This window comes from Aythya marila, assembly GCF_965140915.1.
Source record: "Aythya marila genome assembly, chromosome: 14".
Classification (NCBI taxonomy): Eukaryota; Metazoa; Chordata; class Aves; order Anseriformes; family Anatidae; genus Aythya; species Aythya marila.
Genome location: NC_139055.1, coordinates 13,841,606 through 13,909,856, shown reverse-complemented (window position 1 = coordinate 13,909,856; position 68,251 = coordinate 13,841,606). Strand labels below are relative to the sequence as shown.

Here is a 68,251-nt window from a genome sequence, read left to right as displayed (position 1 = left end):
GGAGGCTGCCGTGGAGAAACGGGGAAAGAGCATCATCTCCAAGGCTTCTCCTGCTCTGGGTCAAGACCATACCTGAGAAGGAAGAGCAAAAGGGCTGCCTGATCCCCAGATGTGGGGGAGGCCTTGCCCACATCTGGCAGGGAGCGTTTCGCAATGGGAACAGCTTAACAGCTTTCCCCAGCCCTCGGCACACAGCTGGGGGCGGCTGTTGTGCCCACAAACAGGCCGGTGCAGTTCCCGTGGAGGCAGAAGGTCTTCTGGGCCAGCTCGATGGGTCGGAGGATGTCTACCGAGACCTTTTGGTGACAGGAAATGCAATTGGGTCAAAAGGAGAAAGTTAAAAGGAGTGAAAAGTGAGAAAAATGCAGATCGTGGAGGCATTGCCCCAGCCCAAACAGTGATTCGTGGTGCTGAGGGATACCAGGAGCCCTTGGGAGCTATGTGTGAGACTTTCTCTGCCTTTAAATGCTTTGCCCAGGCATTCAGAGAAACATCCCCATGGTTTCCTCTTGGACTTGTGCTGATGGGTTTCAGCAGTGATGAGCTTCTTCCCATCACTGCTGAGGGGCTGAGGACATCTGTGGGGCTGGCGGGTTTCTTGGTGAAGAATGAAACGCTTGGGATGAGAGCAGGAGGACCAGGGCATGTCCAACTGTTGACTTGGCCCACAGCTTCTCCCAGTTGTTGGACATCTCCCACTGCCTGCATCCTCTGAAGGATGAGGCAGGATTGGTTAATCTTGTATTCACAGGAGGGAAAACTGAGGCATACGGATGTCTGTCTGTACTTATAAAGATGTTAAATCAAACAGGGATTATGTGGGTGAGGGGGATCAGAGGGCTGGGGAAGGGTTGGTGGGACCAGAAGATACAGGCCACAAAATGGCCGCCTTGGGAAGGCGAGCCTGCCAAGCAAGAAGAGCGTCCCTTCAGCATCCCCCCTAAACATGGCTCTCCTGGATTGCCCTGTAGCTGCAAAAGATGTGTACAATCCAAGCATGGAGAGCTGGATGAAGGCAATGGATATCTCTTCTTTGCTTGTAGCACCAGGAAGGTGGCTCTGAGAGGGCTGCAGGGCAGCCCCAGCACCTCAGGGCTTTGTTTGTGATGCAGACCCTGCCTCAGGAATTACCTTCCCAATTCGCCTGGAAAAGGGGTTTCTCCATTTTCCACTATCACACAACTCTCCACCACTGATGTTGGTTTGGGGCTTTTGCTCTGAAGCAGCTCTAAGTCTCCACCCCCACCTCCTCCCCCTGTCTCGTGCAGTTTGGGTAGAGCTCGAGCAAGAGGAAGGGTCGACCTTCATTAGAATAAAGACGAAGGCAGCCTGCCAGAAAGATAAACAGAAAAAGGGCTGGGTGAGAGGTGTGGAGAATCCCCGAAGCTGAGGGGCTTTGCATTTATTATCATATTAAGTGCCTCAACACCCAAAATACCCAGCTCCATTTTAATGCGCGTTCTCTTTAAAAAAAAAAAAATGTGTTTAATTGCTCCACTTAATTCATTAAAGGATTACAGTGAAGACGAAAGGAAAAAAAAAGTGAAGGATGACGGGTGGTTCTGGCATCCTGCTCCAAACCGTCCGTGTGTGTTTTGGATGTTGCACAGACTCGAACGTGACTCCGCCAGCGCTCCCGGCACCGCTCCCAGTGTTGTGGGGGGACCCTGGTGGGCAGCTGGGACCCCTGGGGGCACAGCCACGGGCATGAGCAAATCCTCCCCAATTCTTTTCCAGCTCCAAATCTTTCCCAGGAGGCAGACGATGCTGTTTTTACTATTATTTTTTATTATTTTGGGAGGCTGGTGTATCACTCAGGCCCGTTTTTATTTGGGTTCCCAAGGTTTGGAGGTTAGGCTGATGGATTTCATGCAGATGAACTGAGGAAGGGTTATGGGAAAGGTGCAGGGGGGCAATTGGGGCCTGATAAAGGGGTGGGGAGACCGTGGGGGCTGCTCTAGGGACTGGGGGTTGGTGGCAAGGGAGCTGCATGCCTGTCCCCTCCCTGATAGCGTCTTTGTGTGAACAAAGCCAGGGCTGGAGCGGTGGCTTTGGAGAAGGGGAAAGAGAGGTGTGAGGGTAAATCCATCTTGGGGGAGATGTTTATTTGCTGACAAAATGGAGGCTGGCTTCTGAGCTGCCCCTCGTGGCTCCACCAAGCCTTGCTGGGGCTTGGCCATGGGAAACGAAGCCATGCACAGGGAGGCCAGGACATCTTGATAGTCTTTAGTGTGGCTTTCCCATGCTGTATGGAGTGTATCGCCTTCCCAAATCACGCTCTGGAGAGCCTGGTATTGCCATTTTGACACTGTTTCTTCCCAGCTGCTGGTGTATCCCAGGCCAAGCTGGGGGAGAGGTTTTGCAACCAGTTCCCTCCAGCAGTGACTGAGTACAGTGGGTCCTGAGCAAAAAGGGGCTGCTTCGAGGCTGTGCAAGGGGAGCTGGGTCTCTGCTGCTCTGGGAAGTTCCCGAAGAGCCCAATTTTCCCACTGTTGTTGATTAACATCTTAATAACAGCTAGAGCAAGGCTGTCTGCAGTGGTGGATGGATGACCCCAGGCTCTCAAACCCCAGTGCAACACAACGACCAAGTTGGGGCTGCAGAATTGTGTGTGTGCATGGGGAAACAGCAACTCATCCTTCAAACAATGCCCATTTTCAGTGCCCTGGCAGGGGTAACTGGCCCTCCAAGGACAGGAGCCTGGCAGCAACCCTCCCTGACTCAGCCCGGGCTGGGATGAATGGGGCTCGATGCAGATTTCTTGCTGTGGATGACATGAGGGCAGGCAGGTGATGTGTTTGTATAGGCAAACACTGTCTGGATGGGTTACAGGAGGGTTATGCAGAGTTTTAGTGTCAGGAGTTGTCAGCAATGCATGCTCACCGGGGACTTCTTTTTGCAAGTGAAGCTTGCACTGTTTTGGGCGTAATGTGCATTGTTTGAAATGCCCTCCTGGAGTTTTTCCCCTACCAGCTTTTATCTGTCTCCGCCATCATAAATATCGTCTCATTTTCTCGCTTTCAAACGGGTCCTGGAATGAACGCTGTGGGCTATCTTGTACCCCAGCCTGGAGAATTCACATTTTGTGTGCAGCATGCCAGGGAATTTTGCTTGCCAGTAACGACTTGTGTTGTAATTGTGAACTTCCTCTTGCAGCAGGGATCTGTCTCCCCACTTCCCTGGTGAACACTCGCTTTGGGAACAGAGGCTGGAGCCACGCTGGTGGTTTTTCTGTGAATTTTCTGAAGACCCCTTGACTTTTAGTAGAAGACAGGGACTTGGGCTGAATAATGCCTGGAGGGAGAGAGCTAGAAAGGGCCACTGCAGCTGAACCTGCCCCGCAGGGAGGACTGGGGAAGGGAGGGACCCCTTTTACCCCTCCACCCTCTGCCTTCCTCCCCAGCTGGGCGCCTGCTCCTGTTTTCCATTCCCTTTGCCTCCTCCCCAAGCTCTGCCCCACAGCCTGGCCCTGGGCCACCTCCTCCAAAGGAGGGCCCAAAGCCAAGCTCACACCCAGGGCAGCAGCAGGAGCGGGGAGGGCAGCGCTCCCCAGCACCCTGCCTGCCAGTGTCATCTGACGGCCGCAATTAGGGCAGGAGGGGAGAGCTCACTTAGCCAGCTCCTGCCAGACCCCAGGGTGATGAAAGTTGGGTTTTAGAGGCGGCGAGATAGGGCCGGGGAGGGGATCAAAGGCATCCTGGCTGCCTACAGTGGCGGCTGGTGATGCGCGGGGCTGCGCTGGCGGAGGCGATGCTCGGTGCCGGGCTCGCAGGCTGCAGGAGCTGCATTGCCATTCAAATGCAGCCTGCGCTGCCTGGCGAGCGGGGAGCAGCCTCCGTTCCCACGGATTCATTTACCTGCTTGGAAGTGGAAAGCGCTCCGTACCTGGCGGGCTCTGCCGGGCTAATTAATTTATTTAATAATGATGCCGAGCTGCTCTCCGGGCCTTGCTGCTTTGCATCCCAAAGGGTGATGATTTTTTAGAAATTCCCAGTGGAGATGTGCCTGGTTGATTTATATATGTGTTGTGTGGTTTTTTTTGTTGTTGTTGTTTTGTTTTGTTTTTCGTTCTCCGTTTTGTACATCAGCGTGCACAACGGTACTCTGATGTGTGCAAACGAGCATCCCCAGGTGAGACTCCTGCTCTGGGAGGGCAGTGGACCCTGTCCTCTGCAGGAGTAAGTCCGTGCTCCTAAGGAGCTGCAGCTTGAGCTAATGAATCTAGCCTAATTAACTGAAAGCAGGAGGAGGCTCCGAGGGCTGCAGTCGCTAGAGGGAGACAGGGGAGCCCCTGCTGCTCGCCTGGGTGAGAGATTTGATTCACTGGCACCCTGTTTCCCTTCCCCTGCAGTCTCTGGGATGAAATCCAGCTGGCTTGGAGGGGTGCAGGAGGATGCCCTGCCAGCTTTACACCACGGCTCTTGTCATCTCAGCATCCGTGCTCCCTGCAGGCACCTGCCCATCAGCTGCAGCCAGCTGGAAGTGGGGACCAGGCCGTGCACCAGGCTGGGGACACGTGTGTCCCAGCAGGGATTGGGAAAGCCTTGCTACCTTACGGGGAACCTCTGCCCTCTTTTCCCGCTGCCCCTGGCAAAGGAGTTGGGACAGCTGACTTCAGGGAGCCCGTGTCTCATTGCAACACAAAATGGAAATGCTGTTCGAGGCTGGCTTGCCTTGAGGGACAAGCAAGAAAACATGGGTGTGGGAAAAAAGTCTGTTATCCTGTAGGGCAGATGCAGTGCCTGCAACTGGAGTTACCCAAAGCAGTGCCTGTGGAGGCTTCCAGGCACTGGAGACATTGCTCCCCTGCTGGGGCACGGGTGCAGGTCCTGCCCAGGGCCTGGAGGGGAGAAAGTGCCATCAGCTGGGCTGCCCAAACCCTGAACAGTGCTGCTGTGGGATTCCTGCTTGAGCTCTGCTGGGACTCAGCAGTGTAACGAGGCTCCTGTGGCTCCCAGGGCAGGCTCAGCACCCGGTGCTGTTCCCTGCTCTGTGCAGGTTCACTCTCCCTTTCACCCTGCGCCAGACCTGGGTGTTTCCGTGACTTGCACCCCTGCTTTGTGCCCCGGCGGGTTGTTCTCCTCCTCGCCTTACCGATTCCTACCCCAAACTGCATTTTTCCCCGCTGGTGAGTCACGCGTTGTGCTGTTGCAATATTCACCTTGCTGCGACCTCCTCCGGAGCCGTGTCCCTGCATGCAGGAGCTCATTCGGGGCGCAGTGATTCAGCTCAGATCACAGGCCTTCTGCCTCTTTCCTGTGCCCAGCTGTGTGTATCCAAGAAAGCATTTCTGCCTGGTGGGGAGTGAATCACCCAGGAGTGGCTCACCCAGCCCTGCCCGCCGCGAGCAGGAAGGGGAATGGGGCGGGAGGAGAGGTGAGGGGGAACGGGGCTGGGAACGTGCTGCTGTGGAAACCTTCCTCCAGCCCCCGGGCTTTGCCTGGCAATTCAACGCTCAGATTTGGGGCAGCGGAGGAAGAAGAGGAAAGCAGAGATGTGGTGTTGGGCTGCTTCTGTGCCAGCTCGTGGGCTCCCCAGCCTGCTGGGGCAGAGAGCAGCCGGTGCCTGCCCCAGTCCTAATGCCCGAGCTGCAGCTTTTCTGCAGCCTTGTGCTCTGCTGGTGCTCCGGGCAGGCTGGGGCACGGCCACCGAGCTGAGGATGTCCGCTGTGTCATGCCCTGGGCTGAGCTCCCCATTGCTTCCCACAGCTCCTCGATGGAGCTGCAGGCAGGGGGTTTTCCAAGGGGGAAAGCCGGGACAGGGATGTCCTGCCTGCTCAGCTGCCACCTCCAGCAGGCGGGGGTGGCACTTTCAGTGTGGGCACTGAGCCTTCATTGTGTTTTCTCTCAGCTGTCTTGGTTTGCCATGGCTTCAATTCGCTGTAAGCTGGCCCAAAGTGGTTAAATTTAACAACTGCTGGAATAGATGCGCATCGTGGCACTGATAACAGCCTTAAAAGAAAGTCCCCGTTCGACCTGGCTGCTCTGGTGCGCTCTGTAGCATCGGGACTATTACTCACTTAGTGTAAAATTATTTTTGTGTTACCAGGTCCTGGCAGAAAGGAGCTGGGAGCTGAAGGAGGGGATGCTGGCTCCATTAACCACAGTGTCACGTCGGGCACAATTCATTGCCTTCACTTCCAGCTTCTGTCATGGCTTATCCCACATGGCCAAGCATTCTGATACTGGGTGATGGGCTGTCACCTCCTGGGCTGGGGAGGAGGGCTCACAACCTCTCCCCACACCATCTGGCCACCTTCTGCATGCATGCAGACAGTGCTGAGGCACCCCAGGATGAGGGCTCCGAGGAGCTAGAGCCAAACATGTGGTAAATAACTGCAGGGATGGATCTCAGACACACATCTTCGGGGTAAGTCAAGAGACCCACAGCTCATGCCTTTGTGCCACAGCTGATCCTGGTAAGTCACAGCTGCCAACCCCCCAGAAGTGATGAATGTGACGCTTACAGGAATGGGTAGGGAATTTCCTGCAAACTGCTGGCTACAAGTGCAGCCGTTAATGCTACTCTGAGATGATCTTGTTTGTGATTTTTTTAGAGTTGCATGGGACAGGCCCATGGAAGGCGCAGAATAAATCAGGTGAAATCACTGGAAGCTCAGCCCCTCCGGGGATCCAAAATGGCCAGCAGCGTGTGGCTCGGTGGCACTGCAGTTCAGCCCCTCTCCCCTAAACCATGCTCCAAGGCTGCTGGGCACTCCTGCACTGATTCCTTGGTGCAGTTTGGAGGGGGAAGATGTGGATGCAAAGGAGCCGGGGTACCTGGGGAGCAGCTCTGCCCTGCTGATGCAGGCACTTCTCCTTGGCCCCAGGCAATTATCCGGCAGCAATTATCTCCTGTGGGTGCCACCCAGAGCGAAGCTCTCCCTAGGTTTTGTTTCCCAGACGTCTAAGGACTTGCCTGGAGAAAGCTCCATGGAGAAACCTTCATCACCCAGCTGGCCTGTGCCCGGACGTGTGCTGGAAATGGGCTTGGCAGGGGGCACAGAGCAGCATGGGGGCATTTGCCTGGGCTCCGGAGCATCCTGGGCTGTGAGCTTAGAGGAGTGTGTGTGACTTGTGCCTTGGCACAAACTGCCTTCTTGTTCAGCATCCCAGACTTCTCCATGGATGTCCTGCGTTGTCACTGTCCCCGTGCAGCTGAGAGCAGAGATCTGAGATTAGGAGAGGTGCCCAGGTCCTGGGCAGCCGTGTCACAGGGCACTGACACAGGGGCTCTGGAGGGGCTGCCTGTGCTTTGGGCAGCTGAGCTGGTGACTGGGATCTGTCTGCATTTATGGGGGCTTTTCCTGATACCTGGGGAGCATCTTCTATCTGCTGTATTTTCTTGATATTAAGTTTTCTTATCTCAATGTAAGTAATTCAGGGTGCATGCTGAGCTGGAAAAGAAAGGAGGACAAAACCTGGGGCTTGCTCTCATGACAAATCAGCGTCATGTGTCCTCAGAGCATGAGGTTATTCCTCACCACCGGGGTCGGAGCCTGTCTCATCATTGGCAAAGAGGAAAATGACATCTTTATTGGACGTGTATCTGCAGGCAAACAGCTTGAGCATCCCGGGTATTGAATCACAGGGGTAAAAGCCTTGAAATGAGGATTTTCAAACACCAGTAGAGCAGGAATTAGGAAATAACCTGTTCCTTGACCAGCCATGGGAAAATCTGCATTCTGGTTACTCTCAGCACAAGCTTTGCAGGCGGATGGATGGTGGCCGTGGTCTCCTGCTCTGTTGGCCAGTCCTGGTGGGGGGGGGGTTCGGTGTACATGTGTGGGATGACTCCGAGCAGCCAGGTTGGGCAATAGTTTGCTGTTATGCAAATCACACGGATATTTCCCAACCAGGGAGGGGTAATTCCTCGGGTGTCCCAGGGCCTGGCTGTGGCTCTGCTCGGCGGAGAGTCCCCCTGAGCAATGGTGCGTGGTGATCCTTAACATCATGTCTTGTTCTGGGCCCAGGGGACAGGTCCTGAGGTTTCTCTCTTCTTCACTTGCCTGCCAGTCGCTAAGTGACGTGCTGCTGGTGGAGGTGCCTGTCCCTTTGTCCATCAGCCACCCTTTGTCCCTCCGTTTAATGCCCATCAGGGCTGGGCAGGGGCACAAGAGCTGTGGCACACACTGGGGGTCTCGTTGTGAATCCTGGGAAGGAGGACATCCACTGGTGAGCACCTCGAGCCAGGGCTGGTAAGAAATAAGGGGCAGGCCTTGGCTCCCAAATACCTGTGTGTTGAGCCAGGGTTGCAGGAGGGCTGTGTGCAGCAGCTGGCACACCTGCTTGGCTCTGAAACCCTGGCCAAATGTGGTCCAGCATGGTGTGTGTGCATGGATGAGAGCCCCCAATGCCGTGGCAGGGATGTTTTCTTCTTGGCTTCAGGATCTGAAATTCTTCTGCTCTTTGTCCCAGCAGGGCAATCCATGGACAAGTGCTGGTCTCTCTGGTTTATCTGTCTCTAAATGCCTGAGATCAGTAAGGACAGGGGAAAGAAAGCCTCTTATCTGACTGCCAGCTACACTGAAAGGGCCCTCTGTCTTACCTTGTGGTTTATAATTTCCAAAGTCTTTCTGTCCAAATTTACCAGAGAACACGGAAACAGCAGCACGGGCACAGCTCACTCTTGCTCATACAGAAACGGACCAGCGAGGCAGTCAGAGCATGGGATGTCAGCAGGCAGAGAAGCACCAGACGGACAAATACCCCATGAACTCTTACCATGGATGCACCTGCCCAAGGTCTGGTTCTGCTGTCAATTTTACATGTATGGGCTGCAAAAAAAAAGGCTGTAAAGTGGCAGCAGGTGGTGGTGTTACACGGGAGAGGTGCGAGGAAACTTTTAATCCAGAGAGATCGTGAGGCTCAGGAAGCTGGAGGTGGGGGAAAGCCTGCTCCCGGCCAGAGGCTTTGATGAGAGCCACCTCTGAAGGCAGAGGTAATTCCAGGGAAAGGAACGTAGATGTTTGGGTGGTTTCAGGACCAAGGGATCGCCTTCAAAGCTGCTCGGGCATCCTGTGTTAACCTCGGGTAGGTGGTGTAAATAAAACAAGTGACCTAGAAAATATACCAGGGCTTGACACCTCTGCTTTCCCTTCTGCTCAGCAGCCAGCACGCAGAGGCTCTGGCATCTGCTGCCGGTTGGCAGGGGAGCAGCACTGGTGTGAGCATTTGACACCACTGATGGAGGAAACAACGCCAAAGTTGTGCGTATAAAGAAATGTGTAGTTTTGGGTACACAAAATAAATACATGGACACTCCTCAAAACACCCTCGTAAGGTGCTAAAGCAGAGGGCTGTGCATTGTCTGTTTGTGTGGAAATGCATCTGGAGTTGGTAAACAGCATTTTACGCTCTTCGCCATATATGTGCACAGATGCCTCTCATGGCATGGTATGAACATGACTAAGAGTGAATATTCCTGCTAATCGAGATGAGAAAAGATATGGAAACACATAAAAGACGAAGATTACACATTCTTGTAAAGCCTTCAAAGATAAATTCGTGCACCGGTATACAAATATGCAGGGGGAAGGGATGGACCCAAACACATTAACAGGGAATTATGCCCACGGAGAGCCCAGTAGTCCCCCTCTCTTTTTGGATGGCTGTTTATGACGATAATTAAAGCCCCGTTTGGGCGTTACATCTCGCTGTTTGCTGCGGTCTTATAAATCCTTCAGCAATTTGAACTCTGCCGTGAACAAAGGTGTTGCAAAGGATGGAAACAGAAACAGAGAGCGAGCTGTGTCGTGCTCAGCAGAGGATGCGCTGGGCTCTCCGGGGAGAGTGGGAGGTCCCCAGGACTTTCCAGCCCCGTTGCTTGGGGGCCCCAATTCCTCCCACCCGAGGGAGGCACCCGTCTCGAGGACTGCTCCCCTCCGGATGGATAATGCAGTCCCGGGAAGGGGACCTGGGGCAGGCTGAGCTCTCCTGGGAGGGGAAAGCTTTTCCAGGGGCTCCACGCCTCCCTGCAGTGCCCGGAGATAGGAGGGGTGAACGATGTGGGCCTGGAAAGGCTCCTGAGAGGTAGGCACTGCTGTGGGGCTGGGGGGGAGGTGGGCAGGGGTGCAGCTGGGGGCAGGCAGGAGGGCGTTGGGGGTGGGTTTGGGGTGGAACTGGAAGGGGAAGGGGATCCTGGTGAGGGGTATGGCTGTCAGCAGCAAAGATGAGGAGTGAAAAGAATTAGGGGAGGTGTATGAAACGGGTGGCTGGGGCACGAGGCACTGAAATAGGGAGGAAAAACAGAATATGGGAACCAATCTGCAAGGAAAAAACAGGTGGAGACACAGACTGGTGGGGAGAAAGAGAAGGTGACGGGCATGCAGAAGAATGAAGACACGATCTCTCTAGCAGGATGAGCACTGAAGGAAGCAAGAAAGGCAGCATGGTGGGGCAAAGGGAGCAAGCCAAACCCAATGCACTGCAAGGCAGGCAGGTGGGCCAGGGCCAGCAAGGCTCCTTGGCATTTCCTTTGCTGCTCCAGCACTGGTGTGGTTTTCTGTTCCTCTGGCCAAGCGGCCAGATGTCCAGGTGATGCTTGGTGGTGCAGTTGTTCTGACAGCAGCTCGGCAAGTCACCGAGGTGACAGCAGCCGTGGGTGCTCCTGCCGAGGGATCGAAGCTGGAGAATGTGGAGGTGGGAGCGAGGGGCGGAGAGGGACCAGAGACCATCTGCGGAGAGCACGGGGCTGTCTGTGCAGCCAGCACCGCGATTTGCCTGGTGGAGATGGTGACTCCTGGCCTCCTTCCTAGGATGAGCTCATGCCCTGGATTCCCCCCAAGAAATCAGCACGCCCTCCCGCAAACGGCTCAGCCCTGCTGAGGGCATCTGTGCAGGTTATCGCTGCAGATGAGTCTCCAGGAGCGCCGAGGGGCTGCTCCTCCTGAGAAGCAGAGCCTGGCCACTTGTGGACGGCTGAGAAAGTAAATGAAAGGATGAAGATCTTGGTCAGTGGACACCTCCGCTGTGCTAGAAGGGCTCTTATCTTCACCAGGGTCAGGTGGAGTGGGAGGCACTGGAAGTGAGCAATGTGAGCAAAACCTGAGCAGTGTGAAAGCAGAGGGAGGTTTTGAAATGTGGTGGTGTTTTTGTTGTGTTTCTTTTTTTTTTTTTTTTTTTAACGGTTAAACGATCATCATTTCAACGATGATCATGTGTGATCACCATTTCACCACTTCCAAAGCAGGGCATGGCTTAATTCTGGGTTGTGCAAGGAAGACAAATTGTCAATAGATTATTTAGGGCATTCTGATCCCTCTTTGTGGGCTCAGGAGAAGACAGGCTGGGAAATGGGCAGGAGAGGTGGGTGCCCAGCCCGCAGAGCCTGAGGTGCTCTGGGAAGGTCTCCATGCAGAGCAGGGGGGCTCCTGCTCAATTTGGGGGTGGAGGGACGGAGTCCTGAGCTGCTGTGGGGCTGGTGGGCAGATTCACATCCTCATGGACCCGGCTTTGCTGTGGTGTGACAGGGACTGGGATAAAGGGGGCCCTGCGAGGATGAGCTGAGCACAGGGAGATGAGAGAGAGGGGACAGGGCAGGGAAAGAGGAGAGGAAATTTGGCAGATAACCTTGGGGCCTGGGTTTGTGTGTGTGTCGGTGCAGGAGTGTGTTAGGCACGGTGATTTGTTTGTTCTGCCTGCACAAAAAGGAGAGATTTCTGCTCTCCCACCCGGAAGGAATGAAGAGGCATTTGGAAAAGCAGCGGCTGAAGGGAAGCCAAAAGGAGTTCATTCATTCACTTCTTTTGCAGATCCTTTGGCACTCTCATGGAAGGAGCCTTTTACAGCCCGGGTCTTGCCTCTGCCCCTGTGCCTGCCTGGCACAGCCCAACCCTCACCAGCTCCTCCCTGGGTTTGCTCTGGAGCCTCCCAGAGGGGCCAGCAGGGAATCCAGGCTTCTCCCAGCCTCGGCAGCCCAAGGCTGGCCTTCCCCCAGCACTTCACCCATTCCTCCTCTCCCAAAAGGAACGTGCCCTGACACCTTTGCCTTGAACCGAGTTGCATTCAAGAGCCCGGGTTTGCCCACACATGTTAAAGCACGGCTGGAGGCAAAAAAAAAAAAAAAACAGGGAAAGCTCCAGTGCGGGGGGGAAAGGGGAGCCAGGATCAGAGCCCAGAGCTCGGTGCTTGCACCCAGTGGTGGTGAGGAAGGGGGCAGAAGAGTTCATCCCCACCTAACATCCAGCTTTACAAGCCAGGACTGAGCACCCTTGGGTGGGTGACCCATCCAGAGGATGCTGGCTTCATCAGCCAGGGGCTTGCTGCCAAAATCTGCACTAAAGGGGCTAAAACCTGTATCCTAAGTGATGGGGATCCTCTGACGATAGATAAGGCAAGGATTTCATTAGGGGCACCGTGACCAAGAGGAAACGACAGGAAACCCCCAGGACGCATCCTGCTGTTCAAGCCCAGGCAGACAGACCATGACTGCAGGTGCAATTAGTGCGGAAGAGCAGCAGAACCAGGTCAGACCAAAGGTCTGCCTCGATCCCTCTCCGCATCCAGCAGCAGATGCTTCAGGAAGAGGCTGTGGCAAAGCCTCTGGAGCCCAGGCAGCGAAAGCGATCGGCGAGGTGTTTGGGCAAGAAGTAACACGAGGCATGTATAGCTGCTCTGGTCCAACCGAAGCAGCGATCAAAAGGAATACGAAATTAAGAAAAATGTAGGGAATGCACGTAAAAATGTGACCCGGGGCGAGCCGTTTCCTAAGAATCACAGCCCCAGAGTTTATGGGATTCTTGGAAGCGCAACACCAAGGCTGAAGGTAAGTGGGCTTAATTGGGAAAAAGCTGTTGGGTATGTGGAAGGCCATGAAATAGAAAGTAGTGTAACTTCTCCATGGCCAGTGCAGACACCACAGTCCCCTACACAAATCATTACTGACTGTGTAACTCCCTTGGCACCAGAGCATCTGGGAGGCAGCCCCAGCCCAGCTCCTGTTGGGCCTCCCCATCACCGTGCAGTGAAGTATCTGTGCACATGTGTGTCCTCCCTCTGTCTGTGCTCAGCCTGCACAAACACGATGCCTTTGAGGTTAAATGTCCCATCGAATCAAGCAATCGCTAGCCACTGGGTTCAAAAATTAGAGGGAATTGGACTGAGCCAGGCGGGCTGAGCAGCAAAACACAAAGCATGGCATCATATCAGACATGTGTCCTCTAGACCATAAGGCTTCAGCCCATAAGAAGATAACACAGCAAATACACAGGGTTTGGGAGCTGCTCAGCAAGCTGGAGCAGGGCAGGGGGTTAACCCAGTGGGTTTCCAGCAGCAGATTCAGCAGAGGCAGATGGATCTCCGGGTGTGAGCCTTGGAGTCTGGGCAGTTGTAGGAGTGTTACTGGAGCAGCCACAGTGACCCTGGCTCGTCACCTCTTTGCATCCTGTGCATTTTGAATATTTCAGCCTCAAAACTTAACACAGCACTTAGGCAGCAGCTAGCTTTGTTGCTGTTGCTGCTGTTTTTGCAAAAGCAAGTCTCAGGGAAGGAGACAAGAAAGCACTACTCTTCGCACAACGCTGTCACTCCCATCTTTTCTCTGGCGGAGGCAGGCAGGATGATGCTCAGCACTCTGTGGTGCTGCCCCGAGGACCACAACCGAACCCACAGAGCGAACCAACCCTGCCTGCAAAGGCACTGCAGCACTCGAGACAAATTGCATACATCTGCCAGGCTGCCTTTGGATCCAGCACTCGCTGTGATTTTTCTATTTTCCCTTTTCAAGTTTGCAAACCATGTCCTCAGTCAGCACTGACCACAGGGAGATTTTCCACTTGGAAAGTACAGTCGAGTTTCTTTACTGCTGAGCAGGCACTGAAAGGCTCAATTTCGGCTATAACAGGGCAGGGGCTGTTCTCTTCCACCCTGCTGACCGTCTAGGTCTGAAATCTTAAAAAAGGCCAACTTATTCCTCGAGTCCTGATGTAACCCCGTGCATGGCGTTTGCCCCGAGGCAGTGAAATTCCAGCGACTCCGTGCTCCAGGCTGTGACCCTGTTAGGGTTAGGAGCAGCCCAGCTGCAACCTCCTGATGCTCCCTCAAAGCCAGGGCAGCTGCGCTGTAATTCCACGGAGCTGGGCCCTTGGGGCTCTGCCAGACAGGAGTATGTCCCCTTGGATGGGACACAGCTTTGGAATGGGATCCCTTTGCCTTCCCAGCTGGTCCCTGCCGGTCACCCTGTGTTCCCTCAGCTGAATCCCTGCTGGTGTGTGGGACTCGTGGGCAGCACAGTGGGATGAGCCCTGGGGCTTGTGGTAGGGGCTCTTTGTGTGCCTGCCTGCTCAGCACCTTTCACCTAACCCCTCTTGGTATCAGCTTTCCCAAACCACACACGAGAGCAGTGTGAGGACCTGTGCCTGCTGCCGCCGTGACCCCATCTGCCTGAATTGCTCCAGCTCCTTCCCCATCCCAGCCATCACATTCGCCATCCGATCCCCCATAGCTGAGCACCCTGAGCTGTGGGATGTCAGTGCAGGCCCCCAAATCCCTCCTGGCACCTATGGCCATGTCCTCACGAGCAAGAGCCCCTTCCGAGGGGTGCAGCAGCTGGCAAACACACAGCCAGGAGGAGCCCTGCCTCAGTTTCCGCATCATGTGCATGGCTAGCAGGACTGCACAGCTTGTTCCAAGCCGTATTCTCTTTCCAGCTCAACTATTTGGTAATGATTTAGCACCCCCCAAAGTCCTCTGTTGCCGTTACACTCTGCAAAGTGCTTCTCTGGTGCTGCAGCACGTTACGGCCGTGTGGCTCCTGTGCTCCTGCACGGCAGCACCGACACACGGCGGGTACCCATGGTCCGTGCAGCCCTTCCCAAATGGCCCCAGCCAATCTTCCCTCCTGAGCCACATTTTTTCACATTAATGCCTTTTTGGTGATGGTTAATTTGAGGCAACTAAGCATTCACCATAGGCATTGAAATTCCTGATGAAGACCCTCAATATTTGGTGGCTTTGGGGTCATGGAGGTGAGCCCTGGGACCGGAGCCCAAAGCACCAGGTCATCGTGTCTGTGCCACCCATGTGAGACCCTCCCCGTGGTTGGGGTGGGAAGGAACAGAGGGACATCGCAGGCTCGTTTAGTGTCAGTGTTTCAAATCAGTACTTTTTATTACAGAGACTCATCAGGTTGCTCACACTGTGGCAAGAATTTAATAATATAAGGCACAGGGAACATTCAGAGGTAAACAAAACAAAACCAAAAAAAAAAGATATCTCAGCCTGTGAGACTTAACCACCCCTTCGCTCCTTTCAGGACACTTTCTACAAAGCAAAATCCAAATAACTTCTCCCTTCCCTCCCGCCCATCCTTTAACCCAAAAACCCACAGCAGGAAAAAGCACCGCGTCGCGCGTGCGCCAAGCACGCCCCTCCGAGCAGAAACGTCCCCTGCGAGCCCAGCACAGCTTCCCTGGGAGAACAGGGCTGGAATTTAAGAGCAACCGAGGCAGAGGTGGGCACCGTCACCTGGGGAGCCAAGGGCTTGGTCTCCGGGACAGCAGAACGGCACCAGCGGGGTCAGCCGCGAGCACCCCACATCTCCCCTTGCAGCAGAGAGAACACAAGAGCAGTACAGTCATCGAGTAATGGTAAAGCACGTAGCACTTTCAAACCTTTATTTCTTGAGGGGATTTTACAGGATGGGATGACTTTGTTGCATTCGTTTTCTTTTTTCTTTCTTTCTTTTTTTTTTTCTTTTTCTTGTGCATTTTCCTGTTTGTTTCTTGAATTAGCCCTTTTTTATTTATTTATTTTTTTTTTTGGTGCCCAATGATCGTTAAATTCAAGCCCTGGGAATGCTATTAGAAAACAACTCAGAACAAAATCCTGCCTTTCTATGCCTTCCTCACCCCTCTCCATCCCCCCCCTCTACCACGAGCTGGGTGACCACAACATCACCCGCCCCGAAAGCCCCCTCTGCCTACATCCCGTGTGCTCTGAGGCTCGGGCAGTGAATCAGCTGAGACCTTTTGTGTCCGTGCCGCGTGTCCGAGGACGTGCTGTTAGTAAGGAGATAACAGGAGTCGGTCCGAGGGCGGATCCAGAGCGGGTATTTCATCCAGGAACGGGGTCGGTCAATCATAAAGGCACGTCGAGGGGGGGAGAGAGGGCTGGTGAGAGCAGGTGGAAAGAGCCAGGCGGGTAATCTAGTGGTAACGGGTTAGGCTGTGAAGGGCTGTTACTTCTCTTAGCACCGATACTACATACGTTTAGACCTATATTAGCACCTTGTTCCCGTGGAAAACGAAACGAAACGAAAAGCGGTTCGAAAACCGAAGGAAGTGGGAAGGTTAAAACGAGACAAAGTTGGCAGCGGAGCAGGAAGCTGGGGGTTTAGATCACAAGATCCTTGTCTATGTCCTCTGTGGAAGGAAAAGAGAGAGACGTGGTTAGGGGATGGGCGCTGCCGGGGTCACTCCCGCATCCCCCTCCCCTGCTCCCCGCCACCCAGGGCCATTGCTGCATCCCTGGGGGGGAAATTTTTGGGTGTCCCCGGCCCGGGCGGGCAGATACTCACGCTCCTTAATGCCGAAGCAGCTGGCCCACTCCTCCAGGGCGATGTACTTGTCGTTGTCCAGGTCGCAGGCCTCGAAGAAGCGGGTGGTGCAGTGCTCCATGGGGATGAGGGGGGCGCGCAGCGGGGCCAGCTCGGTGTGGGACAGGTACCTGCCGGGGACACCCAGGGTCAGCACCCCAGCTCTGGTCTGAGCTGCTCTCCCAGTATCCCACCAGTAGCCCAGTATCCCTCCCAGTATCCACCAGTAGGCATACTGGAGGTTAAGGATGGGGTCTGCCCTTGCATCAGGCTGCGTTAATCACAAAATAGCCAGGGGCTGGGGGTCCTCCCGGGGGGCTGTGTGCTTGGTCATCACCATACCCACACCCAGCTCTAAGCCAGCAGCTGCTGCTTCAGCTGTTGCAGTTATCCCCGTGGCCTTGGGATGAAGATATTTTAGGGAACTCTCATCTGATGGTAAATCTGAGAAGACACAAACTGCATCCAAGGGCGACGGGAGCAGCCAGGGCTGGGGGACGCCCCTCTTTCTGCACAAGAGCTCCCCTCCCATCTCCTGGGCTCCTGCTGCCCCCAAACCACCCTGGTTGTGCCACCTGGGCAAGAAAGGGACCTGGTGGGGCTCCATCCTGCCCTGCCAATGCTCACCCGTCAATGGGGTGCTGGTCCAGCTGCCCGAACTGCCAGTGCACGGGGAAGATGTACATGTTGTAGTTCTTCTCGAAGTCGCGGGCCAGCAGCTCCACGGTGTGGTCGCCAGCCTCCAGGCGCTTCTCGTTCTCGTGGATCTTCTTCACCTGCCGTGGGAGAGCCGTGTGAGGGGCAGGGGGACACAAAAGGACCCTGGGGGGCTTCGCATGGGGTGCCCATGGGTCGCTCTGCAGGGCTGTGAGCGAGAGATCCCCGGGAGCACAGAGGGAGCCTGAAGGACCCGGGGCTGGGTTTGGTGTTTGGGAGCCAGAAAGTCTCCGCGCAGGGGTTTTGGTGCACGTGGACGTGCCCAGGAGCTGCTGGGCTCCTGCCCCAAGCCCTCACCTTGAGCTTCTGCTTCTCGGTCAGCAGGTTGTTGTCCTCGTCGCGCTCGTACAGGGTGATCAGCACGTTCTTCAGCCAGTCCCGCATGCGCAGGGGGAACTCGGTCAGCTCCGTGTCCAGGCAGGCGGGGATGACTGCAAGCCAGACACTGCGCTCAGCACCAGCATCCTGCCACCCCGCCTAAACCTCAGCCTGTGTGCAAGGGGAGCCGTGCTCCCCGAAGGGAACAGCTCCACTTACATTTGCAGGGCCCAATGTAGTCCAGGTGCAGCTTGTGCCCCTTCTTGGTTCCCTCCAGGGTGCACTTGGTGGCGAAGAAATGGCAGGAGGAGTCGTAGGTCTTGTTGTCGGTGCCGCAGACCTGCGTGGGACGGGGAGGTGCTGTGTGAGGGGCATGTGAGTCCTGGCAGTGCCCCCAAAAGAGGAGTTTAACTTGTTCCCCAGGAGAGAAAACATCTCTTTGGTCAGAAAACAGCTCCTGCCACCCTGGCTCTGCCCAGCTCTGGAGCCAGCGGTGTCCCAGCAGGGTCCCTCCCCGTCACCCAGCCCCTGCCCTCACCTTCTCGAAGACTCCGGAGGTGGCCGGGCAGCTGGAGGGGTCCTGGCACACGCACATGGGCGAGTTGTTGTCGTCCACCTCGCACACCTTGCCGTGCTTGCAGTGGTGGTTCTGGCAGGGGTCTGGGAGAAGACAGGGGGCAAGGTCAGGGGGTGCCCCATCCCCACCTTCCGTGAGCTGGCCTCATCCTGGGGCTCCCAGCACAGAGGGAGGCAGAGACAGAGACTGCCCCGAGCATCCCTCCCTGCATGGGGAAGATGTGAGGGTGCCCAGGAGCCCACATTAGCCCTCGGACTATTCCTGGGCTCCTTTCTGTGGCCACACATTGCAATAGCTTTGCTGTGCTATGGAGAATCAAGTTCTGGAAGAAATCCTGTACCTCTCTGGCGTTTAAATGTGCATCTCTGTTGGCACTGTGCTCATCCTGCACCCTTCCCAAAGGAGCCCCTCACTTTTTGGGGTGCCCAAAGGTCCCCCACCCATGGAAGGGATGGTGTCTCTGCCTGCCAGAAGGGAAAAGCTGCAGGGCAGGGGAAAAGCGACTCACTCTCTGCGACGATCTCCTCTACATCCTCTGTGGGTTCCTCGAACTCCCCCACCTCCACCTGGACGGGGTTTGCCCCCACAGGCTCCTGCAAAAGAGGAGAGTGCGTGTGCGCCGGGGTGCGCAGAGCTCAGCCCTGGCAGCCCCAAAGTGCTGCTGCTCCCCCAGGCCTTGGGGATGCTTTGGAAGAGCTGATGGGTGAGCTTCTTCCAGAGAATAATTGATATTTGGAGGAAGAAACCCAAGAAGCACTGCTGGTTGCCACCACGGGGGCTTCCCAGAGCACCAGAACGGGAGGTGTCCGAGCCCGTTGCTCTCCCCAGGGCGGTGGGTGCCACGAGGAGGGGATGTTGAGGAGGAGCAGGGCCACCTACCTCTGTGGTGGGGTCCTCGATGACCTCCGTCTCATCGGGCAGGGCCTCCTGCTGCGGGGGAAAAGGACTGTGAGCTGGGTGCCTTGGGGACAATGGCCCTGCTGCGGTGACATCCCAGGGCCACCCTTGGGTTTCCTCCCCCCCACTTCCCCATCCCATGGGGGCCATGCAAGAGGGTGAGGCTGCTTTGTGCTTCCTACAGGGCTCCTGGTTTTATTCATTGGGAAAGAAAACCCCCAGCAGATCCATCGGGTGTTGGATACGTCCCCACGAGGCTCTGCTGGCTCCCCTACTCACCGGAGCTGCCAGGGCTTTGCCTGCCAGGCAGAGAAGGAAGAAAATCCAGGCTCTCATCTTTCAGCAAACCCTGAATAAAGGAGAGGAAGAGGAGGGATGAGGAAGGAGGTCACTCAGCTCTGGGCTGAGCTCACAGTGGCGGTCAGACACGCAGAGAAGGTTTTCTCCATTTCCTGCCTTGTCTGGTCAACGCTGCAGCCCCACATGATGGCTTTTCTAGCCAAAACCTTAAGCCAAAAGTTGTTTCCAAGGCAAATTCTTTTGATTTTGCAACATGGGAAGATGGGGGTGAGAGGCTTTCCAGGATCTATTAGGAAAACTGCAGTCAAAATGGCAGTTCCCCTTCCCTTCATACGAGCTGTTTTGGCCAAAAAAAAAGTCATGTTAGAAGCCCCTGATACGAGTCCCAGGTACAGGCAATGAATCTCTCCACCATTTTATTTGTCACTCAGAGGAAAAATGGAGGTGGAAAAGGGAAAAGAGGGACAGAAAGACAGGGAGACTGTCAGCGTGAGAATTAAATCCCTTAGAAAACCGCTTCCTACATGGACACACGTCTGTAGGGGTGGCAGGGAGCAGGCTTCCATCTCCGGCACCCCCAGATGTGGGGGTTTCTAATACACTTTTCCCTTTCCTGCTCAGAGCTGAGGGTCCCCAGACAGGCTTGGAGGGCACCAGGACACCTCAGGATCGTATCCTGCTGGGGGATGAGCTCCAAGAGGAGGGGGAGGACTTTGCACCCTCCAGATCGGGGCTGTTTCAGGGACGAGCAAGCAGCCCAGCTACCCCAGGCTGCGATGCGAGCCAGGAGGAGAGCTGCAGCTGGCGAAACCACCCCGTGTGCGTGCGTCCCCCCCCTGGTTCCTGTTTGGCAGGATGGAGCCCTTCTGTGCCAGGGCAGCGAGGAGCTCAGCTGGGTGCTTAATATGCCAGCAGCATCCCTGCCAGCCGGGGGAGCGGGCCACCAGCTCCCTTCCGCCCTCAGGGAGAGCAAAACTCCCCCCGGCAGAGCTCTGTCCTCCTGCCAAGGCTCCCCCTGCTCCCTTCCGCTCGTCCTCCTCCTCTCCACCTGCAGGGACGGGGACGGGAGGGTGGGTGGCTTCTCTGGGACAGACGGTGCTGGGTAAGGTGCTCCAAGCATCCTTTTGCATCCTCTCCGTGTGGGATGGCCTCTGGGTGTAAAATGTGACAAATGCCACCCTGCTGGGGTATTTGGTACCTAGTTTAGCCATGTTCAGCCAGGCAGAGGCTGAAATCCTCCTTCCAGCCTCGCAGCATCACCCAGACCAGGCTCACCCTGGGATGTCGGGCGGCTGGGAGCACGGGGCTGGTGGGGACGGCTGCTGGGGGGGATGTGGGATGTGTGGGGATGGAGGATGGAGCCTGTTTGCTCCCAGTCGGTACACATCATCCCTTCCCCTCGCCTTTCTCTGCTCTGGCAGCTGCTGCGAGCCTCCTGGTGTTTGCCAGGAGCTGCGCTGAGATCACTGGCTCTTCCCTCCTGGTGAGGTGGCTATTTGGGGGCAGGGAGGGGAGGTGGAAAAGTACTGAATCCGGCCATTTCCTCCTTCCCTGCCATCCCCTGGCTTGTAAAGGTTTCTCCTGGGCTTCTCCCAAGGGGCTTGTTTGCCTTGGAAGAGGTTCTGAGGTTCGGTGGTGCTCGGTGGGCAGAAACACGGCAGAGCCCAGCCGGGAGCAGAGGGCAGGGCATGGGCACAGGGAAGGTGGCATTAAGGAGAGCCCAACCCCAGACCGAGGCCCTCTCAGATCATTTCCCCCAGGCCCCAAAACACCTAAGTTTCCAAGTCTGCGTGCAGCGAGCCGGGCTCAGAGAATGCCATGCCAGGAGCCAGCAGACAGCTGGAGCTGCTGGTGTTGTGTTTGGAGGAAGAAGGAGCACGAAAGAGTCTGAGCAAACAAGCCTGCAGCGCCGTCTCATGCCAGAGATAGGAAAATAAGTTTATTTGAAAAACAACATCCTCCTGGAGGCTGTGCGCGGAGGACATTGCCCTGTCTGTGAGACCCTGGCTGCTTTGCAAGGACACAGCCTTTCCTGAATGTCCGGTGGCCAAAAATCCTGAACTAACAGCTCAGGAGCCCTGCAAGCAGCGTTGCTCCAGCAGAGCAAGTGGCTGCTGCGGGTCTCCCTCCCTGCCATGGTCCTGCCGTCCAAGAGGATGCTACCTGCCAACAGGTACCAGCAGGAGCCAGGGCTTTCTAAGACACTGGAAGCCTGCACACCCTGGGCACAGAGAGGGCTGCTGAGCATGCCGGGCAGAAAGCACACGGGGATGTCAGAGGCACACTGTACCCAAACCAAACTCCAGCTAAAATTGAGAGAAGCCCCCTCAGCACTTAACGGCTGCCCCCAGCTCACCCCAGGACAGTGGATGTGCAGCCCGGCCAATGCTTGACCCCACTTGCACCCTAAGTGGGGACTTCAGCTCCCACTCGCTGTGTAAACACGGTCTAGTGGCTCTTACAAATGCCTCTCGATGGGTCCCTTTGGTCCCTTTTGTCCCCTCCAGCCCAGCCCGGGTGCCTTGGTGGGTGGAGGTGGGCAAGGGCCGGGCAGCGCAGCCTCTGGAGGAGGCTCCTTGGAGGGAGCAGCGTGGCCCATGTGGCACTGGCCCTAGCCAGGGTTGCATAAGCCCCACGGATGCCACGTTAGCGTGGGGAGGAGCCTCTCCTGGCCCCTCTGCCAGCTCCTCCCCGAGGCTGCTGCGATGCACAGGACAACCCCGGCAGCCTCTGCTGCTGCCTGGCCCCCTACCTCCAGCACCAGGGGCAGGAGTGGGCAATGGAAGGGCAAAAAAACCCTCACGCCTCGCTGGCAGGGTGGTGACAAAGTGTGGCCACCGCAGGGACACGAGGCGAGGGCTGTGAGCCCACCACCCAGCCCTGGGCTCGCTGTGCAAGCAGGACCCTCTGAGCTTTACCTCGCCAACCGATTTAGGTTGGAAATCTGGTCTGAAAGATGAGTTGTGTGTGCCAGAACCCAGAAAGCTCCCCGCAGCTCCCTGCCTGCATGGCACTGCAGCCTGTGCGAGGTCCCAGGGGACCACCGCTGTCCCTGCCACCTGCAGGGTCCCCCTGCGCTCACATCAAGTGTTTGGGGTCACAGAGCTGAGTGGGTTTGGCTGGGAGAGAAAATTCCCTACAGCTCATGCACACAGGACAAATTCTGCCCACTCCATCTTTCCATGCAGCCACTGGGGATATCCGCACCCTGTCAGCCCATGGACCTGGCAAAGAGTGACTTGAGCTGCTGTGATGGCACTTACACATGCACCAGGTCTTTACAGAGCTTACTAACAAAGTGGTGAGAGCCCTTGTACTGGTGGAGCTGTGCGCTGGCTCGAAGCTCTCCCAGTTTGCCCAGGCTGCAAACTGCACCCAGAATGGGAAGCAGTTCAATCAGTGCCAGAAGTGCATGGATGAGAGCGGGCTGCAAGTATGGGGATACCCTGCAGAATGCAGCCAGAAGGGGAGATGATAACGCATTTTGCTGCCCTGCCTGTGCCGCTGCTTTTGTTCCCTCTGGCCGTGGGGCAGTGCCAAAAGGAGCCGGGATGCTCGTGTGCCAGCTGCAAGCGGGTCCCTCGGGCTCCCGGGGCAAGCTGAAAGCTGATCTCCCACCGAGGCACGGCTCCACAAAGCGGAGAGCAAAAAAAAAATCCTTCTGCTAAATGCACTGCAGAAATGCAAACCATCTTCAAAGCATTCCCAGCACTCGCCCCGCCACAGCCGCTCCAGCGATAACAGCCCCGACATCCATCCGAGCAGAGGACCCAGAGAGGGTTTCCATGGGAGCCGACATTCCACCGGGGCTGAGTCATGGAAGCCGTAGAGGGGAAGGAGGGGCTTGCAAAAAAGTTTGAAAAGTTTATTTCTGCTCTTCCCCCTCCCGTCAACACCCGCATCCCTGCTCCTGCCTATGTGGCAGACAATAGCCTGGCTCTAACAGCTGCGCGGGGCGCGACAGCCTCTTATTTCCACTTAAAAACTTCCCTGGTCTGCCCTCCCGAGCTGCTGTGATTTATTTTTGTCCCTGGGGTGGGGAAGAAGATTTTTTGGGCTCTTGCACGGTGGCGTCGATCGAGCACCCGGAGTGCTGGCGACCTCCCCGGTGCCCCCGAATTCCCTCCGATGTGAAAGGGGAGCCTCGGTGGGAGCCGAGCCCCCTCCCTGTGAGGTTTCCTTCCCTCGGCTGGACAGCAGAGCAGAGATTTCTTACAGGGGGGACACAAAGAGCAGGGTTTGGCTGCCTGCACGTCACCAAGGCCAGCTGCTGCCTTTAAAGGAAGCGAGCCCTCGGCTCCTCTGCCTGGCTCCAGAGCCGTGTCCAACTGATCCCAAGTTATTGCACTTAAAAAAAAAAAAAAAAAAAAAGCCAAAAAAAAAGAGCTTTGTTCCTCCTCTCCTGTCTCTCTGTTTCCACCAGCTATCAGCTGGAGTTGAGCAAATCAGGGAACGGGACCTGAAATGGGTTCGGTCTGCCTGGAACAAAAAGCCGAGTGTCTTTTTTTTTCTCTTTTCGCAGGAAAAATGAGAGCGGCTGCGCTGAGATAAAGCTGACAACCCTTTTGTTCTTCCCCTAGGTATTCTGGTGAGTAAAATGTCACCTGCCAGCACACCCGGGGCTGTGCATGGTGGGGACGGGTTTGTAACCAGATCGGGTTTGCCGTGCAGGATGCGCCAGGACTTCGGTCTAGCGCATCTCCCTAAGGAAACAACCCCAAAAGCCAGAGGGGAAAATGGGAGAAGGGAGAACAATTGAAGCTCTATGGCCAGGTGACCCCAAAGCGTTAAAGCTGGCGATGTGGCGGTGAAATAGAGTAACAGGTTAGGAGCTGGGAAGCTGCAAAGAGGAGCAAGAGAAGGAGGTAGGAAGGGTCCCCGAAGGCTCCGCGCGGGGTGGGAGGCACGGGGCGAGCAGTGCTGGGGTGGGAGGGCTGCAGGGCTGGGGTCCCTGCAAGGATCCCCGCGAGCAGGAGCTGCAGCAGCACGAAGGAGACCGAGAAGGGCTCCGGCCATACCTCGCAGTCCTGGCAGCAGGGCTGAGGAAACTTCAGGCGCTGGGGAGGGCTGGAGGAATCTGTGGGTTTTAGAAGGAGGCAGGAGGAAGGCGAAGGGTGGGCTGGGTTTCCTGCTGCCTCTCCTCCTCCTCCTCCTCCTCCTCCTCGCTATCTTTCCAAATCAGTCTCTTCCTCTGCCTCTCTCCCTGGTGGGCTGTCCTCACCCGCCTCCCGGCTCTGAGCCCAAAATACAGGCAGGGACACGGCCCTGGTGCCGAGGGCAGACCAGAGGAATCAAGCGGGGCTGCCGTCAAAGGGGTCCTGCAGGGATTGGGACCCCCCCGACCTCTCCCCTGCACTGCTGCAATGAGATTTTTGGGGCTCTGGCTCTGGCACCGGAGGGCAGGGAGGACAACCACGTCCCTCCTTGGTTTGTGCAGCTCCTGGCACCACGGCCTGCTGCAGTTAAACCCTTAAATGCTGTCATTTTGCTACGGTTTGCTCTCTGAGCTGGTGTTTTCCACCCTCAGGAGGACGCAGAGGAAGGGAGAAGAGACGTTGCTCCCTTCTCCTAACGCTGCTGCCCTCTGGGGCTGCCTTGTGGGAAGGGAGAGGAAAGAATGATCCCCGTTTTCCAGAGTGCGGAGAGGGATGACGTCTGAAATAGCTCCCGGTGGGCAGGGAAGAGCTTGGCTTGGAGGAAAGCTCCTCAGCACTCTGCTCTCTGCCGTGATTATCGTCCAGAAGATCTGAGCAAATCCCGTGTCCTGGAAATGTGCTGGTTGAACCCGCCGGTCCCCGCAGAGAGCACCTCGCATTTTGACCTTGCTGGCTATAACCCAGCTGGAGCAGCCGCCCGGCCAGAGGCAGCCAAGCAGCAAAGCCAGCTGGAGGTGGCGTCCCCCATCTGCTCCCCTTGGTGCTCAGGATGAGCCCCCAAAATCAAAAGCAGCAGCCAAAAGGCAAGGCTGTCAAATTGCTGGAATCGGGGACCCCCCCGGGTGGGCTGGTGACCTGCCACCCCCCCATGGTGAGCTGGGGTGGCCCTGTGACCGTGTCACACAGCCAGGGGAGGTGAGGGAGCTCTCCAGGGGCAGCTGGAAGGACAGAGACTTAGGGACAAGTAGTCTGGGCACCAGCAGGGTGAAGGACACCCGTAATAAAATGCAGCATCATGTTTTGTCTCGGCTGCCTGGGTCCATTCCTCGTGATTACACGCTACCTTTGAGAGGGATTGAGGCACAGACCTGGTGCCTGGCTCTTCCCACCGATGGTGCTGCTGATTTGGGTGCCAGCAGAGGAGCTGGCCTGCCTCGACCTGCCAGGCTGTGCCGGCTCCTTGCTCTGTAGGGTGCCTTCATGACTTAAAACCTCTTCAGCACGCCCTTCCTCTGGCCTCACGGCACTTCTGCTGCACGTGCAAGAAGCAGATGTAAGCATAAACATCCTTATGGCCAAAGAGAAACAAAAAAATAAACAAAAGCAAAAGGGAAAGGGGAGGGGAAAGAAAGAGAGAGCGGAGGGGCCATGTCACCATCGCCACTTCCCAGAGAGGCAGCGGATATCTGCAGTCGGGCTGCCCAGGAAGCCGGTGGGGAATGACATAAAGCCTGCTTTATTTGGCTGCACACCATCCAAAAACCTTCCCCAAGTGCTATGTGGATGTTCCTTTCCCCACAGAGCCACCCCAAAAGGTCCCAGTACGACCATCTCGGTGCGTGCTGAGGACAGCGTGGTGATGCTGCAGAACACCTCGTGTCCACGTGCCGACAACCATGTGGCATCTGGAGCATCTCTGAGTGTCCACAGCTCCCCTGCGTAGCTCAGCACCCCTTTCCTAGGTGCTGTTCGGCTCCAGAGGCCACACATCCCCCCCACAGCCCCAGTCCCATGTGCTGGATCCACACCCCAGGAGGCGCATGCTCTCTGCGCTGGATTAGTCACGGCTCACATTGAGATTGTGCAGCTGTTTCTGCGAAGAGGGGAAAGAAAAAAAAAAAGAGAGAGAGACATCTGGAAAAAATTTTAGGGAGGGAAAAAAAAAAAAAAAGAGAAAAGAAACCACGTCTTTTCTAACTGACAACGTGGCAATTGCTCAGTGCGCTGAGCTTCAGCCTGAAGCTAAGCCCTCTCCTAATGGCTCAGACAAACGGCAGTGCCAGGAGGATAATTACAACAGGGATTTCTTTACATACGTGGCGGCTTAAAGCCTGCTTTTGGGTGAGAGCAGCTAGCAGCCTGCTGCAGGGGTGCAGTCACATCTGGAGATGCCCCAGTGCTGGTGTGGGGGGTCCTGGTGTCCCCCTTTCTGCTGGGGGTCACTGGGTGGGGAAGGGGCGCCCAGACACATCGCACCCGGGGGCAGATCCTGCATGAGGACATGCTGCTGGCAGGCTCTGCGGTGTCACTGAGGGCTGGAGGGGAAGTGTGGGGAGGGGGAAGCAGGGGCTGCAGCGCCTGGCCTGCTCTTCAGTCTCAGAGGCTTTAAGCAGCTCCAGAAATGACGGAGAGCTCGCAATAAAAGAGTCCTGGAAAGCCCTCTCCAAGCTCACAAGGCTTAGCGGGGCTGTCAAAGAGAGATTTGGATGTCAGTGTGCCAGGGGAAAACACAGACCTCACACATGCTAGGGGCATCTTTTGCCCTCTGAAGCTCAGGAACTGGGCAGGTGATGGTCCAAGGGGGTCTCTTCTAACCCGGGACCCCTCGCAGCACTGGCAGGGCTTTGCAGCAAGCACCCACCTCTTGGTCCAGCTCGGGTGCATCAGGCACTGCTGTGCCCAGGTCTCTGCCACTCGCTGCCCGCTCAGGTGGCCACCCAAAATCTGCCTTTGGAGGCAGCAAACAGGGCCAGACCCCCGGGGCTTGAGCTCAGTTTGCAGCGAGGCCAAGAGGTTTGCAAGGCTGAGGTTTGAACTCGAGCTAACCCCTGTGCAAAATCCAACTTCATCCTGCTGGAAGCCCAGCTGGGCAGACCTGGGCTCACACACTGAAGAAAACCCTGGGGCTCCCCAAAAGGGGAACAATTTTGCTCTAAGGGAAGGAGAGAAATGTGGAGGTGATACAAGCAGGGAATAATAGCCCTGCTGTCTCCCACTCACAAATCAGTCGCTGCAAGGAGCCTTTCCTTCGCTCTGCCCCGGGAGGGATTCTCTCGGGAGTGTTTTTGGAGAGGAGGATGTTCCTGCATTAATTGCCGATGAACCCTACAGCAAAACAATGAACCCAAAGTGCACATAAATAAACAGGATGCCCTGGAAGCACTGTGGGAATGTCATTTACTGAGTGGTCATTGAGGGGTGTGCGGCCGAGCTCCTGGCACACCACAGCGGCACGGGGAGGGGACACGGCCGGGGACCAGCAGCCAGCTCGGGGAAAGGGGAGCGGGGTGGACAAAAAAGAAAAGGCAGAGGCATGTCAGCAGGTCCCGCAGGAGGGCTCCTGCTCTTTATTTCCAGGAGGAGATCAGAGGGAGAAGGAGCGTGCTGTCTGGATGTGCGCTAAGCTGGCATGTGGCTGCCATTCAGGGCTGGAAGCCAGGCAGGGCAAAGCTGAACTGCCCAGGGAAGGTGGCGAGGTGGCCGGCTCCTTGCTAGGCTGGGACTGTCCCTGTGGGCTCAGGGACAGCACCGACACCCGGCCCAGCAGGCAGCACCCACCGGGGTCTCTCCCAGTGCCCAGAGATCCTGAGCTCCGCGGAGGGGCGATGCGGGAGAGCGGGGCTCTGGCTCTGTTGGGAGCAGACGGAGAAGGAGGGGTGCGTGGCACTGCGGATTATCAGCTGTCAGGAGAGGCCTGCAGGCAGGGGGAGAAGCCCAGCTGTGCGTGGCTCTGCAGTGAGTCACAGCCTGGGAGCTGGGACGCTGTGGGACACCTCGATCTTTCCGTGCTGTCTGCAGGCTCATAGCCAGAGCCTCTGGGGGAAGGTCTTCCCGTGCCAAGGGAGAGCTGTCCCCCACCTTGCTCAGCGTGCCCCTGCACTGAGCACAGGGAATGGCCAAGATCCCCAAGGGCCTCCTTGCCTTCCCTGGAAGGACTTCTCCCTTGCTGCAGGGGGGCTGCTGTGCATTTCTTCCTGCTGTGTGCCCGAATTACGGGCTGGTGTCTCAGCCCAGCTTCTCCTTTGCTCGGGACCTTGCGATGGAGACGTGCAGAGAATGCACTAAGGCATCTGGGGGAGAAGGGCAGCAAGCACTGCTGGAGCTGGGCACTCCCACCTTGCCTCCAGTGTTTACCTAAGATGCCCTTTTGAGCCCTCTCGGTCCTGACAGATGTGGCTTGGCAGCGTTTGAAGGCTATGAATAGAGCTACTTGAGGAAATAAACAGGAATCCACCTTGGAGCCCCTGGGACACACAGAGGGAAGCTCCTGGGCTGCAGTGGCAGGTTCTTTGCAAGGATAAACACGGCCTGGCTTTCCTAGAGGCTGCCCTGGGGGCAGTGCCCAGGTGAAACCTTCCCTGCCCCGGGACATCCAAGTGCCAGGGAAGCAGTGGCAATAACCACCAGCAAGGAAAAGACCAGAAAGGCAAAGGACAAGGTTCAGGCAGGAGGGTCTCCGGGTCCAGCTGTTTCTACTTTTTTTGGGTCATGAGTGAGAGGATGTCTTGGAAAATCTGGGTTCTCATTTGAGAGCACAGGCTTGAAGTGATGGCCAGTTTTGCTCCGGGCTTCTGCACTGCGGGAGGCAAAGAGGAACAGGGAAAAATAGTTTTGGGGAGGGCAAGGCACGCTGAAGAAGGGGAGGCTGGGCTGCTTGTTAAATGAAAGTCCATAAAGTTTAACAGTTCCCTGTGGAGGCTGAGGAACGAGACGTTATTGTCCTTCTATTAACCCTCCTTGCTGCAGTTTTCTGACTTTTGCTCTGACATTTCTTTCTGCTTGAGCGGAGCTTGCTGCAGAACAAGCCCCGGCTTGAGGCATCCCAGGAGAACAAGGCAGGAGCCAGGTGCAGGGAGCTCCGAAAACAGGGTGTCAGGAGACAAAACGGGGTTGGTTTTGGCAGAACACATTTGGGATGGTCCCGTACAGAGGAAAAAAGCCAGGCACAGGTCGGCTCAGGAGTAGGCAAAGACGATGAAGGGGAGACAGTAGGAAATGCTTGGAGCAGGACAGGGTGGTAGCAGTCTCTCCAGGCTTTTAGCCCGTGATTACTCCTGGAATTTGGACACAGAAGCTGTGGCTGAGCTGGGCACGGCACACACAGCGAGGCAGCAAAGGAGGAGCAGCAGCAGGAGCACTGCCAGCCCTGCCCCATCACTGTGGCCATGGAGCAGGGGCTCGCAGCCTCCCCAGACCAAAACCAACAGCAAAAGTGCCAACCTCTGCATCCCCTCTGCTTGCTGGCTCCCTCCACATTGTCTGCAAGAGCGCTTCCGAGCCCTGTGAACTCCCCTGCCCACCCTGAGGAGCTCAGGTCCCTTAAAACCTCCCTACCGTGAGCAATTCAGACCTTTATGGCCGTGCAAAAATATTCTGCCCCTTTCAAGGACCAGTTGCTGGAGAAACCATTTCCTTCATCTGTGTGGAGTTATTCGTCAGGATTTCACTGATCGGAAAGTAAAGGAAACCAGAGAGGACACAACCCCCAAAGCTGGATGAAAACACAGCAGGGTGCTCTGTGCTGCATATGAGGGCATGTGCAGAAAATACCTCCTCGGTCATTTCTCCTGTGTGATGAGCTCTGGGGATCGCAGTTCAGCCCTGAAACATGTTTACTTCCCTTGGAGAACCACCACCCGCCTTGGCCAGGGCTTGGCAGCAGCAGGGGAGCAGCGGGAGGGCCTGGGGCTGCTCTGTGCCTGTGGGCTTGGGCAAGGTGGGATGTGGTCAGCCCCGAAATAGCAAGGTCGTGCAGGGCCCCGAGCGAGCGCTGTGACTTTCCATCCTCTGCCTGGCCCAGGGCTCCGTCCCTCTCCTGGGACCTTCCACTAAAATTAGCAGCGCTTCCCTGCGCCGCATGCCCCGTGTCCGTCTGTCTCACAGCTGTTTGAGGAGATGGGGGGCCAGAAGCACAGCTGAAAAAAAAAAATAAAAAAATAAAAGCATTAGATTTGGAGAACTCCCTTTTAATCTTCTCATTTATGGGGGAAAAAATGATCATTGCAGATGTCAACCTCCCAGCTCCTTAATTTCAGACTTGCACGAAGGTGCCCGCTGCGTCCTCCCTCCTGCGCCAACCTGCCCGCAGCACCCCGGGGGAGAGCTCACCCTGCATTTATTAACGGGGTTAACGGGGAAGATTTTTAATGGCATGGAGATCCCAAGAAATCTGTTGCTCACTTGCAGGAATAAAGTGGGAACTGGGAAATGAGGGAAATGGCTTCCTCACCAACTGGGATGGGGGGGAATTGTGCCCCTTTGGAGGTGCCCAGCTATAACCAGGAGGCGCATCGTGCTCTGGAACAACAGGCGGTGCATTATGGAGATCTGTGCTGCTTCTGGCTGCAAAGCGTGGGTGAAGAGCCTGGCTGGGAAGGGACACCTCCCCACATCCCTCCTTGCAGCTGTGCGCAGAGGAAAGGAAGGGAGGGACTCCTGGGGGCAGAGATTTCCTTCCCGGCTCCGGCGGCTCTCCCCGGAGCTGTCTCCACAGCATGGAGGGCTGACGTTTTGGGCACCCCAGGCTCTGCTCTGCACCCCTGCAGTGTCAGCATTGCTCCGTGGGGCACGGCCGCCCCCTCCCCAGCTGCCCCCCAGGCTGTGGGGCTGAGCCTGGCCCTGCTGGGGACCGGAGCTCAGTAGGGGAACTTCTGCCTCTGATTTCCATCCCTAGCCACAAGCAAATGTGCTTCTCTGGCAGCAATCGGCAGCTCTCCTGCTGGGACTGGAAATCTGGAGATAACAGCTGGAGGTTTTTTGTGCTGTTCCCCCTCTGGGGGTGAATTTAAAGCCCTCCTGCTCTGGGTTGGGTTGGGCTGCCTATTGTTTTCCGGGGTGATGAGCGCTGCTGGGTTGTGCCCAGCTCCCTGTGCCTGGACGTGGCTCTCCCAGCCCCTGTCCCAGGATCAGGGGTGCTCTCGGTGGCCCACGGGGAAGCTCTGCTGGCCTCTTGCTAGCGCTGGCTCCCTGCTGGGCTGCCTGGGGGGGCAGCTGAACACCCACCACCCAGGCTGAGACCTCAATCAGAGGAGCCATGGCCTTGATATGCCAGGAAGGAAAGGGAAGGGATGGCAGGAGGGGATCGGAGACACTCATATGAGATGGGGGGCACTGGGGACAATGGGGATTTGCCCCCTTTCTGGTCTTTGGGCACCATAACTGCATGTCCTGCTGTCCCCAGCGGGCTCGTGGTGGAGGTGGCCATGGGTGGCCGGCGTTGGTGGCAGAGGGTGGTGACCTCAGCCCGGGGCACATCGTCCTGTCTTCTTCTGTGCCTTTGGTGAGCAGCCAGCAGCTCAGTGCAGAGCTGTAAGGGGTCGGAGCTGCCCTCTTGGCTTCCTCTGCTCTTGTTTTGACCGTGCTCTGGCATATTTCGACCTCAGGGCAGGGCAAGCCTGGAGGGCTGCTCTTGAAGCTGGAAAGCTAAAAATCCCCCAGCAGTTGTAAAGCCCACGGGGAGGCCTCTGGATGTGCCACACCGCTGCTTTCTTGGCTTCTCCCCTGGCAGAGGAAAGGCTGAATTAAGAAAGCAAATGGAGAGGAAGCCGTGGAGGAATAAGAGCGGCACTGTGAGCCGAGGACAGCGCTGGGCTCAGTCCTCTCCCTGTTGCCCTGGAAATTGGACGGTTCCCACCGAGCCGCCTGCTTTGCTGGCTGCTCCTGGGAGGGCACCGGCATTTAGCACCGGTCAGGGGAAGAGGGGAAAAAATAATATTAAAAAAAGGAAATATAAATGCAAACAGTGGTATTGGGGTTTTCTCCTTTATAGAGAGCCCCCAGGCTCCAACAACATCACCTCCAGGGCTGCAGCATCCCACAGAAGACCTGGCTTTCCTTGCAGGGAGGGTGCTGGCATGGGGCTGGTGCCTTTCAGAGCCCTTGGCTCTGCTCCCTGCAATGCCCCAGGCACCCCCCAGGTGCCCCCCTCAGCCCCCAGGCCCATGCAGGCTTCTGGTGCAGTTGGAGGGATCAGGCTGACAAAAGCTGCGTGGTTATGTATTTATTTATTCATTTACAGCTGCACAGAGCAGATTAAGCCGGCAGCTCTGTTGTGCTCACTGGGCATTGTGCACCGTGCTGACTCGGGGTTTTGGGGGCCAGGCTCTGTCCACGGCCGAGCAGCAGCTCTGGAGGGGGGGAATTTGGCTCAGCCGAGCACATTCGGGCACTGGATCCCTGCTGCGTTCAGGCGTCTCCTTTTGTTCACAAGGCGATGATCTGCATTTGTGGGTTTGGTATTTTCTCACCCATCTCCTAAAAATGGGTGGGCCGGACTCAGGGGGGCTGAGGGCTGGGCCCTGCCCTGGGGACCGCACAGTGCTGGGATCTGGCTTCTGTGGGAAGCCGAGGGGTGCAGCATCTCTCCTCTGTTCCTGCCTTCCCCAGTGAATTTCAGCTGGCCTGGACCAGTGGAAACCTGAAAGCAACAACTGGCACCCAGCAGCCCTCCGGGAGCAGCACGAGGAGCAGGGGGACAATGCTGGGAAAGGCCAGGCTGCAGGCTCCTGCCCAGTGCAGACCAGTTCCCCTTCTCCTTCCAGGTCTCCTGGGATGGCTCCGTGGAACAGGGCAGTCACAGAGCAAACCTGCTGTCCCCAGAGCAGCCGGGACCTCGCATCGTGCCCCACATCCCCCCATCCCACACCCCAGAGCACCACCACCTGCAGCAGCTGCGGGGCTGCGAAACAGCTCCTGGAGCCCCATAAAGGACACCTTCGTCCTAAAGGGGGCTCGGGCTGGCTTCCACAAACACGAGCAGCACAAAAGCCGCCTTTCTCCCGCTCGTTTGACTTTGTTTTCCCTCCCTCCTCATCTGCTTTTGGCCAAGGGGCTGAATGGCTCCAGTATATGCTGCGGGAGGCTGAAGCCAAGGCGTGAGCAGCGGGGAAGAAGCCTCCGTTGCCTTGCCGAGCCCTTTGAGAAAGCAGCACCCAAAGAAAATATTTGTGCTCTGGCGAGCACACGTGCACACTTCCTGCCCGTGAAGTCCCTAATTAAGGTTGTTTTTTATTTATTTTGTTTCTACTCGTGCTGACACAGTCTCGGCGGGGTGCGGGGGTGTCTGTCAGGGCTCGGCGTGCTTTGCTGGTTTGGAAAGTGCGACGTGGAAAGGTGCCCGCGGTGGTCACAGAGGGCAGCTGTGTGTCCAGCCAGGGACTGGGGAGGAGTGGGGGATTTTGGGGTTGCTCTGAGCATCCCTGCTGTGTTGGCACGGCTCAGAGCATCACCCAGTATGGAGCAGCCTCAGCCCGGCTGTGTCCTCACAACAGGGAAGGTCGGCTCCTTGCAGACCTTGCCAAAAAGCTTTCTCCTTGGGACAGCACAAAGAGGCAGAGAAGGTTTTTCCAGCCAGTTTGTGAGCTTGGGTCCCTCCGAGGGACCACGCTGTCTGCCTGGATCACTGTGTGTGGCTGGCAGTGGCTGGGAACAGGGAAGGTGGAAGCCAGCACGGATTGTTTCTCCAAGCACACACTTAAAGGCAGAATAAACCTAGAAACCCCCTATCTTTTGGTATTTTTCTTCCAGGCCATCAAGGGATCACCATCTGCAGGCACCGAAGGGGATCTCCCGTCCCTTGCCTGCTTTCTGCAGCCCGTGGTGCTATTTTGGCAATTCTCTCATTTACTGGGTGGTTCAGCTGAGCCCAACCACTCCTCGGGCTAAAATCGTACCCTGGCAGCCGGCTGCTAATTAGAAAGTGCCGAAAAGCCAGTGGTGCTTAAGGCAGCTCGGGGATAACCAGGACGGCTTTTTCTTCTGTGGATAAAGCACTGGGTTTGGAGGCTGTAGATGTTTCCACTGAAATCAGATTTGGGGTTAAAGAGGCGGGGAAGGCAACACGGGGTGAAAAATGACTCCCAGGAGCGCGGCAGCACCAGGAGAACGGCCACACTGCGAGCCCAACGCGGTGGGGGAGAAAAGCAAACACCTTCTGCTGGCAGCACCCCAGCGAGGGGGAGAGCAAAGATGATTTGGAGGCAGGGAAAACAACAGGGCTGTTGAAGGCCATCCTGCTGGCTTTGCCCAGTCCCTACCCAGTCCCTACCGGGCTGTGGTCGGAGCTGCCCCCGCAGCCCCTCTGCACCTCGCGGCCGCTCGTCCTGCCAACGCATCCCTCCCCTGCCAGCCACCCGCAGCCTGGCACTGTCACCGTGCCCATGGTGCAGGAAAGCTCCGAGGGCCATCCTTTCTGTTTTTGCATTAAAAGCTGAGCTTTTTCTTGCTTGAACATGGCCTCGTAGCCTCAGTGTTCGGGGTATCAAGCCTCGTGTCCCGTGGCTCACGTTATGATTGTGATGGCACTATCTGTGTGGGCTCCTTGGGGTCTCCCTCTCCGTGACACACAGCCTGGGGACAATTTTGGGTCCGCTTGGTGAAGGAAGGTTTCAAAGACCTTGAGGCTGGGTAGGAGCAGAGCAAAGACATCGTGCTGCAAGCAGCCCAAACACGGAAGCAGGGACTGGCACAGGGTGTCATTACCCGTCCCCAGCTGCATGCCTGTGGCCTTTTGGGACGCACCCCGTGCTCCTGCAGAGCCGCTGCTTCAGGAGCCTCCTGCACTCGCTGGCCTGGAGGCAGGGTGCCAGCAGGGCCGTCTTCCCTCCATCCCCTTATCTCATCGGGGAATGGAAGAGGGGCAGAAAGAGAGCGTTCTGCAGGCTGCCCGGCCTGGCCGAAACACCCTGTTCCCTGATAAGCCTGCAAGGTTGATGCTCGCTCCCATCAGCAGCCCCAGGCATGGCACCAAAGGGGTGGCAGTGCAGCTTTGTCACCCCTCTGTCCCCTCCGCTCTGGGGCGCTGGGTGAGGAACAGGACATGCAGGGACACCAAACGCCACCAGCCACCAGGTATGAAAGCCCACAAAGCCTGCACGCTCCTGCCATGCTGCACAGCCAGGGGAATGACAGGGGCTGTAACGACAAAGATTTGTCATCAGGAACTAATGGCAAGGCCATGCAGCAGCCTAGGATAATGATTGCCTGCTGTGAGGGACAGTTAGAGACATTTCTCAAGGCCCAGGGCAGGGAGCGGGAGGGAAAGAGCCCCCAGCCCGGACATCACCACTCTGGGAGGAGACCAGCCCCAGGCAGGCTTTGTGAAGCCAGGCTGCATGATGAGCATCCCCACCTCTATTTGCAGCCAGCTCGGGGTCACCACAGTTTGCCAGCACAGCTGATTTCCACCCAAAGCTGCTGCATTCCTTTTTCAGCAGGTAAAAGCTGGAAATCCAGCCCCAAATCCGTGCCGTATGGCTGGGGAAAGCCAGGGAGGCTGCAGCCCTGTGGATGGGTGCTGAAGCTTCAGGAATCTGGATGAGCCCTCTGGCTGGTGCTGGGCAGGAGCCTCTGATTGTCTGGCTCCGAGATAAGAATGCGTTAACCAAAACAGCCGGCTCAGCAGTGGGGAGAGGGGAACAAAAGAGCCGAGGCAGCATGGACAGTGAAAGCTGCAGCCCAGATGTCAAGGCCGAGCAGTCTGGTTTGCAGCAAGCCAGACTGGGAGTTACTCCTCGGTGGGCACGACCCTGGCCATCAGTCCTGACAGTTTGGTGAAGAACAAGCACTACCAGGACTGCTGGCTCTGGGAACAGCCAGCTGTGCTGCAGCGTGCCACTGAGCTCCGTGCCAAACAGCCCGCTGCCACCGGAGCTGAGCTGCTGGGCAGCCAGCTGCTGCTGCAGGCACTGGCCGTGCCTGGGAGGAAGCTGGGAGCAATGAATTATAACGAACTCTGGCAAAAACAGCAGCTCAGGACAGCAAGGGGGGAGCTAGGGAAATGGATTTGTGCAGGGCAGCTCCATTCCGGGACCCTGGAGGTGTCATGCAGGAGGGCACGGAGCAGGAATAGGTCACGGCTCCAGGCCTTGGCTCTGGAAGCTTCCTGATTTTAATGCAAGAAAATAATGCAGTGATGTTAAACTTCTATCATTTAGCTTCTCTTATATTAAAACATAACAACAAGAGTCTGCAACATGTTCCTTGAAGTGTCTCCAGCCCCTGCAAGTGCATCTACAGCAGTTAATTGTGCTTTACATTAATGGTAAAGACGACTTTCAAGTACTAAAACTCTCTAGGGAAAGTTAAAGTTGCAATTATGTCAAAAGTAACCTCAATGTGTGAGATATCTCCTAAATATAAAGTAACCACTTCCTTCCTACTTTAGTTGGTTTTCCTTTCTGCAGGACAAGCCACATGAAACTGGTAGACACAGCAGACATCCCCCAGGTGAAATAAAAGACAGAGGACACATGCAATGCTTTCACTGGGATGAGAAACCTGAATTAAATGGATGGAAGCTGAACTAAGCACCAATATAGACTCTAAGACTGGTCAGAGATGTTGGAGAGTCCCACATCCTTCCCCTTCCTCTGTCCCTTCTGCATTTCTCATCAGTGCAGGCGTTCTCCTCCTGGGCCTGTGGGTGCACGCAGCGCTTGGGGATCCTGCCCAGCATCAGAGCCCCCTGAGGCTATGGCCTGTTTGGTTGAAAGTGGGCAGGGAAGGGGGCAAGAAGGTGAAGGGACTGATCCAGGTGTGTTGAGATGAGCCCAGGATCCAGAACGACTCCTCACATTCCTGTGGTTATGTATTCACCTAAAAAGCACTGCACTGGTGCTGAGCCTGTGTTCTCTGCTCCTACCTGCAAGGTGGTTGGCCTGTCAGCTGAATCATGCTGCTGAGGAACAGTGATTGCTGCCTGGTGGCCTCCTTTAACCCCAAAGGACACCTGGTTATCCCTCACCTACAGCACCCACTCTGCAAAAGCCCTTTCTTCCCAGCATTGCATCCCGAATGGAGAGTTTGTCTGTTCTGTAATGGAAACAAACATCTGCCAAGTCACAGATTCCCCGGATCCAAGCAGCATTCAGCTCAGTTTTCCTGAGACGTGTCCCTCAGGCAGAGGTTGCAGTCAGCTTCTAAAGATAGGTGCAATTTCCTCAGAGACCTGCCTTGCATGTAATGGCTCGTTTCCCAGCCCTAACAGCCATCTTTTTACTGAAAACCACTTATGCTGAAAACCACTTAAAGCAGCACAAAGACACACAAGACACACAGACATATGCTGAAAGATAGAAGCAGCACCTTGATTTACTGTGGGACTAGAAACAGCGTATAACCTCCTTCTCTAGATTTGTCCATTTTTAAAACCCCAAATGCAGCTGTCTCCTCCTGCCAGCACTCTGCTTCCTGACATCTGGCAGGGCCGGGAAAGGTCAAATGACGGAGCAAGCTGGAGATAGGCAAACAGTTAAGCCATCGTTTTGCTGAAGTCCTGCTTGAATTCCTGCAATAAATAAATTAAATAAATAAATAAAAGGGAGGGGAAAAAAAAAAAAAGGCACAGACCAGAAAAAGTTATACAAAGATGCCCTCTGCCGGTCACAAGTCAAAGGAAATGGCAATGGTTAATGTTCACAGACGTTTCAGACAGAGCCCACGGGGTCCCTGCAAGCTGGAAACTTCACTTGCAGTCCATACTGACTGTGAGCTGAAAACTATTTGAGGTACTAATCAATTCAGAGTTTGTTTCTCTCTCTTTTTTAGATAGCAGTGTTATTTGATTAAAACTAGGATTTAAAGAAAACCTTCTTAGAAGTGTTGCAAACTCGTTCATTTGATACAAATTGCAGATTAAATCTGTTAAATCAGTCTACTAAACAATGCAGATACACTGCATAAACATATTACTATCAGTTCATCTTTTTCTTGTATCAGTTTAATGCTTGCTGCTTTAAGCCTCTACTTTAATATAATAATTAGGAATTAAATCAGCATGAACTGATTTCAGTGCATCCATGCTGAGTATTTATGATAATCAAACTACACCATTTTAAAACAATGCCATTGGATTAGAAAGCTCCACTGACAGAAACAAGCTCTTAAGAGATCTTGCAAAATAATCTTGGACGTTTAAGAACAATATGTGCAGTGAGTGGGCAACCCTCTCCTCCTACTTCATTCTTTTCCCCTAAAATTAAATCCTGTCTGCAAAACCATTTCATGGTAAGGAGAGTTTGGTGCATGTCAGCATTGTGCTGAAGCTCTACGAGAATCCACAGGCTGAAACAATCAAGTTGTCTCCCTGGTATTTTTGTTTACTCTCTGCTCAGCTCACAAATGTCTTTGGAATTTGTTTCCGAGCATGATATGCTCTGGCAAACTCCAGGTTCACCTGGAAATGGCACAGAGGCTCCATGCAATCAGGTCAGCTAATAAAAGCATCAGTCAAGACCTGTCAAATTATCAGACACCAGTGAGTCCTCCTTTGGCTGCAGACACTACAGCCATGGTTGGGATTAGCCATGGGCTTTGCGGAGCAGCTAAGGGGTCCCAAATGGAAATGGTACTGGCTGCATGTGGTTCAGCTGCTTCTCCAAAATGAGGGGTTTCCTGAAGCTGGACCTGCAAGTCTTTGCTCCTCTGTGCTTCCCAGGAAGCAGTCTGGTTGTCTGGGAGAGCTGGAACAAGCTCAGGTCTCTCTTCAGTGTTTCATACACCTGGTATCTACCTAGCCTCCTCATACCAGGTTACTATGTGGATTTCTCCCCCAGGTAGGACGCGCTCTTTCCAGTCTTCTTTAGAGTTTCCAAGAGGGTGTCAACGTTGTGCTCCGAGTCGATGTACACCTTCTTGTTGGGCAGGTCAATATCAAACTGGACACCTACGAGGAAGAGAAAAACATTTTGCACAGCTAGAAGCAGCCAAACAGTGTAAGAGCAGGGCAAAACTCACTTCCATGCAGTCGTGCTCCCAAGGCCATCAGCCAAATGTACACGTGCCTCCTATCAGCAAACCCTGATACTGCCACCAGCCAGCAAAACCAGGCTGGGGCCCTGCCAGCACTGGTGCAATGGAAGCCAGATTGCCTTACAGATCAGCAACGGGCACCACAGCTTCTGGAGTGCTTTAATCTGCTCACTCCACCTTAGCCCAGAACAATCACTCATGCAATAAGCAGAATGAGTGGAATTGAAACCAACCACTGTAACCTCCAGCAGCTCAGTCTGGGCCAAGGTTGGGCATGGATGAGCACTAATGAAGGTGCTAGTGCAGGGGTTAAGACAGGGTCAGGGCAGGTTCTCTCACAGGCAGCACCAGCTATCAGCTGTAAGTAGGAGGAAGCACAAGACACCTTCCCGTGTAGATATCCCAGTGGTGAATAAAGGTAAGCCACTCTCAACGCAGTGAAAGCAACTCTACAAAGTCTCTATCCAGCCACGTTACATCACAAAACTTGTAGGTATGTAAGGGCTTTGAGGGCTCTGCTGCTCCATCACATGAGGCTGAATTTGGCCAGCATGTCAAAGAGCAGCAGGAGGAGGGAGGTGCTGACAATCACACACAGAGGAACTGGAACTGACACAGCCTGGTAACGGGGTCCTGAAGAAGTCCCAGGGCCTTCAGCTTGGTGACTGAAAGTTGTTCCCACTTGGTGAGGACAGGGGAGCAGGACGACAGATCCTCACAACTGGTGAGTGCAGGCCAGATCCTGCTCTCTTGCTGACCTCAGCACAAAGGAGACAAAGGTTATAATTTTCCAGGTGGTGGAAAAAACAGGCTGTGCAAGCAGCCACCAAACGCTCTGCTTGCCAGTACTTTGCCGTGACTGCTCTGCACCGGGACGCCGATGGCACATCCAGGGAAGCACCACAGACACCATGGGCCTCCTTGGGCCAGACATTCACCTCCCATCCTTCTGCACAGGCAACCTGAGCAGGTGTCTACCAATGCAGCTCCCAGCAGGTTCAGGATGAGGCCCTGGTGACTCAGAGCCTCCTGCAGGCCTGGCAGCTCCTCCCTGCCATGCCATTTCTCTAAGGGACAAGTCCTGTTAGCAATCAGTTACTGCCCAACTGGCAGCACAGAGCAGAGTGGGGAGCAGAGCTTTCCTCCCAGCCACTTTCAGCTGTTACCCACATTGCTTCCTAAGCAAAATGAAGGACGTGGGGCAGCGACATCCAGCCCCAGAGCTGACACTGCTGCAGCAAGCTGGCGGTCACACACGCAGTGCCGGCAGCTTGACTCACCTCCCAGCCTGTGCAGGACGCGGGTGACCGCATTGGAGCAGCCTTCACAGGTCATGTCGACGAAGAACTCGTGCTTCTGCAAAAAAACAGACGAGGGGTCAGGGGGACGCAGCCACCGCCATCCTCCACGCTTGCCCTTTGCCTTGGGGAGCTGGGTTCAAAACCTCCACGGATCAAAGGTCCACAAGTCCCACTGCGGGCTCCTCGGCAAACCTAGAGCTCTCGGTACTCCTGCCTGTGGTGTCCATCGCTGAAACAACCCTGAGGGATCTTCGGAGATGCCTGGTCCAGCCCTGGGACAGAGGCCAGGCCACCTCAGGGCCAGCACAGGTTGCCAGCGCTGGGGGCTTCTGGTGGCCCCACTCCAGCTGCCCCTGGCGGTCTGGTACCTGCCCATCCTCTTCTGGGGTCTATAAGGTGGCTGGGCCTCAACACAACAAACTAACAAAAATGTTAAATAAGAAATGAAAGGGCACGAGTGCTGTTTGTTCATGCCTTTACCCCGCCGGGGCGCAGCGCCATCCGCATTCCTCAGGAGAGATACGGGGCTGCACAAACACGGCCATCCCGTGCAACCATTGGCACTGCCCGGACCCTACCTTCCTTTCTAAAAAAACCAATAATTTTCCCTTTAAAAAAAATCAATTCAGGGCAGTTTTTTATTCGCTACCTGCAACCACATCCCTTTACGCCCTTCGCCCCCCACCCCCTGCAACTACCGCAGCTCTCAGCCCGGCACGGCGCTGGGGCACCCCTATAGCCCCCCTGCCGACTAATTAGCGTTTCCTAAATATTTTCATTAATGAACCCCAGGCTCGCTCGGCGGGGCCCTAAAGCAGGCGCTGCCCGTGCCGATACCCCCGGGGGGGGGCTCTACGGGGCGGGGGTCGCAGCGCAGCGCCCCGGGGACCGCGGCTCCCCCCGGCTCCCCCTGGCTCCCCCCGGCTCTCCCCGGCCCCGCAGCCCCCGGCCCGCACCCACCGGCATGGCGGAGCCCAGTCCCGGCTCGGAGGAAGGGGCGGGCCGAGGCCGAGCACTGAGCTCCGGCCCCGCACAGCGCCCCCGGAGCCCGGGGAGGCTCCGCCGGGACCTGGCCCCGCACCGAGCCCGGCCCCGCAGCGGGGTGGTGGTGCCGGGGGGTCGGGGGGTGCTGGCTTGGAGCCTCGCCATCCATCCATGGGGTGCTCGCAGCCCCTTTGGCCTGTTCTTCACGCTGACCAAATGGGTTTCAGTCTCCCTTTGGGGACCGCACTTTAAATTTTAGGACAATAATATATATATTTGTTGTTTAAATTTTATTTTCTCTGAGAGCAACGCAGCTTAAAGCTTCCCGCTTCCTTCAGCTGTATATCTCTATGTTTTTCTGGTAGTAAAACACCACCGCTCCTCATTAGGAGACACACAAGAGGCTGGTCAGAAGCTGTCTGGGTCACAGCGAAGCAGAATTTTCTCCAAAAAGCCTCACGTTGCTTGCCCAAGGTGGGAGTGAGGCTGACGCCCTCTCACATGCCTAAAGGGTCTAGGAGAAAGCGAAGGAGAAAGTTTGTACTCGGCATGGATCCCTAACAGCACCCTGCCTGTGATACCAGCTGGTGATCCCAGAACGGGCAGTGGGATGGAGCTGGGGAAAGAGCTGTAGGGATGGGGCAGGAGGGTCAGGTGGGCTGCTTGGGAGAGCTCCGTTCTCTGCCTTCTGAGGCTTTGAGATGCCCTGGCATGGGGTTATCGAAAGAGAGAGGGGTTTGTGTGGAGCATCTCTACTTCAGAGCAGGTTGAGTGAAGGGATGCTGGTCCCCGAGGGTGTTTCTGTATGGTTTGTTTGACTGCTTGGCCCTTTGAAGGAGGACGGGCTCCTCGCTTCCAAACTGGAAGAAGGTGGAGGAGGCTGGGGCCAGCAGCTGGGTTTCTGCAGCTCGGGTCCCCAGGAAAGGAGACGGGCTGAGGAAAGCCGGCGGCACTGCGTGGGGTGTGCTGCTTCCTGACCACGTGTGGGGCTTCAACATCTTCCTGTTAAGAAGCCTGACCTGCAGCAGGAAGAATAATTAAAAAAAAAACTGGTTATTTGCTGCCACACCGAGTGGAGCTGCATGCAGGGATTTCGGCTGGCCTTGGCTGACTCTTGCGCTCTGAGTTTATATTATACAGGCCGAGCAGATGATGCAAATGCTTTTCCTAGCAGGCTGCCACGGGGGCTTTGATTTTAATGCGATAGGACCTTGCTGTTTTGCTATTATATGTATATTATATACGTACAAAGGAATTTCCCATCCCTGGATTGCCGCCGTTCCCGGAGGGACGCCGGGCATCGCTCCGGCGGGGTTTATTTTAGCTGTTGTGCTGGGTCATCGCTCTCACGTTAAACTTTGCGACGAGCGAGCCCCTGATTTATGGGCTGGCAGATTGCGATGCGGCACTGCCTATAAATAAATAGCAAGGAGGGGGGGACATCGGTGCTGTGCGTGGCCCCGCGCCAGCCCCAGCCTCTATCTCTGCACAACACAGCAGGGAGAGGTCGGGCTGAGCTCGGGGATATGGCAACAGGGGGGGGGAAGGCATTTTTAGGGGGTTAAATCTATATTTGCTTCATGCCACTGATACGTGTGGGGTGCGATGGGGTGTACACAAAGGGATAACGCATCATTTCAGGGGCTGACTGGGGCTTCCTCGCTGCCCTGCTCTCCTCAGGGCAGCCCCTGCCAGCCTCCCTCCTGCCGGGGCTCCCGGGGCCGGGCAGGGGGAGCTGTGGGGTGGTGACCGCCAGGCCCGGGGCTGGGCATGGCCCCGCCGCCATTTTGTGCGCGCCCCCCGCGCCTCCAGCAGGGGGTGGTGCGGGGCACGCCGCGCGCGCTGCCTGGCCCTTTAAGGCCGCCGGAGGCTGGCTGTCCGTCAAGGCCCGCCGCGCGCTCCGATTGGCCGCCGCGCCCCGTGCCGCGCGTTGTCCCGCCCCTATCTATTAACGGGGTTTACCAGCACTTTCTCAAGGGCGCCGCTGCGCGCCTCAACCACACTACCGCGTCAGGGCGGCCCCCGCCCTTCGCGCCTAGAAGCGCGGGGATTGTCGTTCTATTGGCTGGAGGGGCGATCCATCAAGTCTCATCCCGCCCCCTCAGCGAGAATCCCGCTGCCTATTGGTTGCGCAGCGCGTCGGTCAATCTTCCCTCTCCGCGCAGCGAGGCCGCCTGATTGGTAACACTACCTGCCGCTCACCCCGCCTCCCGCCCCCTCTCCCCCTCGCGCACCAATCGGCATCCGAAGGCGGCCGAGCGGCGCGCTCTGATTGGTGGATCCTCCCGCCGCCGAGCTAGGTTGCGCGCCGGATATATGCAGCCGGCGGCAGAGCACGCCGCTGCGTGAGGTGCTTCTCGTCCGCCGGGGCAGGCCTGTGGTGAAGCGGCGCCTCCCGCTCCCGTCCCGCTCCGCCCGCAGGTGAACGGGGGGGGCCCGGGACGCGCCGGGCGGGCTGCTGGGAGCTCCCGGGGGGCGGCTGAAGGGGGCCGGGCCCCTCCGTGCCCTCCTCGTCCCCCTCGTCCCCCTCCCCGGCGCAGGCCGCGGCCTGAGGGGGGACCGGGGGGGCCCCCCCGGGGGTGAGGAGGCCGCGGCCGCGCTCACGAGGCCCCCCCGGGCCTGTTGGGGCCTTGTGGCCGTTCCCCAGCCCCCCCATCGCGGTCAGAATCCTTGAGGGGAGTGGGGGAGCCCCTGGGGCCCGCAGCGCCCCCGGAGGCTGCCCGGGGGGGGGGGTGTGGGGGTGTCCGGGCCCCCCCTCGGGGCTCCCCGGGGTTGTTTTGGGGGCTGGGAAGGGGCCGGGGGGGGCCGCGTGGTGCGGGTCGGGGCGCGGGGCCGCCAGCTTTGTTCTCGGCTGGGCGCGCGCCTTGTGTCCGTGAGGGTGGGTTTGTGGTTTTTTGTTTCTTTTTTTTTTTTTTTTTCTTTTTCTGGGGGATAAAACCGGGCAGGGATGGGATGTAAGGGGAGAGGGGGGAGGGAGGGGGGCGGCCCCCGTGGGGTTGGTGGATGGAGGGAGCCGGCAGGGGGGTGCGCATCGTGGCCCCGCTCGCTGCGTGACCTTGGCTGGGTCCGGGATTAAGCCGGGATTGCAAGGCGAGGGGCTGCTGCGGGGAGGCTGCCCGGCCCCTCGCGGGGCGCCCCGTGCCCTGGTTGAGGGGGGGGAGAAAGGGAAGGAAAACCCCACAGCGGGAAGGTTTCCTGCATCTCTCACGTGCGCTTCAGCCTCGAGCTGTTTTATCTGATACATTACCAATTCCTGACGCGCTTACCTGCTGACCTCTTTTGTTACGGCTTGCGTACATGTACTCAATTACTCCATCCAAAGAAAATGATTTATTTTTTTTTCTCCCCCCCACAATTGGTTGAAAGCAGCGTTTGTAGCAAGCCGCCATGTTTTCAGTGCATGCTATTTTTGTCTAGCCTGTGCTCTCACAGGCAGAAGTGACAGCTTTAGGAAATGTGGACACTGCCACCGAGCTCCAAAACCTAACGCTCCCAGGTGCCACAAATCAAATGCGGTGCGTGGTGGGTGCTAACGAGACCTTGTGGATGGCCATCATAAAGAGAAGGGGGTGAAGAAGTTGGGAAACAAAAACTGCATTTGGATTCTTTTCTGAAATTTTCATTTTGACCAAGTTTTCATTTTTTTTTAAATTCTATTTCTATAAAGAGAGACTTTTACTTAAAAAAAAAAAAAAAAAAGTTCTGTGATACTTCTCTGATTCTGGAGGTAATATGGGTGCATCCTGTAAACTGGACTCACTCACCTTTTCTAGGAGTGTTACAGTCGGTGTTCTTAATGAAGTGAAATTTAGCTTCAGTTTAAAAAAAAGTAGAAGGCAGCTTAGTCGGCCATATAGCTAAACTGAAGGCCACTTCTAAGTATTTACATGCTTAGGGGTTTCGTACCCCAGTAGTAGAGCATCTTTGTGAAGAGAATCTCTAGGCTTTTTGTTAGTAATTCATGTTCCAAAATGAGTTTTCCCGAAAGGCAGAGTTAAAACACACTAGCAAGTGGAGTTCTGCACCGTCCTAGAAAAAGGATCACATCAGCTTTGAAGCCTTTGTAAATGTACATCTTTAAATATAAATCTTTCTAAAAGAATCTTGTATGCATCAGATCCAACTGAATAGTGGTCTCCCTTGAGTTGTGGGAAATAAAAGAATAAGAGCTAGCCCCAGAAAGGGAACTTGTTGAAGTATGAGCCCATTTAGTTGAAGGCTGGAAAATGTACTTGAAAGTAAAAGAGAAGACCAGGCAGACCAAATTTCCTTTGTGCATGCGAGTCAAATGTAAACATCAGTATCACCAGAAGGGATTCCTCCCTTTTTTTTGGTGACACTGCGATCTAAGAAACAAAACCAAAAGTAGATGGTGGGAAAGCTTTGTGTGCTGTGAGTATAGGACCGCTTTGCCCTATTATTCTTTTTGCTGCTGACACAGCAGCATCAACGCGGTTTGTCATGCAACTGATGGTACTCTGGGTTTGAACACCAATTTTTAAATGTGAAACCTTCGGGCACCTAATGAAACAGGAAGTTCTTCACTGTAGTCCTGGTTTTTGTGCACTTACTACCCATGGTCTCTTGAGAATGTACTGCAAAAGTTTGAGTTTGCTATCAGAATTCACCCTTAAAAATGACTTCAGCAAGATGCACCTTGTTTTAGTGTATTTTGCAAGGTGATGTTGGTTTTGATACCCTCAGTCACTACTGAAAGTGAATGGTGTATGTCTGAGAACTGGTTCAGAAAGCTAGCGTTTCTTCTCCTTGTGGACTGTTGTAATAGTGTATGCTGAGGAGCGTGCTTTAATGCAAGTGTAATAAAACAAATGATGTTGCCGTATGTGCACATTGATGTTTCTGTTCATAACAGTAGTAATTTTGAGAGCAGTCATGAGATTAATGTAAATGGCTTATTGGATGAGTTAGAAAAAGCTTGAATTGAGTGTTGTAGTTTTAATACTAGAAATGAGCCTTTTTCTCCAAGGAAGTAGTGTGATGAAAGCAAAATCAAAGAGGAAATCAAAGTAGAGCGTGGCGTTGGGTGGTACTAGTTGCTACTCTGGCTGTAGTCTGCTGTGCTTGAAATAAACCAGAGGTGGAAGTAATAGTTTTACCTAGAAGGGTGGATATTTTTTACAGGTGCCTGTGTCAAGCTTCCAGAATTGATTTAAAGAAACTAATAACTTTGTGCTGAAACTGCAAATAGACTTGGTAATCTCCAGCTACTTCACGGACCAAATGGAAAAACAAAACTTGAAAAAAATGCTACCCCCAACCAAAATAAACAAATGAGCCCCCTAATCTTCAGCTAATCTAAAAGGATGCCCCAAACTTCGCTGGCAGTGAGTATTATATAGGTCTGGAGCCCTAGTTTAGCTATATTAAGGCTGGACCTCTTCCAGAAGGCCTAGCTGGTGGAATACTTGCTCTGAGAGCTCAGAGATCGTGAGCTGTCAGTTCTGAGGCTTAGAACAGATTTGTACATTCCTTGCTGAGGCAAATGTGGAATATTGAATCTTAAAATGTGGGTGGCCATCATCCATTTCCTTCTGCGTTGCCCTGTACTGTTTCTAGTTTCACTTTGGCTATTATGCTGATCTGTTTTGGTTTTAAATGTCTTAAAGTAACAGTACCACGATGGATCAGCCTTAATTGCTAGGACCAGTCTGCGTATGGTGGTTAAGAGTCTTCTGTGGCTGAAACAGAGGTGACATGGTTGGCTCCTAAAGGCATCTGTTGCTTGGTGTGCAGAAAATATTTTATCAATTCTTAATTCTTGTGACTTTAATCCAAGCGGGAGTGTGCTTGTTTCGTTGTAGTATCTGTGTAGCTAGGTGTTCTAATCTGCTTCATCTGAGTGCTTGGGAGTAACTTTGGCTTTTTACTTTAAGAAGCTGCAGTGGAGCCAAATGGAAAAATTGCAGAGCTAAGAGAAGATGACTGGATCTGCTGCCAACTTCATTGAGTTGTTGGAGCAGCTCTTGGATGTCAAAACAAAACCTGTTCTAATGGCAAAATCATAGGGTAGAAGTAGCTACTTCATAGTGAAGCAGTTCAGAGTGCAGCATGGACATAAATCTGACTTAATTTTCATTAACAAAATCAGTAAACAAACCGTTCAGACTGTCACTGGCCTTTAAGGTGAAATTTCCATGGTTGAAATGTAGCTTTGCAGAAAAACGGTACTTCTGTTCGTAGGCTAAGTGAAAGGGAAGTTAGAATAGGTCCGGTTAGCTATAGAAATCCTTCAACCTAGTGTAGGAGATGGCCTCTTTGGGAGGACCTGATTTTAGGATTAAAAGAGGCATAGGAATATTTCTATGAATTCTCAAGGCTTTGAGATTTGGGAGAACTCTCATCTTGAAGAGGAATTAACTTGTGATTTCCATCAAATCACAGGGGCCAGTCTTCTCTGTAATGCTTAATGCAACACAGCTATCTTGTGATGATCCGAACTAGTTATGCTCAGGGCAGATTATTATAGTTTATCTTACATCAGGTCCCTTGCAGTAGCCTTGCTTAACTTGCTTTATTTCCTTGCCAAGACAATTTTCAGCTTTTCCTCATAAAATTAAAGCAGGATATAAGCAGCCCCCAAAAGTGTACTAGTATGAAATGGCGAAGGGATGAGGCATGTTCCATTTGTTTTAGAGCTGCTTGCTTAATATAACATGTCTGGCTACAAATGTTCAGTAATTGATTGAACTGTACATCCAGAGAAAAAGGGATTCAGGGGAGTTGGTACATGCAGAGGCTGTTGGGATTGTCTTGGGGGTAACTTACTGGAGGATGACCACATTATTTCTGGGTGTTCTAAAAACAAAAGCACTGGCTGTTTACAGATGTGTGTGGTAAGACCTGCCGCAGGTGAGAGCTGACCTTTACAGCATCTCATGAAGGTCCCCCAAACAGCAATTGAAATTCAGTTTGTACTTCTGAGACTGTGTGTACAAAGTCTGCTGTCAGTAGCACAGTCCTTCTGCAGGAGGGATTTAGAAAAGTAGCCATTAATTCAGAGCTCTCTTGCATTTTGGGCATCTGGGAAGACCAGAGGGATTAAGATGTCTAGCTTGGTGCTCCAGTATTTTCTGGTCAATAAATACTGAATAATAGCAAATTTAATGTGTGCTTTCTAGAGCTTCTGCATCTCCTTTGTGTAAAGAGTGTGGATTGTGATGACTTGTTGAGAGGTGCAGAGCCATGCTAGGACATCTGAGAATGGAGAGCAAACACCTCACATTTCCCTATCATAAATCTCTAGTGCCTGTTACTGAAATAAAAGTATTGCAATAAACTGCCCGTGAAACTCAGTGTTTTGGTCTGTTGGTAATGGAAGAAATAACTTAGATATCTATCTTTGGAGTTTGAATGTTTGTCTCCTGTGATACAGAACAGCAGAAGTTTTCAAAAAGTAACGCAAATACACTAGTTGCAGTCTGAACTTGATGACTGAAAGGTGACCCTTGCTGGGTCATGGGCATGGGGCAGCTGTTACAACATTAACTCTGCAATAAAACCTGTTTCTCGATGCTAATTCTAAGCAGGAACCCAAATGCTTAGCTGCTTCTGCCAAAGTGCTAGTCTCCTGTGTATCACTGATGTTGCAGTTTTCGCTGAATAGAGGTGGTGACTGTGTGATACAAAGTGATAGAAAATTGGAAGATGGTTGAAAAAGATTTGAAAATAGAAAAAAACATGAACCCACAACCGAAGTAGGCCCTCTATTCAGGGAAAGGAAAGTGTTTTGTGGACAGGCTAAGAATACTTGTTGAGAAACTCTTACGATAACATTTAAGTGTAATTCCAATTTATTTTAAGATTCAAAGTTAGATCACTTCTGTCTCCATTCCATTTTAAACAGGGCCTAATCTACTGTTTGTCTTTGGACAGTAAGTGGGCCTTTGTGTTCCTAACTAGGATAGTATCTGATTTTCCAGATCACTGTGCCATACTTACACTTTAGGTAGTTCTCTTTGTATTCAGCTTCTCTGCTTTTGATCTTAATGCTCTTGAAGTTGTATTCCTCTGAAGTGGTCAATGTTCATGTAAATTCTGAATAATAGCAGTAAAAAATCACCAGTTTGTCTCTTTCTTGCTTGGCAGAGCTGAACAATACAAGAAACACTGAATGTTGACTGGAAGCTGGCAGACTCCATCGCATCCATGTACTTGTGGTTCACACTTAGGTTTGTTAGCAAAAACACAGGCTGACTTCTAGAATGACAGCTCTTCTGCAGCAATTCATGGTTTGTTTATTTGTATTCTTGCAGTGTTTAAGGGCTGTACATTGCTGCTGGGTAAGACTTCCCATCTGCCACTGGCAAGCAGTGGTTTTTCAGCATTAGCATGAGCAGCGTTGAATGTAATTCTGAACTATTTTTATCCAATTTTAAACATAACTCTTATCATATCTTCTTATCCTGATTATTTTTGAATCAAATTATCCAAATAGTTCATCTTTAATTCAGTTTTCTTAATTCTTTGTCTTCTAGTTAGTACAATGCATTGCTCTTCTGCAGAGTCCTTCATCAGTATGCCTCAAAGAGCTTCAGAAAAGGGTTCAGGTATTGCTCTGCCTTTCTGCAGTATCATGTTAATGAAGCACTGATGCTTACCCAAGGGTGGAGCATTCTAGTTGCTGTCTGATTTTCAGACTCCAGCTCCTGGCTCAGGTACCCTGTGAACAGAAGCACTGCTTCTTTGTAGGCAGCATGGTTGTTGGATGGAAGATGCCATTCTTTATTAGTCAGTGGAGAAACAGCTGCATTAAGTATCCAGATCCACATCTTGAAGATTATTAATAAAGGTTCTTCTGTGTGAGATACTTTGGACTGCACGCTGCTCTGATCTTGGTTGAGGAATACCTGTCTCTGGAAGTTTGTAGTCAATACTTCCTATGGCCTGTTAATTTGGATACTCCTAACCTCATGATGTGTTGTTGCAAATTGAGTCTTTAAATGTTTCACTGTTCTTTGGCCAAGTTATCCCATCGTGTAGCTTTCAGCGTATGGCTTGTTACCTCTTAAGATGATTTTTCAGACAGTGTTTCCCCTCTGGATCTGTCAAAACTCAAAAAGAGCTGTCTGCTGGCAGGTAACTAATGGCTTGTGTATAAAATGCAAGCTGTATTGCTGTGATACTGCTCCTTGTGATGCTGTACTTCATCCATGTGACACCAGTAATAACACCTGTTTTTTAAAGGAGCTTAGTGCTTTGAAGCTTTTGTGGCTTAGCTATTTGAGGTGCTTTTTCATCACTTCATGGTTTGGTCTTGAGGTTAACAACTGGGGTTGTTCTTTATTCCCTCTCCCCCTCAGATGGTTAATGCTGCATTAAAAGAAGGGCATCTCGCATCTCAGTGTATCTGGTATCTTGTAGTGTTTTAAATATGCATTTCCTCGAAAAGGCTTACATTACTCATCCTACTTGAGAGAAAGCTAGTGTATGATACAAATCCCCGGATGAGACAGGCTCTGGAATTTGCCGAGTGATGCAAGTTTGGTTTGTTTGCGTTGCATTGTTCGCTCTGCAGTGTTTTGTATCTCAGTTCACACAGGTACCGGCTGCCCTGGTTTTGTTTAATCAGCATCAGTAGCAACCACCAGTCACGTAAAATGTGTGGAGAGGGGGAACTAATGGGATTTTTTGCCTTTGTTGATTTAACTTATGCTTCTAGCAGGCATTATGTTTCTAGCAGGCATTACCTACAAAATGCTAGGGAGTTTTATTTCATTTGTACTGGCTGTTTTTCTGTTGTCCAAAGCAACTGCTTCTAATGCTCGTTACTCCATATAGAGAAATGGTTTGTAGCTTTGAACATCCCCACCTCTTCCTATGTCTTCCTAAGGAACCTGCAGAAATCCTAAATGACACTTAATTACACAATCCTGTTAATTATTGACCAGACCTTTAAAGTCCAGCAAAATTGCTTTTTTTTTTTTTTTTTGCCAGTTTTGTTATGTGAAACTTAGATGTAGATGCTGCTCTTCCATGTGAGCTTCTCTGGGTGTTTTAAGTTCTCAAAGTCCTTCTATGTTAAGGAAATGATTGATACGAAAATAAGGAAGTAGAATTGCATGAGAAATCTGGCATTCTGGTTTAAAGGGGAAAAATATCTTCATCTGTGGAGCATATCAATTATATTGTCAGAGTTGCCTTTGTATATTTAGGGGTAAAGATTTAGAAATGAAAGATATGAGTTGTACTTCATAGAAGTTGACTAGGGTGTTGGGAAGCAGTGTAACAGCTCTGTGAGAATATCTTAGTTAAACCTGTAATTAAAAGGTGGCGGGGAAATGACACCTCTTATTCTGTAAAATGCACCAATTTGTAGAGAGGCTCATTTGATATTACATTCTTGTCTTACAGCACACCAACAGCCAAAAGAGAGCATGTGGAACTGCTATAGGATTGTTCCTTGTGTCTGCTGTGTAATATCTCAATCAGAACTACAATCTGTTGTAGTATCTCTGGGGGTTTTTTGACAGACTGCTTCTTGTATGGAATAAAAGTCAAAAATAAAGTTTAGACAGCCGATGTTTCACTTTCACAATTGTATAGCAGTCTGAGAAAATACTAGATTTTCTTTGACCCTATTAATTCTGTTAATACTAACATGCTAATATGCTCCTTGGACCTAAATTTGCTAATACACAATTTACATAAATGGCTCTAATTTACATAACTGTACTCTAGAAATTCAGTGCCTGGCATTGATTTCCTGCCAAGTAGGAGCATTGTAACAGATGGTGGAATTTTCCACTAGCCAGGTGATAACCGCTGTAAAGGAGGCATTTGTAAGTCTCCTGGCTTAAGGAAAGGGCTCAGTTACGTTGCAGAATTGTTCTAATATATTTGCTATAATTTGAATTACTCCGTGTTTTACATATATGGAATATGAATGCATATTTCTGAATGAATCTCACCGATTTCCAGCTTTTCCTATCAACTCTCATCCTTTCATCTCAATTGACAACACTATTTGGATAAACTGCTATCAGGAGTAACGCTGTGACAGCTCAAACATTTGTTACCATCATGACCTGTGTGGTAGAAATGTAGTATAAAATATTTGCAGTTATTCTAAGCTCAAGGAATAGAGAGGCAAGTAACAAACAGCTCATGAGTGCTAGCGAGCAAATATTCTCTGGAGATGCTTGGCTTGTATCATTCAGGTTGTGCTGGCTGGGGCTCAAGAACAGATGGCAACTGGCAGAACAGCAGGTGCAGCAGGAGTAAAAACAGATTGTTGTCCCCTGATTAGGTCACATAGAGGTTTTTCCCATTTCTCTTCAGATCCTAATGAGAACTGGGCACTCTGCTATTCCACCTCTTTCCATGGGAAGAGTTGGTTCTGAGATTTTTCACCCTCTGCAGTAGGAGTATGTCTGGTAAATATGGCATAACCACTAGCCACTACCTCCCATATGTCTTCAGCGTAGTGCTGGGACAAGTCAGAACAGCACAGAAGATGATGTGAGTGCTGGTGGGTTACTGCAGGTGAGGAGTCTTTCACTGAGGACAAATCTGAAAGAGCTTTTGGTAGTGAGCTGTTGTGACTCAAGTCCTGCAGGTAACAGTTTACCATTTTGTGAGGAAATCCAGCTTTGTACATTCATATTCTTAGCAGCAATTGGAAAATAATTCTCAGAGGAGCCTGATTCCTTTAACAGAACTGTGTAGAAAATCTCTCTGGACATCAGTAGAGATGTGGCTGGATTCTAGAGAAAGCTAGTCTGTAAAGAAATGAAATTGATTCACTACACCCCCAACTTCCCCTAGAAAAAGGAAAGAAGAGTGAACAAGGAATGTGTGTGTGCTGTCTTATGTGGAGCTCTTGCCCTGCTCAGTGTAGGGGATATGGTAGAACTGGTCTTCCAGTTGTAAACTCACAGCACAGGCAAGGTTTTGAACTTCTGTGGAACGATTGAGTCTTGCATTGCCTGGTAAGCCAAGCTGAGTCTGAAAAGTGAAGGTGTTGTCTGCCACTGCAGCTGCTTCAGGGTCATTCTGCTGCTTGCAATGATCGTATTTCACAAGTGCTTTACAGGAAATAGAAAGTGAAATTAAGAAATCAGCATGGTACCCACAGCTTATCCTTACTTGCCCTGTTGTGTTTTTCTTACTGTCTCATATTTAGTGGGGATCTAATTTAACATGCACTAGAAGGCAATCAAGTTCATAAATTCGAGGTTTTAATTAGTTACTTCAGACTGTGTTCAGTCTCGGACATCTGTATGTGCGGACACTATGGTTACGATTCAAAGGCTTCAAAACCACAAATACTGGGAACTTCCTAAAATGAAAGCGGTCTGCAGAATCTGAGCACTTCCTGCAGGCCAGGCCCAACCGTGGCATAGCACTTTCTCCACAATTAGCTCTTGAATACCACCAAACAACAAAGCTTTTTGATTTATTAAAAAGCCCTTGTTAGTTCTAGGTCATGTTTGGTCTTACTCTGTGTGCTGTCACGTAAGTAGTGTTTCCTTGTACGGTGTTGATATACACACTTCCTACTGAACGAGCAGGAGCTCGGGTATACATTCATCCTCTGGAGTCTGTCAGATCTTTCTCCCCTCTATTTAACTAGGAAGAAGTGCATTTCAGAGATGGAATGTGTAGGCTTTGTTTTAAAACTTAAAGAGAAAGTGGTGTGAATAACTCATCTCTTTTTCTCTTAAAAGCAGAACAATACACATCAATGCATGCAAAGCTGTATCAAGTTCTGCTGTAGTAATAGTATTCTTCTGGTTTGAACCTGAAGCTGCATACCTCCCAGGGTAGGAATTAGTGTGTTGCATCTCTGGATGCAATGCACGCTGACCACTGCTGGTGGTCTGGGTGGAATCGCATCCTCAAATACATTATTGGCATGTTCTGCCACTGCTTAAATGTTGCCTTGTGTCTTTCATTTACAGCATGTTTTGTGTTAGACCGGAGTTAGAGATGGAAGAAAGGTACCAGATTAGTTTGGATTTAGCTTTATGCAAAATCCCATGTTCCATGCTTCCTCTTGTGTTGTGTTGTTGTGTTTTTTTTTTGGGGGAGGGGGGTTTGAAATGTTGTTCTTTCATTCCTCATACATCCTGCAGTGTGATTTTAGCTTCCTTTGCAGACCTATACATGACAATGCACTTGAAACTGTTGATGTAATATCCTAACCTGGTAGGTCACCTCTGTCTGCTGGAGCTACATTCTGTTACCTGTTCTTAGTATGTAAAGATTTTGCTTGTTGCTTTCACGACATTTCTTGAATTTCAGACAAGATCCTAGGGTGAACGGGATGAGGCTTTGTACAAGTACACGGAAAAGGCAGTCTGTTTCCCCTGGCTTTGTTCAGGTGATAGTTGTGGGCAACTCTGTTTACCCTGGCTACAGGGTGCTGCTATGTGACAGGAGAAAACTTGTCCCAACATAACTGCTATGGCATGTGCTTTGCAGACTCCATCTGGATTGCTCTCTGCTCGAGGACCTGCTTAGTCTGATTTCCATTGTTTAGTTCTTTAGGTAACATTGCCACTTGAAGCTACTCCTAACTGCAGTGTTAAGAAAAAGCAGCTAAGTGAATGCTGTCTTCTGAATTAGTGGTGGTTTCCTGGGGCTCAAGTTGGTACTGTATTACTTTGGATTTGCAGAAACACCTGAACTGTGTGCACTGATGCCAGAGCATATTTCTGCATTCTCTTTCCAGTTTCAATCTGTCTTGTATGAGTTTGAACAGCTTGCATGAATGCTTGAAAAGAAGGAAACAGGAATGTGCTTTGTTTTGACTGACCTGGCCTGAAGGGATATGTGTATAATCTACCTGCAAATACTTCTTTCTTGTAATTTACTGACTTGCTGAAGTTGGGTAGAAGGTACCTAGATCAATTTGTCCTTTGGCCTAGGTATTTGATCTTTTAGATGGAAGTGATAGGTAACTTGCTGAGTTCAGGGAAAGTAAGGGAAAAGCAGCATACGTTTCTGTCAGTAGCACAGTAATTTTGGTATAATCCGATATTCCTCTACAGCACTTGTCACTCACAGGCAGGGAGTGCTGCACTACTGACAAAAATAGATTGGACTCTTTCTGACCTTTTAAAAATGCCCTTAATACAGTAGCACAGGCTTTGCTTTGGAACATCTGACTTTTAATTCTGATTCTGAAGTCAAGTGAGGTAAGTAGAACTTGGATCAACTGTAAATGACTTAGCCACTTAGCAAATCCTATTGAAGAACCATACTTGCTTGCTACCTGCATTTTACTGAGGGTAAGGATGATTACATGGTGGTGTGTTATGAGGTAATCTCCCTTGCTTGTGCAGCTTCTCCCACCACTGGTTTTTGCTCCCTGGCAGTCCTCTCCTCAGCACTAAAGATTGATGTCTGTGAAAACATCGGTTAAACTGCTTACTGCGGTGGAACTGCTAACAGGTTTTCGTGTGTGCTTTCCACCATGATTATGTGGCTTATGCTTTCAGTATTTGAACAGTGATGTGAAATGCTAGTGTTTTATGGAGCTTTTGATTTTCTTTAGCTTTCAGTTGACCAAAGAAATGGTGATGGAGAAGCCAAGTCCCCTGCTGGTCGGGCGGGAATTTGTGAGGCAGTACTATACTCTGCTGAACCAGGCACCTGACTATTTGCACAGGTAAGGCTCTGCTTCACTTGATTTTTTTTTCTGTATGCATTTCTTATTTATTTTTTTAAATCAATGAATAAACTTATTCCCATGATTTGGCTTGCCAAATTTAAGATCTGGGCATTTAAGTGTACTTTACCCAAGACAGACTCTGGGTGTAGTTTGCTTTCAGTTTTGATCAATTAGGTTAAAACACGAATAATGAAGATTAAAGGAGCTATAAAAACTTTTGTTCTGATTGCTGTTGAAATACTGCTAGATTCATTCTAAATAAAAAAAGGTAAATCAGTATGTTGCTTGCTGCTTGTAGTTGTAATCAGTATAAATGAAAGCTGGATAAACATTACTTAAACAGTTTTGTTTGTCTTGGTACCATGCCTCCTGACTAGGGGAGAAACTGAAAAAGGCATGTACTCCTATACTGGTATGTCATACCACTGGCTGCTGCTTAAAGGAAATCAGACAAATTACGAATGTGCAGCAAACTACAATCTGTTATTGAAACAAAATGGTCCTGTTTGACTTGATAGGTATCCTACATTGAGGATTTACGCTCGTTTTTGAAGATACATTTTGTTGTGCTTTGATGTGGTAGATAAACAACTCTTGAAACTTTCCTTCTAGTCTCAGGAAAGCCTTCAAAAGGCTTTTCAGATACTTTTCCAGTTAAGTGGACAGCTGACCTCCTCCTTTTGGGTCGGAGGAAAGTTTAGGACATGCTGTGGATTCCAGTTCTAGCCTTTTTTTAATCTGCTGTCAGAATGCAGTCCCATGATGTTTGACTTCTTAGCTTGTAATTTCTAGTTATAAAATGGGAGGCTTATGTGCAGTGCTTTCAGTACTGTACATGAACAAAAACTGCTATTGCTCCTTGCTGAAGCTTTAAACCAGAGCTTGAGGGAAGCCTTTCATGTCTTGTGTGTTCAGGATACTGTGTTACTTTATAGCCCTTACACAGGAAAAGGAGAACAGGGTTGCACCATCTAGTTTCCTATAAGAGACTTTGTTTTTGACTATTAGTGCTTGGGTATCTGACAGACCTGAACAGTGCAGCTTACACAGGAGAACTTTGTATTTTTGTTTTCTCCTTTGATCAAAAAAAATAGTTAGTGACACTCGAATTGTATGGCTTTATTCCAGTAATGAAGGCAGAAAAAAATACTTGCTTGATAGTATATTATAGTGCACCCTAATGTAGGGGCTGTGTTGTTGCACAACAAATATTTAAAACTTCTTTCCAACAGGTTTTATGGAAAGAACTCTTCCTATGTCCATGGTGGCTTGGATTCTAATGGAAAACCAGCTGATGCAGTCTATGGGCAATCTGTAAGTACTTGGAAAAACTTAGTGTCATTTCATTCTTTTTCTGGTCTCCTTTGTGGGTTGAGGCAGATATCCAGCTGTGATTCATTCACTTTGTCAAAGTGCTTTCTGTAGAAAATGGGGAGAAACAACTGCCTAATTGTAAACAGCAATAGTGAAGCAAGATGTGCTTCCTTTTAGTAAAGTTAATAAAATAAAATTGCTTGCAAAGCAAAACAAAGAGAATGCTGCCAAGCTCGCTTGCTACAGTTTAGAAATAGAATTTAAAACAGAGTGTTTTGTTTTCTTGCTTTGGAGGCTGCTGACTTAGCAGAAATGGCTTTCGCAGTGTAACCTGTATTCTGTCCTTTTGTAGGATATCCACAAGAAGGTGCTGTCATTAAACTTCAAGGACTGCCACACAAAGATCCGTCATGTGGATGCCCATGCTACCCTCAATGATGGTGTTGTAGTCCAGGTGATGGGAGAGCTCTCTAATAACATGCAGCCAGTGCGCAGATTCATGCAGACGTTTGTGCTTGCACCTGAGGTATGCTATATTGAGTGACAGAGTTATTACAGTGCTTACACTATAAGGTCAGGATCTGAGGCTTTTTTGATTCACTGTTGGAATCTGAGGAGTTAGAGTCTAAGGTAGCTTACCACACAATTCAGTAGTAATACTCTGGAGATTCCTAAGGAATATCCCTGCTTCTGTATATTCTGGATCTGTTAATCCAGAACATCATAACTGAAGATGTAAACATCTTGACTTATGGCTACTAGGTATTTGCAACACACTTTTTCCTTATGCGTTTTAAAGTTCATTCTTCGATTTGCCCTCCTAGGAACTTGCCCTTGTATCAGGAAAGTACTAGTGGGAAGAGGAAAACACTTTGTCCTTTGAAGACAAAGGATCCAGATTTTCATATTCTCTGAATAGTTTACTTGTTGTTTAAGGTGGTCTTCAAAATAGGCGTTTTTTTGAACAAAATAGTTCAAATAATTGAAAATGGTGGTGAAAAAAGGATTGCAAGATCACTTAATTCTTAGCTGTAGGTCAAACTGAAAAATAGATGCTTCAAATCACAGAGAGCTCTGGCTCCTACTTTGTCAGTGTTTTTGTCAGCTATCATAATAAAAAGCACTAAATTTCTTCCTCTTGGTTCATACGTGCTTGACTTGCTAGTATGATGCTATTTTCTGAATAGTGTAGACTTCTTTTAAAGGGGGCAAATTTGTATTAACCTTTAAGTGGGAAAAGGATGAGTTGCTATATGAGATAGTTACCTTATTTCACTTTTTAGATTATTTCAGTTGATTCAATTGAATCAGTTTCTTCCTTTGCCCTTCTAGGGATCTGTTGCAAACAAGTTTTATGTCCACAATGATATCTTCCGCTACCAAGATGAGGTTTTTGGTGACTCGGACACTGAGCCTCCAGAGGGTAAGTACAGGCAAATCCTTTGTGGTTCTGCTCATATTTGTTCCTGAGTCTGTTTCAATGCTCTATTCCCAGACTAGAGGAATTATTTTCTTAAAGCATTAGGCTTCATGGTATTCCAGGTCTCTTTCTTGTCTGTAGTTTTACTCTTCTTTTACTATGCTATCTGTACTTCAGCAAAGATCTGTAATATACAGACAATTGATAATTTTCTTGCATATTCTGTTTGTGTTAAAAGAATTGTAAGACTTCTTTTTGAGCAATAGCAATCAGACTTGTAGGCTACAAATTGGCTTTTCCAAATACTTCAGAAAACTTTAGACCTTGGTCAAAACTGAGTAACCTAAATGATAGCATAAGTATAAGGAAATATGTTTAATGTCATGTCTTGATATGCTAAAGAGCACAAATAGGAAACACGAGACTTCAAATACATGTTGTAGAAGATGACTTGGGCTTCTACTGAATATTAAAGCTGTGTGTTTTTTCTAACTTCAATTAGAATCAGAGGAAGAAGGGGAGGAACCTGAGGAAAGACAGCAGACACCTGAGGCTGTTCCTGATGATACTGGTGCTTATTATGAGCAAGCTGTCAGGTAATAATTACATTAGATTAAGTCAGGTGTTGTGTAATACAGACTGTTTGTAAAACAAGTCAAATGAACTTAATGCTACTCATCATTGTCCCTTTTGACAGTTGAAAGATGGATGAAACTTAAGTGCTGTTAGGCTGAATGCAGGGACACCAGATTTTCTGTAGATGCAATGCTTTTGATGGTCTGCGTGCTAATGTGAGACTTGCATGCTTGTGCAGTATAGCCTCATCTAGACAGATTAGTGTTGTTCTTCCTCTTGAATGCAATGTGATTGATTTCTGTATTGAACAAATAGTATTCCTTGTGACCCAGTGATCTAATCAAAATGATACTACTTCTGTTTCTCTTTTGTGGTGATAATAGCAATGACATTGAGGAACACCTGGAAGAGACAGCTGCGGAGGCAGAGCCTGAGCCAGAGCCAGAACCTGAACAGGAACCTGAGCCGGAGGTGCAGGAAGAAAAATCTGAGCCGGTGTTGGAGGAGTCAGCTCCAGAAGAAACTGCAGAGAAGAGTCCTTCTCCAGCTCCTGCTGATCCAGCCCCTGCAGTACAAGAAGACTCCAGGGTAATGACCGTGGGTGGCACTTTTCTGTGGTGTAGTGGCTTCATTGGTGTTAGACTCTGGTTGTTTTGTTCCTTATTCTGGTGCAAAAAGTATCTGGAATTAGATATAAGCGATTAATTCTTTCCCATGCCCAAGTTACTCTTTAAAAGTCCAGTTGTCTTCTTTCTGTTGGCTCCTATACAGTAATAGGTAGTTGAGATTATAGGTAGTAGTAACTGCTTGACTAATAATATATTAGGATGTAAAGGAAGGCTTTGTAAACTCAGTAGGTGTGTGAACTGTGATAGCAGTGAGAATTCTTTGTTTGTATACAGAGCTTCTGAAACTTTGAACAGACTAACCAATGTGCTAAATCAGGAAAATGGGTGAAATGTGACTTTTGTCACTCTTCAGTGTCAAGAGAAGCAAAAGTAGTCAAATGAGTATTCCAGAAAGCAATACTTCAACCTCTTGTTTGATACTTGGTGTTAGGCTGCTGCTGTGTAATATTTCAATTCTACATGGGTTTCAGAAGTAGGTTAAAGTGTGACTTTGTTATTATAATACAAAGTCTTTTGAGTTGGAGCAGTTTAAAGGCTGAATCCAGAATGTCAAGTAAAACTTTTAAGCTATCCTATTACCCTGTGTCTGTTAGCTATATCATCTGAAATATGTCAGAGAGATATAAGCACCTGGAGTTGAGTTACGATCTTCATTTTTTTTTTAGACTTTTTCCTGGGCATCAGTAACCAGTAAGAACCTCCCTCCCAGTGGAGCTGTTCCAGTATCAGGAATACCACCCCACGTTGTGAAAGTACCGGTCTCACAGGTAGGAATCCAGCAACTACAGCCATTAAGTGCTAAACTGCCTGGCAGTAAGTTGGACAGGAAAAATGTAGTGAAATCTATTTGATTATGATCTGAGATCTTGAAGAGACTGAAGACTATCACAGTGTCCTGTGATAGATTTAATAAATCTAATTCCCTGTTCTTTGTATTGAGAAGGAATAATTACTTGTGAAGGAAAAACAGGGAATGGTCATGAGAGTACTGACTGCATCTGTAGTCTAAAAAATTGTTATCCCCCCTAGCAGGAGAGGCAGTTTCTCTAATGGTTTTTCCTTTGCCTGCTGATGAACAAGATGTCTGTAATCAATTACTTTATTGTAATATAAGCTGTATATCTGTGGCCTTGCTGAGCTAAATTTAGGCTTTTCTGCATTTTCAAGATATTTTATCTGTAACTTCATAGTAAGATCTTAAAAGTTGAACCCTACAGTTATGTTTGATTCTTGCATGATAATTCCTTTTTTGAATTTATACAGCCCCGTCCTGAGGCAAAACCTGAATCTCAGACACCACCACAGAGACCTCAGAGGGATCAAAGAGTGAGGGAGCAGCGAACAAACATCCCACCACAGAGGGGTCCTAGACCAAGTAAGGAAAGCTACAGACTGTAAGAGTGTTTCCTTCTCTTTGGTGTAGGGAATCAGTGTCATTAAAGTTTTGAAAATCTCAACTGTCAGTAGGTGAATATTTCTACCTAGATGGGTATTCTAGGTTATCTTAATCTGCAAAGCTGTAGAGCATTTTTTAGCATTCAATGAAGTATCCAGGTTTCTATTCAGTGTTTGATTTCAGTCAGGTGACAAAAAGCAAGCAGTTACAAACCCGCTAGTGTGGGATGCTTACACTTATGTGTAAATGGATAGACAGTCTGAATTCCAGATTTTTTTGTAAGGCATTTAATTTGACTGTGCCTAGCTTTTTGTTTATGTGGACTGGCTTTTCTTAAACAAACTTTACTTTTATGTTCAAGTTCGTGAGGGTGAACAAGGTGATGTGGAAACTAGACGGATTGTGAGGTACCCAGACAGTCACCAGCTATTTGTTGGGAACCTTCCTCATGATGTGGATAAAAGTGAACTGAAAGAATTTTTCCAAAGTAAGTTGGCTGCTCTATTTTACTTCTTGGGGTTTGGGGTTATGGCCATCTGTGTGGTTAACAGAGCATTCTAATGTGTGACCCAAGAACTTGGCTCTTCTCTTGCAGGCTATGGCAATGTGGTTGAACTGCGTATCAACAGTGGTGGGAAGCTCCCTAACTTTGGGTTTGTGGTGTTTGATGATCCTGAACCAGTTCAGAAGATCCTTAGCAACAGGGTAAAATAAGCTTTTTGTCAGTGATTAGTTGCTCTTTTGATAACAGGCAGTGTTTTTCAAGTGACTGACAAGAAAAGGTATTCCTCCTGGTCCCTTTCTAATTTCACGTGTGTTCTCAAGTAAGTGGGGTGTCTTTCCTTCCTATGTTAAGGCCTGTACAGCACTTGTACAGACAGCCTTTTGTCATCAAGGTAGGTGGTAACAACTCCAGTGAGTTAAAAACTTACTCATTGTAGAGGCTCTTCCCAAGAGAGGTTGCTGAGCTCTGCACAAGAAGCAGGTGAATACCTTTCAGGGAGGAAAGGTGGAGTTTGACCTGTGTGGGCAAGGAGGATTTTTTTGGCCAGAAGTTGAGTAAGAAAGGATTGAGAGGGAGAAACAAGAATCTTTCCTGCAAGCCCATGTAAATGCATAAATTACGGTGGATGTGCATTATTAAAGTATTTAATGTAGACTTAAATCCTGTAAAAGTACTCTAACATACCTCCTACCCTGCTTTGACCAGTGCTAAATTCTGTTGCTTTGCATGTGGGCCCAGTGCTTTGGGCAAACATGTCTCCAGAAACAGTAGGGATCTTCTCATGATAAGCTTGGCTATAAATGAGTTTTAAGGGGTTTGGTAGGTTGTTAGTAAAAAGGTAAACCTGATGTCTTATCTGATGTAATGTGAGAGTTTGCACTGCTACTGCAATAAAGTCAAAGCATCACATTACAGCTGCTTTGTCCAGCATAGCTGCTGGCTATAGCAAGGTGATGTACTTCATCCTTAGATCTGTTAGTTCTGTAACCAGTTCAGCAGAATTAAATAGCTAGACGTCTCGTTTGATGAAAGCACTTGTGCCAGTGATGCTATATTTTCAATATTTTTCACATTCTTGTTTGTGTAACTACTGGAATAAGTTGTTTGGAATGACCAAATCCATATTCGTGTAGTTCTTAGTCTTCTGGTCTTCAACTCTGGCTGCAGTGAGGCTTGCTGGATGTTGCCAACCTGTTCATCTCCATTCTCATTTCACTGAAATTTCTGATCTAGCAAGCACTTGCTGCTGCAACTCTAAACAGTTGACTGATCAAAGTGAAAAACTTCACTGCTTTTTATAGCAAGGTAGTAGAGAGGGTCTAATGTTTTATGTGTCAGAAGAAAAAAACTGGTGGAAGACTGGATTGCCACATTAATGAAATTAGGTTGCTGTTAATAGTTTAAATCCTTCTTAAAGTGTCAGAATGCTCAGCATTAGGTCTTAGAATTATTTCACAATTACTAGAAAATGATTATGGTCAGAGTATGCAACTAGTCTTGTGCTTGGCTGGAGAAGATATAAGAAATGTTCTTCTGAAAACCACTTCCCTTGGATGGAAAGGAGGATATGAGATGAATTTGCAAGGATATTTGACTTAGGAGACCTACGGATATTTCCTTAATGAAAGTACCTCTTTTCTTTTGTTACAGCCTATCATGTTCAGGGGAGAGGTGCGCTTGAATGTGGAGGAGAAGAAAACACGAGCTGCCAGGGAGGGTGACCGCAGAGATAACAGACCACGTGGACCTGGAGGCACTCGTGGGGGGCTGGGAGGTGGGATTCGAGGGCCTCCACGTGGAGGAATGTCCCAGAAGCCAGGATTTGGAGCTGGAAGGGGGATCGGGCAACGCCAGTGAATGCATCGTGGATGTTGACGTGGTGGCGCAAACCCTTTTTTCCTGCAGATTTGTGAATTTCAGCCTTGGGTATCTTGGAATGTGGCCCTAGCCTGTTATAGACTGCTACGTTTGATACTATTTTGGCCCCTTTTTGTTTGTGTTATGGTTTTGTGATTATTTTTTCTAGTCCTTGTCCCAGATTCCAGCTTTGTGGAACAACGTTTTAGGAAAAGTGGATTTTAAAAAGAAAAGAACTGAATTTCCTTGCTCACCTCAAACTTACGGACTGGATTTTTTTTGGTACCGGTGGTCTTTCCTAGAAGAATGTCTTTTGTTTTTCCTTTTTTCTCCCCTTCTACTGAATTTGGGTGCATTTCAGTCAGTGGAATAATATTTCACGTGCATGCGTTCAAGAGCCTGTAGGAAAACATAGTACTTGGCAAGTATTTCAAGGGCAGGAAAGCAAAACTATTGATTTATCCCTTGAGGGTCATATGAACATCCTCTGATCTGGAGATATTGCCACTTGAAAAATTGACATTCACCTTTCTCTTTGTGGCGCTGTAAAAGTGGAATAATGGGTATCCGTAGAATCTTTTTTCTTTTGATACGTGATCACGGAAAAGAATTCTAACTGCTGTTTTACCACTTTAAAATTTTGGATTGTGGGATAGGTTTTAAATGTCTAGAACTTGACTCTTAAAACACTTTTCCTGAACTTGTGAAATTTTTTTATTGAAATAGGGAGGTTTTTTCATGTTTAGTTTGTATTTGTATAAAAAAGCAAAATTGTTGTGCCTTCTATTTATCTCTCATTCCAGTCTTGGCAAATTGTTTAAAAAAATAATAAAAATAAAAAAGGTCTAGATTTGCTTTATCAAGTCAAGAGTATGTTGGAGTTCTTCCAAGGGGAAGATGTTCTTCATTCTGTCACTAAGTTTGTTAGGTAGAGATGGTTATAGCTGAAGCTTTTTAATGCTCTTTGTTCATCAGTTTGGTATTTGAGTAATCAGAACTGAGCAGTTCTTGGATGCAGAACTTAAAAATTCAGCTTTGACGCTGGGCAGGTTCTGTTACAAATTTTGCAGAAGTACTTGTGTCACATTCTTTCTCTCTGCAATAAGTGAGTTACTTTTGCAGTTGAGGCATTAAATTAATCTCCTGCTTCTGCCAAACCTGAAATAGATGGCACTTTTGTCAGAAACAAAGAAGATGCCAGTCTGTCCTGGAATTGACAGAAATGCTCTCCTCTACCTCCTAGAGAAGCTGAATAAATGAGTTTTGGTTGGAGAGATCTTGTAAGATTTTACTGCACAAAACAGTCTATTTCTGTAGCACGTAAACATCTGGGTGAAAATGCAGTTTTGAGTCTACACCAGACCTTCAGAGGTCTGATAATAGACCAGAACTGCTTAGTAAGCTTCTTTTTCTGTGCTAAAGGTTCATTTTATGTGTTTTCTCAATTTATTAACAACCTCCATGCATATGCAATACAGATTTCTTGGCCTTTTTTTTTAAACAAACAAAAAAAACCTGTTCTTTGTTTGCAGAACAAAACTGCCCTGCTCTAAAGGGCAGGTGGGTTCTACCTGCTCCAGAGTGGTAACTTGCTGCCACTTACGAAGCAACAAACTTAGTGGTTAAGTCTGGTTATATTAATTCTCAGTGGGGTTTTGTTCTATTTTGGATTTATTTTCAGTGTTGCATTGCTTCCCTTCTTATGAATGTTTCTCAGATATTTTGGTAAAGTGGAAGAGAACAGTGTGACAGCGAATAGCTGTGGTGTGTGTTCTCACAGCCAGAAGTACTGGAAATGCATACTGCTTCCTCTTGTGGTGGGAACTGGTATTAAAAAAAACTGCATTTTTCCACATTGGGAATGATCATCAAGTGAAGGTGTTCAACAGAAGTGTTTCACTGAACTGCCCTTGTTTGTTATCCTTTATTCTCATGTGTTGTGTTTCTGATGTTCTTGATGTTGAATCTGAGATTGCAGTAACAGGTTGCACTTCAGACTATGAAAGTGCTATTAATAAAAATTTCTTTAGCTTAAAATCTGTGAAAGCATCCATAAACCTGAAAAAGCACTTCTGGACAACTCTGGCTTATTGTCATCTGGGTTGAGAAAGGTCTGAGGAATGTCAGCAAAGAACTGAAAAGCCCGTAATGTGAAGTGTGTGTTTGTTTTCATGTTACTATTTAACGTACTGAGCATGAGTAAGACCCAGCAAGTTATAATCTTATGAGAAGATGACAAGTAAAATACTTAAAGAAACTGTTCTTGGGATATCTCGTGCAGAAATACCTGTCAGAAGCAAGTTATGTTGACAGCATCTCAAAATACAGGCTGACTTAATGGTTTTTACTTGTCTTATGGTTCTGTGACTACCTAGTAACCAGCTATGCTGAAACAGCCTTCTGAAATGTCATATTGGCTTTTTTGTTTAAAGTTTAGTAGCCTTGGACCCTTTCTGGTTTGTGCTTTGACTCTGCTGTTAAAACCTCAATATCTATTGAGGTCTTCAGTGGTGTATGTTTTAATGGTGAAGACTCTGAAGAAAGTGTGATTTGGCTTGCCTCAACTGGCTGCAGTGGGCTTAGAGTACCTATGAGAAGGACAACCTCTAATATGAAAAATCCTAGCACCTGTTCTTGAACAGAAAATGCTGTGGGGAATCTTCAAGTGAACAGGACTCCTTGCTAGCACCTCCACTCTAATGTAGGTAGTGAAACTTTTGTTCTTTGATCTGTTCTCTGTCCCAGTGCTCTGCAATATAGGAAGCTTTAGAAAAGTTGGTCAAACTTCTCCTTAGGCCACTTTCACACCCACACAATCACGTGCCCAGTGCTAGGACCACCTCGTGATCCTTACCTCAATGGTCTGCCCTTCTCTGGGACTTTTTCAGTTTATGACTAGAGTGATCTGGCCTGTATGGACTGTTCTTAATAGTGTAAGATGAGTAGAAATAAGAGTTTAATGTACAGCCATAAGTAATGCTACCCAAAGCAGAACTGAAAGCCATGCTGCCTTTGCATTTTCATAGATTAACTGTGCAAGGCCCTTAACCAAGTTTAGTTAATCCTGTTTTCTTGTGCAGAGGGAAGCTGCTTTTGAGTCCTTCTAACTGTCAGCTGACTTGCATGGGGCTGTTGTATAAAGCTGAACTGAAATTCACGTGTTTGGGACTGTGTTTGTCCTGCAGTGAGATTCAGGCTACGAAGTGGGGCTTTGCAAAGAACTTACTGGAGTAAGAAACAGCCTGTGTGTGAGATGCTGTGTGGTAACAGCGAGCTCTGACTCGAATCCGAAGGAGGAACAGTCTTCAGCAGTGGTATACTGAAGGGATGCCCTTTACACCTGAGTCTGCTTTCTTTGGTGAAAAGGATGGTTCTTGGGGCAAGTATGAAGATCCACAGTTGATCTCTGGTACTGCTGATTCTGTACCTGACTGACAATCTTTGTGAACAAAACGTGGTTCTTAGTTCCTCTTTACACATTGCTGCCTAGGGCTAAGAGCAGATGACACGCTGGCAGTTTCCCTAATTACTTCCTGCTAAAGCATGCACAAATTTATCTCGGTGATTATTTCACTTCCAAGCAGCACCCTTCTTACCCTGGCCAGTAACTTGAAAAACTACTCTGAGATCTTGATAATCTTGTTTGCGTGTTGTGTGGAAGATGAGGTAGGGGTGTGTGTGTGTTTGGGGGGTGCTAATGGCTTGTCTTGAGATACAAAACAGTGATTGAGTGAAATGCTTTCAAACTATTTCTTAAAGATAAGAGCTTGAGTGCCAGTGTGTTTTCAGAATAGATTTAAAGAGCAGAATGTTGCCTTCCTATTCTGTCCTAAAAGGCACCTTGCCATACCAGGTGGGATCTGCTGCTCCATTGGTGATATTTCAGACTTGACAAAGCACCTGGCTGTTGAAAAATACTTTCTTGTCCATCTTTTAATGAACTTGCACTTTCAATGCGAGTGGCAGTCCTTTAACATTCCAAAAAGTCATCTTGGGTGTCTGCACTGAGGTCAACTCATTTCCCAATGGGTCTTAAGGCTGTGTATAAATAATGCTGTACCCAGACATGCAGAAAAGCATGTGAAGTGCACCCTCCTTCCCCTTGTATGAGAATTTAAAGCCTAGTTTGGGTCTGCAGGAAGCACCACCAGTCTTCTGAGACTGAAGTCCAAGGTACTGTAAAGATACAAACAACCAAACTCTGTGTTTGGGTAAGTGTCAGTGCTGTTTGAAAGACCAGAGCAATGTCTTATACAGGCTGGAAATGTGAGACATTCATTTTAACACTCTGCTGCTGCCCAGACTTGATCTTCAGTCCTTCAGGAATTCCTGTGTGGGGTGGAGCTCAGGAGGTCACAGATGGGAGAGATTATTCAGCATAAAAGGTTTAACAGTGAAACTGGTCCTCTGCCTTGTTTTCATGAAGTGTTGTATTAGCACAAATGTAC

General features: G+C 50.8%; 3 protein-coding genes across 9 annotated transcripts; 1 reads left to right on the top strand and 2 right to left on the bottom strand.

Moving 5' to 3' along the window:
- Nucleotides 1-15,581: 15,581 nt before the first annotated feature.
- SPARC (secreted protein acidic and cysteine rich) lies at nt 15,582-24,443 on the bottom strand. Of its 2 annotated transcripts, none has more exons than XM_082771847.1 (10): nt 24,361-24,443; nt 19,322-19,391; nt 19,025-19,075; nt 18,654-18,738; nt 18,107-18,228; nt 17,788-17,908; nt 17,548-17,681; nt 17,161-17,309; nt 16,516-16,664; nt 15,582-16,360 (listed from the first exon to the last, which is right to left on the bottom strand). In XM_082771847.1, exons 2-10 carry the CDS (start codon nt 19,376-19,378, stop codon nt 16,332-16,334), a joined length of 897 nt encoding a protein of 298 aa, XP_082627973.1. In that variant the 5' UTR covers nt 19,379-19,391; nt 24,361-24,443; the 3' UTR covers nt 15,582-16,331. The 2 variants fall into 2 exon arrangements, with proteins under 2 accessions (XP_082627973.1, XP_082627974.1); XM_082771848.1 differs by having other exon boundaries at nt 19,025-19,072; nt 24,361-24,403.
- Nucleotides 24,444-37,502: 13,059 nt separating this feature from the next.
- ATOX1 (antioxidant 1 copper chaperone) lies at nt 37,503-41,502 on the bottom strand. 5 transcript variants are annotated; one of them, XM_082771313.1, is made up of 5 exons: nt 41,448-41,486; nt 40,467-40,542; nt 39,801-39,939; nt 38,948-39,100; nt 37,503-37,723 (listed from the first exon to the last, which is right to left on the bottom strand). In XM_082771313.1, exons 2-4 carry the CDS (start codon nt 40,497-40,499, stop codon nt 38,970-38,972), a joined length of 303 nt encoding a protein of 100 aa, XP_082627439.1. In that variant the 5' UTR covers nt 40,500-40,542; nt 41,448-41,486; the 3' UTR covers nt 37,503-37,723; nt 38,948-38,969. The 5 variants fall into 5 exon arrangements, with proteins under 5 accessions (XP_082627439.1, XP_082627436.1, XP_082627437.1 ...); XM_082771310.1 differs by having other exon boundaries at nt 38,963-39,100; nt 41,448-41,467; XM_082771311.1 differs by lacking the exon at nt 41,448-41,486 and adding an exon at nt 40,631-41,117 and having other exon boundaries at nt 38,963-39,100.
- A 2,301-nt stretch (nt 41,503-43,803) lies between these two features.
- G3BP1 (G3BP stress granule assembly factor 1) lies at nt 43,804-64,666 on the top strand. Of its 2 annotated transcripts, none has more exons than XM_082771606.1 (12): nt 43,804-43,892; nt 55,990-56,103; nt 57,339-57,420; nt 57,773-57,946; nt 58,753-58,843; nt 59,343-59,436; nt 59,800-60,004; nt 60,711-60,812; nt 61,309-61,420; nt 61,803-61,928; nt 62,037-62,146; nt 63,597-64,666. In XM_082771606.1, the coding sequence occupies exons 2-12, from the start codon at nt 56,009-56,011 to the stop codon at nt 63,801-63,803; spliced, it is 1,398 nt and encodes a 465-aa protein (XP_082627732.1). In that variant the 5' UTR covers nt 43,804-43,892; nt 55,990-56,008; the 3' UTR covers nt 63,804-64,666. The 2 variants fall into 2 exon arrangements, with proteins under 2 accessions (XP_082627732.1, XP_082627731.1); XM_082771605.1 differs by having other exon boundaries at nt 62,016-62,146.
- Nucleotides 64,667-68,251: the final 3,585 nt, after the last annotated feature.

Excerpts from the sequence above, each read along its gene's own strand:
- SPARC (XM_082771847.1), bottom strand. The coding sequence starts at position 19,378 with ATGAGAGCCTGGATTTTCTTCCTTCTCTGCCTGGCAGGCAAAGCCCTG. Across the intron at positions 18,739-19,024 it reads TCGAGGACCCCACCACAGAG|GAGCCTGTGGGGGCAAACCC; the intron begins GTAGGTGGCCCT and ends CCTCTTTTGCAG. Across the intron at positions 18,229-18,653 it reads AGAGGAGATCGTCGCAGAGA|ACCCCTGCCAGAACCACCAC; the intron begins GTGAGTCGCTTT and ends GTCTTCTCCCAG.
- ATOX1 (XM_082771313.1), bottom strand. The coding sequence starts at position 40,499 with ATGCGGTCACCCGCGTCCTGCACAGGCTGGGAG. Across the intron at positions 39,940-40,466 it reads CGTCCTGCACAGGCTGGGAG|CAAGAGAGCAGGATCTGGCC; the intron begins GTGAGTCAAGCT and ends TGCTGAGGTCAG. Across the intron at positions 39,101-39,800 it reads GGACCCCGTTACCAGGCTGT|GTGTCCAGTTTGATATTGAC; the intron begins GTCAGTTCCAGT and ends TCTTCCTCGTAG.
- G3BP1 (XM_082771605.1), top strand. The coding sequence starts at position 56,009 with ATGGTGATGGAGAAGCCAAGTCCCCTGCTGGTCGGGCGGGAATTTGTG. Across the intron at positions 56,104-57,338 it reads GCACCTGACTATTTGCACAG|GTTTTATGGAAAGAACTCTT; the intron begins GTAAGGCTCTGC and ends TCTTTCCAACAG. Across the intron at positions 57,421-57,772 it reads ATGCAGTCTATGGGCAATCT|GATATCCACAAGAAGGTGCT; the intron begins GTAAGTACTTGG and ends GTCCTTTTGTAG.